This window comes from Talpa occidentalis, unplaced genomic scaffold, assembly GCF_014898055.3.
Source record: "Talpa occidentalis isolate TD23 unplaced genomic scaffold, MPIMG_talOcc4v2.1 talOcc4.2, whole genome shotgun sequence".
Lineage (NCBI taxonomy): Eukaryota > Metazoa > Chordata > Mammalia > Eulipotyphla > Talpidae > Talpa > Talpa occidentalis.
In genome coordinates, this window is record NW_023602073.1 from 4,042,762 (window position 1) to 4,103,709 (window position 60,948).

At 43.3% G+C, this 60,948-nt stretch overlaps 1 long non-coding RNA gene across 2 annotated transcripts; it reads right to left on the reverse strand.

Moving 5' to 3' along the window:
* Positions 1 to 8,858: 8,858 nt before the first annotated feature.
* On the reverse strand, positions 8,859 to 58,903 carry LOC129146366 (uncharacterized). 2 transcript variants are annotated; one of them, XR_008552981.1, is made up of 5 exons: positions 58,545 to 58,903; positions 57,524 to 57,633; positions 28,428 to 28,538; positions 9,363 to 9,441; positions 8,859 to 9,194 (listed from the first exon to the last, which is right to left on the reverse strand). It is a non-coding gene; the product is annotated as an uncharacterized LOC129146366 (long non-coding RNA). The 2 variants fall into 2 exon arrangements; XR_008552982.1 differs by lacking the exons at positions 8,859 to 9,194; positions 9,363 to 9,441 and adding an exon at positions 13,233 to 13,364.
* Positions 58,904 to 60,948: the final 2,045 nt, after the last annotated feature.

Here is a 60,948-nt window from a genome sequence, read left to right on the forward strand (position 1 = left end):
GAAATAATCAGGCAGAAACCATGAGTGTTGGAAGTGACATCGTGTTGAAGGGCATCTAGAAGACAGCTGGGAGATGCCGAGGAAGTAAAACCAAAATAATGTTGTAACTAAATGGGAAGTCAGGGATAGCCCCAAGTTTCTGGCTTAGGCAACTGGGTGGACATGGTAGATATTCACCTACCTGGATGAGACAGGAAATACTGAAGTGGAGCAAGATACTTTTTCAGGAAAGATAGTGGGCTTGATAATGGACAAGTTGAATTTGAGGGGCTTGCAGAACACCTCAAGGGAATATGTCTGGTGGTCATTTCAGGGATATGAGTTTGGGACTTGGGAGATTTAGGCAGTTGTTGATTTATCTTCTGCAAATCAATGAATGTTGAAGGCTCTGAAATGGGTAGGCATACCCCACTCCCAAGGAGGATGTATCAGGGCTACCACAACCCCAAAGCTAGCTTTTGGAGACATTTCTTATCATTATGTCTCAATAGAACAGTAACAATCAGTCTATATATAGTGCACACATCAAACTAAAAGAAAATTTATATTTTAGAAGAGAAATTAAGAACTTTCCTGGCTGGAAGGCAGCCTCTAAGATGTCTCTCAAGGTTGCATTTGTTGGTATTCGCACAAAACCTCACATTCTAACATGCCTGATCTGTGTAACGAATAGTAGGGCAGAGGGAGAATATGATACTTCAGAGAACAGCTTATAAAAGATATTGCATCTTTTGTCTTGGCCTCCTCTCTGTCTCTCTCGTATTTCTTCTGGGAGAAGCCAACAGCCATGTTGTGAGCAGCCCCATGGAAAGGTCCACATAATGGGCAACTTAGACCCCCTCTGGCCAACCCTCTGAGGGAGTCATTTTGAAAGCAGACCCCCCAGCCCCAGTCAAACCTTCAGATGATTGCAGCCCTGATCAACATCTGACTGCAATCTTGTGAGAAACCCTTAGCCCGAATCACCCAGTGCAGTCACTCCCTGATTTTTGACACTCAGAAACTACGTCAGACAGTAAATGTTTGTAGTTTGGGGATATTTTCTTATATAATAATAATCAGTAAAATGAACAAAAAATTTGTATAATCATTACATGTCTTTTTTTTTTTTTTAAAGATTTATTTATTTATTTATTTATTTATTTATTTATTTATTTATTTATACAAGCACTGGGTACAGTCAGAAGCGCAGGAGGGTGAGAGGATTCACCAAACCGGGGAGCAGAACAGGCAGACTGACAAAGTACACTGCTGAGGGGAGTAGCGGGTGGCAGGAGAGGTCTGCGCGCCATGTGGGACCCTCACCCAGTGGCCAGGGATCGAACTGGCGCTGCAGAGGCTGCAGGCAGCTTCACAGCCCAGCGCTCAACCGCTGCGCCACCGGAGAGACCCTACATGTCTTGTTTTTATGGAAATGAAATTCTTTTTTTTTTATCAGCACATGGCAAGTTTAATGAAAAGGGACAAAAGGAAAGAGAAATGCTTGCATAGACACAGGGAGGCAGGTGTCAAGGACAAGAACTGCTGAAATGAAATCCTTTATGACCATTTCAATGCTTGCTTGTTTTAACCTTTTATGTTTGTAGAAATGGTCTTAGATTTGACCACCTTTCTGTGAGATAGTAGACCTTGAGTAGCTTTAAAATAAAGTTTAATTTCGGGAGAATTAAATTTCTCTCTCAGTAGGGAGAAATAATTTAATAGCTTAGCACCTCACATTAAAATGTGTAACATTTAAAGTTATATATAGTAATAAGCTGCTAAACTCTAAATTTATTAAATTTTAAGTGATGACTGTTTCATAACTAAACCAAGCAATTGCTATAAAATAACTTACTTAGTACTTCCTAATTAATATATAATTTATTTATTGTGAATTATTAATGGTACACACTATTAGTTGTTACATTATGACTGTGAATTTTAATTATGAATTCAGCATTGGTGATACAATAAAATGACAAATGATGTGATCTACAATATAAACTACCCAACATAGCCAATATACTAATATCAAGAATGGGGTTATTAATTTTAAGATGATAACTGATAAATCCATCTTTCATGAAAGTAGCAAATCACTTAGCAACTCAGGTTATTTTAATTATTGCTAGATCAACAAGGTCTTTCCACTTTAATAAGTCTTTAATAAATTGAAGTGGCATTTTTCAGATTCACTCTGTAAGAAGACACATTTCCTCCCATTTGCTGGAAAAATTTTATGCTGAATATATAAATCCTCATATTTGGAGGAAAAAAGTTATAATAAGGATGCAAAAAAAAAAAAAGGAATAAAGAGGTCTTTCTCTGATGTCAATAGTGTGTAGACACATGAGCATGGCAGCCTGAGTGTGCGGAGACTGAGAAAAGGCAGAGGAATGTGAGGGATGGGTGGGAGACCAGGGCCATGTGCATCCCTCAAGGGCTGACATCCCCTCCTTCTGTAAGGCAACCACAGAGTCAGAAGAACCCTTTAAGCTTGCTTCAATCAAATTCTTTAAAGGGAGCTTTTTTTTTTTTTTAAAGATTTATTTATTCATACATACAAGAGCTAGGGTACAGGCCAGAGGCGTGGGGGATGAGAGGATTCACCAGAGGCAGAGTGGGGAGCAGAACAGGCAGACTGACTGAAATACACTGCTGAGGGGAGCAGCGGGCAAGACAGGAGAGGTCTGCTGCGCCATGTGGGTAGCTCCCTGCCTGCCCGGGGATCGAACTTGTGCTGCAGTGGCTGCAGACAGCTTCACAGGTCGCATCTTAACCACTTGTGCCACCAGGGAGGCCCTAAAGGGAGGTCTTGAGTGGCATCAGTAAGAATGCTTAGTGTAGACTTCTGTGTGGTATCCAAAAGGAACAACACTTCGAAGAGCCCTGGAGAGCACTGTGGGGACAAAAGCTGTCATCCCCAGGTCTTGCAGAAGACCCTCCTCAGGTTCGCCCTGCAGGGAATGGTCCTGCTGGGTAAGGAAAGGGATACACTGATGGAAACAGTGGGTGACTGCTGCATCTTCCTGCAGGGCCCTGATCGGGTGAGTTATTGATGACAGCAGCTTCTGGGGACCAGGTCAGAGATGCAGGGGAGGTATTCTGAAGAATAGAATATCTCATTTTTTTCCCCCCTCATTTGAGGTATTTCCCCAGGAAATTGTGCAGGGTGCAGATTTTTTGCAAAAAAGTATCTTTTCCCAGGAGAAGCTTAAAGACTGAATGACATTCGGGAGGTAGCTTTTCTGCGGGTGAGGGTTTGTCTCCAGGGATGCTACAGCTGCACAAACAGTGCTTGGTGCACCCACCCTCTTGGAATGAGTGAGCCAGTGAGTGGCTCCTACCTGCAGAAGCAATTCTAGGAAACTGCATGGAAGGGCTCTCTGGTGTAACCTGGACACGGAATGACAGGCTGACTGAATTCAGTGAATTTGCAACATTTAACCCCTAAGGGGAATTGGATGGAGGCTTATCATTGATTTGAGGTTGATGCTAACACTGAAGCCACTTTAGTCATTTTCTCTTTACATCCCAGCCCTGGGTATCTTAGATGTTCAACACAAGTCAAAGGATTTTTGGATTTAGAGTGAGGGTTACACGGTCCTGTGCAGGTAAGTGGTGATGTAGAAGCTGGAGTGTGCGATGCCTTCGGAGGGTACCTCCACTCAGCCTCACCGCTGCTTTCAGCAATGGCTTTGACTTATTACTTGCTGACAGCATTTCACCTCAAGCATGAGCTGTGTGTGTCTTTTATTTTTTGCCTAAGCCTTCTCCAGCGCAATGGGATAGGATGACAGTGGGTGTTTCCTCTGCGCACAGGAATGGAAGGAGCCAAACTTTCTGAATCACCACGTGGAAGGTTGCCTGCTGAGTGCCTGATTTCTTTGTGGCATGGTGGGACATAACATCCAGAAGATATCAGGTTTTGAAATTTGGAGGATATTTACGTAAGTATTAGTACCCTCAACTAAATACATCCATGCAACTCCTCAGAGTCCTGCAGTGCATCGTTGGCTTGACCTACTTGCCTCCCCAAGAGAGATGCCAGACCCCAGTTTCCTGGTGTCCATTGCAGTTAGGCATGTGACCTAACCGGTCCAACAGACACACATGTTGCAAAGCGAGTCTTTGATTGGTAAGCGAGCAATGAAAGAGTCAAACACCATTTTTTTCCCAGCGTTGATGGTGGTAGAGGCTTCTACTTCAGAGGCAGCAGTGGCCGCAGCAGTTTTGGCATCGAATGCGCAGTTCCTGGTGTGGGTCTTTGCTAGAGTAGGGTTGTCCTATGGTTTGGGTGTTGTTCTGGCTGTGCACCCTTCAAGCCTCTTTCTGATCCTCTCACAAACTCTGTGAGCTACCTAAGCATACTTAGGACATGAGTTTTCTGTTTAACAAGCTAAGTTGGTTTAGCACTTCAGATACAGTTGCAGCATCCAGAACAGGGATACCACAAGGAGCATTAAATGTTTTCTCTCTCGTATAATATGCAGAGTTGATATGGTGGTTCCAGGGTGTTGGGAAAACCACAGACTGTTGCTATTATCTGCCAAGATAGTGCAGCCAGAAGAAGGAGAGGGGAGGGTATGCAGCCTCCCTTGCAGGACATAACCCAGAAGTCGAACTGGTCACTTCTACTTACACTGCACTGGCCAGGACATAGTTATCCAGCCAACTCTAGTCAGAGGAAAATACAGTGTTTGTTTTGGAGAGCCGTATCTCAGCTAAAAACTGGAGGTTTTACTCCTGTGGGAAAGAAAGAATGGCTGCTGGAGGGAACTAATTGTTCCTGTCGCAAAATGGGTTCCATTGTTTGAGACTGAAAACCCTCACTGATTAAAGATCATTTGGGAGATTTGTTAAATCATCAGGCAAGAAGCAGACCAAACCAAAATAATTTATTTGGGATTATTAGTTTAGTTCTTTTCTTTTTCAATCTGTCCTACATACTTTTGCCATATTGACTTTTGTGGTTCAGAGCTCTGATGACTTACTTCCTTCAATGTTTACCAACCTTTCTTGGCTTTCCAAACCTTCCAGAAATGGCATATACAAAGGATATATAGCATATGCCTCCAAAGTGAGGAGGAAGGTGAAAACATTGGGTAAAGGCAAACAGGGTGGTGAGAGAGAAGCGTCGGGGAGGTAGAGAGAGGTCAGCACCTTGATTCCAAGCTAAGGAGTTTGGACTTTATGACAGTGACACGGGGAACCACGAGCATTTTAAGGAAACATAAGACACAACCAATATGCACTTTATTTTTTTATTTTATTTTATTTTTGAAGATTTATTTATTTTTATACAAGAGCTGGGGTACAGGTCAGCGGTGCGGGAGGGTGAGAGGATTCACCAGAGACAGAGCAGGGAGCAGAGCAGGCAGATGGACCGAAATACACTGCTGAGGGGAGCATTGGGCGAGACAGGAGAGGTCCGCTTCGCCATGTGGGAATTTCCCTGGCTGCCCGAGAATCGAACTCGTGCTGCAGAGTCTGCGGACAGCTTCACAGTGCGGCGTTCAACCCACTGCACCACCGGGGAGGCCCCACTTTATTTTTTAAAAAAGATTAATTTTGTTTATTTATGCATAAAAGAGCTGGGGTGTAGACCAGAGGTGTGGGTGGTGGTGGTGAGAGGACTCACTAGAGATAGTGGGGAGCAGAGCAAGCAGATCTACTGAAATACACTGCTGAGGGGAGCAGCGGGTGAGACAGGAGAGGTCTGCTGCACCATGTGGGTAGCTCCCTGGCTGGGGATCGAACTCGTGCTATAGTGGCTGCCAATAGCTTCATAGTGCTGAGACTTAACTCTGAGCCACCAGGGAGGCCCCCAATCTGCACTGTAGAAACATCATTGTTTTTGTATTAGCCTAGGTTATTGAATGAATGAATGAATAAATAAATAAATATTTAAAAAACCCTAGAAACTCACTCTGGCTGATCAGTAAATCATCTCCTCCATCATGAGGAAGGACCTAGTTCAAGAATTCCAGGGCATACCTTGTCCCCATTCCCAATTACCCTTCTACTTGACTCCTCAACTCCTCTAATACTGGGCTGGCCCAGGACTAGGACCTGTTACCTCTCTGTTTCTACTCCATTTTGTCCTTTCACAGCTGCTCTGTTCAGGTAAGAATAAGAGTGTCTGTCAGGGAGAAAGGCAACAATCTAGTGGGAGTGATGGGGCTCCAGGAACAACTCTCATCACCCCATCGACTGCAGCATACTGATCTTTTGGGGAGCTTGGCTATGCCTCAGGGGGTACAGGAAAGAGTGAGTACAACCAACCTAAACCTTTGGTCTTAAAAAGCCCTGCTTGCTAGATTGGCACTTGGGTGGTGTCTGGGAACGTAGCTATCAGGAGAGGTCCCATCAGAGGGTGACAAGAGTGACACCTTGTGTTTCAGTGTTTGAACAAACACAATAGTTTATGCTGAACACCTGCTTTCCTGCTGGGAGTCTGGAACATTGTTCCAGCAGGCAGGCAGTGGCTGTGTATATGACCAGCCCCTAATAAAATCCCTGGATACTGAGTCTCTAATGAGCCTCCCTATAGACAATATTTCACACTGAGATCACAACCAGTTGCTGGAGGAAGGAGAGCAGCCTGTGTGATTCCAGTGGGAGAGGCCCCTGGGGAGCAGGTGCCTGTTTCCTCAGACTTTGCCCAATGAGCCTTCTTCTTTGCTGTGATAAATCACAGCATCAGTATGACTGTGCGCTGAGTCCCCTGAGTCTTCTTAGTGAATTTATGAATGTCAGGGTGGCCTTGGGGGCCTCCCACATATTGGGTAGAAAATTCAATACTGTAACATCTACCATGTATAACAATATAATAACCACTTAGGGAGGAGCAGATTATTAGCTGGTGAGCTGTGGGAAAGTGGATGTTATGGATTTAAGCTCAAGTTTGAATTCATTTTACATTATGTTGATAAGCAACCTAAATTGTGGTGAGATATTTTGGGCTAAATCCCACACCATGCAATGGCTGTCCCTTGTCCGTGGACATATGTTTCTAAGACCCCCAGTGGATGTCTGAATCCACAGGCAGTACTGAAACTGATATGTGCTGTTTTTTTCCTACACTTACATTCCTATGATAAAGTTTAATTTTTAAACTAAGCATAATAACAATTAGCACTAACTAATAATAGAATAAATATATTCAGACCACTGTTGATCTCTGGTAACTGAGACTGAAAAGTGAACCCACAGATCAGGGTGAGCTACTTAGTGTACAATGTGTAGCTACCCTGGGCGCAGACCTAACCCATAGCCATATTCTATGAATTATGATCTAAATATTTTCACACATCTATATTTACCCTGGTTGAATAGTGTTTCTTCTAAATTGATTTCCTCCCAGAACCTCACGATGCGGCCTTCTTTGAAAATAAAGCCATCACTATGAAGATGGGTGAATACTGAGTGAAGATGGGTCCAAAGCCAATCTAACACCGGCATCTTTATAAAGAATGAGCCACAGAGCCAGGCATGTGAAGACACATGTGGAGGGGGTGGCCAGTGAAGAGAGAGTCACAGGTTGGGGTGCATGGACAAGCTAAGGAACACTAGGGATAGAAGGCAACCGGCAGAAGTTAGAGCAGGAACAGACCCTTCCTCGAAGCCTCCAGAAGGAACCCATCCTGCCTTCACCTTGATTTCTTATTTCTAGCCTGCAGATCTGGGAGAGAATTAATTTCTGTTGCTTGAAGCCACCCAGTTTGTGGTGCTTTATTACAACAGTGCTAGGAAACCAATCTACCCCTTAATTCTGTGCCTTTAATCTAAGGAAATACTTGAAGTTTTTCTTGTTCACTTCTCTAAAGAGGCAAGATCTTGGAATCAAGTGGTGCAACCTCTGCATTTTGAAAATTTTGTAAGTTTGTGACAGATCATGTGGTAGTTCTAAGGTTTTGAGGATCCTTGTACTGTTTCCTCTTGTATAGCACCAGTTTACATCGACAATCCCACCAGCAGTGCACATGGGTGCCCTTTCTCCACATCCACACCTGCATTTGTTACCTCCTGTTGTTCTGGTGCAGGCCTTGCTAGCAAGTGTCAGATGACAGCAATTTGTGCGATTAGTCTGCATTCCTCTGGTTATCGTCACACTGAGTGTCTTTTTGTGTACCCGTTTCATACGTTTTTAGAGAAATGTCTATCCAGACTCTTCACTCATGTTTAAATTGGGTTATTTGTTTTTACGCTATTGAGTTGTGTGAGTTCTTCATGTTTTGGATATGACATGTGACATGTGGTTTACAATTTTATTCTTCATTTCGTGATTTGTCTTTTTACTTTGCCAGTGGTTTCTTTGGCAGTGCAGAAAAATTTTTAGTTTGATGTGGTCCCATTTGCTTATTTTTGATTTTGTATATGTGCTGCCGAAGCGAGCACTGCTTATTTTTGATTTTGTTGCATATGTTTTAAGTGTCATTTATGAAAACTCACCCCTGAGACCTCATCAAGGAGCTTTATTCCCATATTCTCACCTAGGAATTTCATGATCTCAACTCTTACATGTAAGTCTTTCATGTATTTTCAGTTAATTTTTGTGAGTGGTGTGAGTGGAAATTTATTTTATTCCCACTTTATTTACTTATCCATTTATTTATAAGAACTCCCTTTAATGATTATTATTATTACCATTTCTATTATCAGTAGCATAGTTCCAGTTTATTTTTGGTGGTTTATAAAATGGTTAGAAAAGTAACAGATTATACTTTGTGCTTTTCCTTCCTTAACTGACATATGCTTATAAAAGACTCCAGACATACTTGCATATTTCTAGTTCAGATGTATAATTTAGCGGACTACATGGAATCTGAAATAAGTTTAGTACTTTGAGGATATAATGCATGTGGATGTGAAGTACCCATGTAACAATAATTCTCTGATACTGATGAACATACAAAACACATTTCCTTTCAAATTTGATTGTGTTTTGTCTTGATAAAAATGCCGTTCTTGGCAATTGCTCAGTGAAGTAGCCACGCTGAGTGTTAAATGCGGCATCTCTCCTAATGAACTGCAGGAATTTTGGAGTCTGGGGGAAGGAGAGGGAAGAAGGAGCACCAGACCTTTCTCCAGGTGGAGGGTGTGACCAGCCAGGATTGCCTTGGCCCTGCCGGTGGTGAGAGAACATGCCATCTGCTGTGGCACTCGGCTCTGGCCTTTTCTCAAGCAAGCAACATCAGTGCCACAGTTCCCTGTGGAACCAGAAAAGATCATCATACTTTAAAGTTCTTTTTTGTTCTCTCAAAGGCGATGCCTTTGATTATATATGAAAATAAATACAGCTGCAAAGCATAAGAATCATGTGATGAATTGTTACTAAAGCATAAGGGTTAAAACTGTAAGTTCTAGAGCCACATTACCTGAGTTTGAGGCTTGGTTCTATCACTTACGCTGTGACCCTGGCAGGTTATCCTGCCCTTTATGCCTCAGCTTTCCCATCTGCAAAAGGAGTGAAGATAACAGTGTTCATCTCACATTTATAAAATTAAGTGACATTGTGCAGGTAAAGCACTTAGAGCACATAGTAAGCATCTAATAATTGCTACTATTATTATCATTGCTGTCATCATCATCATAAGTCATTTAAAGAATGGGTTCCTTATGTTTGAAATATTTTATTATGTAGTTTAATGTAAGGTTCACTGACTGAACTTGGATTCAGAGTCAATGGGTTTTGACCCTAATTTTATTGTTAGCCTATGTTTATCATTTATCATATGTTGATTAATCTCCCTGGTCTTAAGTGTTCTTTTAATACAAATATCATTTGCCTGCTTTAATGACTAATGCTAAAATGTACAGGTACCTGAAAAAAAAAAAGCCCTCTCTTTCCCCTGAAACTCCACTAGTAGTATCTACACACACATTCCACAAACATACACGCACACTACTGTGAGATTCATTTTACACATCCCTAGGTCTATGCAGAACCATTGAACAAAATAGAAATTGAACTTTCAGAAAATAGCTAGTGGTGTGTAGCTTAAAACACACACAAATGTACCCAAACAACTCCAACATCTTACAAATGGGACTTTTCTATATGAGTTCATAATATCTCGACAAGTCCATTCAGCTTGGCTATTTTGAAGTGGGTTCTCTCGAGACAGCCTTCACAGGTGAAACCATATTAAAAAGAAGCTAACATGAACCCTCAGGTTTTGGGGAAAGATGACCATGATTTGGGTTCCTCTAAAAGTTGAGAAGTTGAGCTCAAATCAATAATTTGTGGGGAAGAGTGATCCCAGGAAACAAGAAAGAAGCAGAGAGAGATCTACCAGGGCAGAGGAAAGCCTACTGATGCTGAGTTATCCAGGTGATGTGGGCTCAGTGCACCGGACCTGAGTGGAGGCAGGCAGCATTGTCTCTCTGGGGCACTAGCCATCAGCTAGTCTGTCCCCGACCCTGGTTGAAGCTCACTGGGGATATTGACGGCTCTGTGTGTCCTGATTTTGTCTCATGAGGAGCAAGTGTGCTCTTGAATGTTCAGGGAAGGACACAAGGCAGGATGTGGAGACTGGGGTGAGGGCTTGGAGGGCCTCCTAGGTGTTAGTCTATTGGGAACTGTCTACTATAGCTGCCACCCATATCAAAGCTGAGTCAAGGGGCTGGGATACCTGGCTCCAAAGAGGCTACTACAGGTGCCCTTGCTACATCTGTTTGGATGCATGATTTTTCCTTGATCCTCAATCGTTGTTGGAGAAGAATATGGCACAGGATGGGCATAGGGATGAAGACAAGGGCTATCTGTGTGACTGTGCTGAAGAGCCTTTGATAATGAAGAAAAAACATGTTTTTATAATTTTGGATGCGGTTATTTTCAGGTGGGATTTGGGGGTGGGAAGGAATCAGAGATGGGGTGAGATTCAGGTGAGGGGAGGTGTCAGAGGTGTTTGAAATAGTACTAAGCAATCAGTGGTGTTTCTGTACATTGATGCACTGTTTTGAAACAATGGACAAATAGCTGGTCAAAATATCTTCCCTTTATCCTGCATGTCAAAATGGGCTGTTCTGACCAACAGTGTCGGCATGTTCCACTAACTGGATGTAAAAGAATGGAAATGTAGGTGGGTTTTGCATAAGGCGATATTTGTGCTACTGCCTGTGTGAGAAAGACAAAGACAACAGACGTATTGCCATGATTCATCATTCTTGCTGTTAATTTTAAAAGGGTGACCAGTATCTGACAGAGCCTTTGTGACAATGGGAAATTTGTTGCAGACTAAAAATGTCAATCAACTTCCAAGTTTATGAAATTACCGACTAATATGCTTAACAGACTCTGCTACATCTCCTGGTCCCATCACATCCTTGACTCTCATCTCTTTCTTCATCCCTTTTCTTTAAAAAAAATTTTCTATTTAAAAATTTTATCCTTATCTGTTGATTTTTCCCCCAAATTTTAAAATAATGGTAAATACATGTAACATAAAATTTGTTATCCTCACCAGATTCACTTCGTGTGAATGGCACCTAATCCCTTCACATGGTGCAGCCATCATGGCCATCCACATCCAGAACTTGTTTCATTTTGTAAAACTGAAATGCTATAACTTTTAAACAGCAGCTGCTGGTCTCTCCCACCCTGCCTTCTGGCATCCACCATTCTACTTTCTGTCTCTGTGAATGTGACTGGTTAGGGACTCACCTATATGAAATCATATAGGATTAGTCCTTTGGAGACTGGTTGATTTCGCTCAGCATAGTGGTCTCCATGTTGATCCATGTTGTAGCAAGTGTCAGAATTTATTTTCTTTCTTTTTTTTTTTAAATAGATTTTATTTATTTTTGTGTAGAAGAGCTGGGGTACAGGCCAGAGGTGTGGGGTGGGGGGGGGTGAGAGGATTCACCAGAGACAGAGTGGGGAGCAGAACAGGTGGATCTACCGAAATACACTGCTGAGGGGTGCAGTGGGCAAGACAGGAGAGGTCTGCTGCAGCTCTCTGGCTGGGGGTCGAACTCAGGCCATCGCTGTGGGCCTTGGTGATAGCACTAACTTAACCCAGAGGCCAACAGGGAGGCCCAGAATTCATTTCCTTTTGAAGATCAACAATATTGACTTTCACCCAGGGTTAGGTCTTGGGGCTCAGCCAGTCCTGGCACTGCTGGCTCCCTGTTTTCTTTGTTTCTGGTGAGGATGATTCCAGGGAATTTTAAATTGTCTGTACTTGTGACTCACTCTCTTTACATGAGTGGAAGTTATTTCTGTTTTAAGGGAAAGGTTTATTTCCTGGCCCCCTCTAACCCTCAAATATTGTAGAGACAAAACACATTTTGCTCATCAATTCATATGTTGGACACCTGGGTTGCGTCATGTATCTGCTTTCAATTCCTTTGGGCACACACTCAGATGTGGAATTGCTGGATCATATCACAATTCTATGCTTAATTTTTAAAAATTTTTTAAAGATTTATTTATTTATTTATACAAGCACTGGGGACAGTCAGAAGCGCGGGAGGCTGAGAGAATTCCCCAGAGCCAGAGCGGGGAGCAGAGCAGGCAGAAGGACCGAAGTACACTGCTGAGGGGAGCAGTGGGCGGCAGGAGAGGTCTGCGCGCCATGTGGGACCCTCCTCCTGTGGCCAGGGAGCAGACGGGGATCGAACCGGCGCTGCAGAGGCTGTGGGCAGCTTTGCAACCCAGCACTCAACTGCTGCGCCACCGGGGAGGCCCTCTATGCTTAATTTTTTAAGGATAATACCATAATGTGTCCATAGTGGTTGCCTCATTTTACATTCACATCAACATTGCACAGGAGTTCCTATTCCTCCACATCCTGGCCAGGAATTCTTTTCCATGTATTTTATGGTAGCCATTCTCATGAAGAGTACAAGACATTCCTTCTCTTTCCACTGGCATAAGGATGTCAAGATTCCATTTATTTGGGGTCAGTTTCCTGGGAGAGCTTCTGGGGAAAGGAGTGAGGGACTCTTGGCAGGGGTTAAAGAAGCAGCACAAGATGTATGGAGCCAGGAAACACTTCACCATGGGATCCCAGAGGAGAAGCACATCGCAGCATTCATTGTGCTTTCATAGACTCGGTCAGAATAAAGGGGAAACAGGCCCTACCCAGTGATGGAGCTGTGGTGGGTATGAAGAGAAGCTACATGCCTCTGTGGTGCCCAGAATGTCAGCAAGTAAGAGGAGCGACGACAGGCTCAGAGGGATGGTGTGGAGGTTGTTAAAGTTGCTGAGTTTATTGCTTCCTGGAACAAACCCACCTATTTCTCATAAGTGCTTCCCAAGGAGTCTTAAGGCAGCAGAAGAAAAATGTCCAGCATGATGGCATCACCCAGGGTGAGGTCTTGGGGCTCAGCCAGCTCTGGCACTGCCGGCTTCAGCTTCCCTCTTTTCTTTGTTTCTGGTGAGAATGATTCCACGGAATTTTAAATTTCATGTCTGCACTTGTGACTCACTCTTTATTATTTCTGTTTTGAGGAAAAAGTTTGCCCTTCTCCTATCCCCCCAAACCCTCAAATCTTGACTTACCAGTGCTAACCCACTGGAAACCAGGTTCTGGCAGCCTTTTGAAGTGGCTGAGATGGCCCTTCACACCAACATTTGTGAATGAGGGGGCTTAAATCAGAGCAACAGAGGGATGGACGTGTTGACTGTGGCTGCAACCTGACATTAAACTTACCTCCTGACCTCTGCCACGTCCTCTTCCCAGGCCACCAATGCTTAGGGACCATGTGCCGGTTTTCAGGTTGAACCATGTCCCTCGCAAATTAATTTGTTGATGTCCTAAAACCCCAGTACCACACAATGTGACATGGAGATACCATCTTTAAAAAGTTAATTAAGGCAAAATGAAGCCTTCAGGGTGGAATCTAACCCAATGTGCCAGGTGTCCTTATAAGGGGAGGGGAGACACCAGCAAGCCGTACCTGTGCTAGGAGTAAAGACACTGAGTACAGCGCAGATGGACCTTCTCTTGGAGAGCGGTGTTAATGAACAGGTAACCATTTCTTTCCTTTGCCCTTTCCATCCCATGCAAGAAGTTAAAGATCGCATCTCTCCAGAAGTAGCTTCGTCCTAACTCCCAGGCGGGAGAGGCTGGCATTGGCAACTGGCACCCCAGGGCCTGGGGAGGGACTTGGCTGTAGGCGAGGTGCCCACTGGCAGGCAGGCTTCCAGCTGGGCAGTGACAGAAACCAGTGAGGCTGAATCAGATTCCTTCCCTCCTACTCCTGGACCACCTAGTGGTAGAGTGGGAGGAGTTCCACAAGGCAAAGTCATCCTTTAGGGGGAAGAATAAAATCACCCCTCACTTGTTCTGAGTGAGCTGAGAATCCTCTATCCCGAGGTTCCTTAATGATCAAGATTCAAGGACCACAGCTGGACTCTAACTATTATGCAATCGGTATTTCTAGAGGCCGACTTCCAGAACTCACACAAGGAAAGCTGTTGCGGTTACATTAACACCAGAAAAAGTAGACCTTAAGGCATATAAAGAGCATTTCCTGGTGCTAAAACATCAAGTTTATGAGAAAGAAATAACAATTTTGGGTGAACTTAATAACAGTCTTGTAGTACATAAAGGGAAAGAAATTAGGAGAAATGGACAAATTCATCCACATAGTGAGACATTAAAAAAACTTTCTCAATTATTTAAGATCAAAACAGCAAGATATGGAAGATTTTAATACTACTACTAACATAATTGATAAATTATAAAATCTTTCTTCCACATATCGGAGAGTACATTTTTCACCAGTTCATGTTGAATATGTCCAAATGTTGACCATGAATGGGCCATAAAGGCCATCTTGATAAATTTAAGATATTAATTTTCTGGCCATGGGGAAGTTAAGTTAAAGAAGAAAAACTAAGAAATCCATATGTTAAAAAATTTAACATCACATTCTAAATATCTCATGAATTTCTGAATATCTCATGAAGAAAGCACAACAGAATTTGTAGAATGATAAAAATGGAATAATAATACTATGTATTAAAAGACATAGCTAAAGAAGTATTTCATGAGAAAATTTTAATCTAAAAGAAAAGCTCAAAATTCAGGAGCAGAAAAATAATGAAACAGAAAATGAAGAAATGACAAAGATTATTAAAGTTTAAATCCTGGTTCATTGAAAAGATAATTTTCTGGGCCTCCCTGGTGGCGCAAGACACAACCTATGAAGCTATTTGCAGCCGCTGCAGCATGAGTTCGATTCCCGGCTGGGGAGCTGAACCACAGGGCACAGCAGACCTTTCCTGTCTCCCTGCTGCTCCCCACAGCAGTGTTCTGCTGTTCTGTTCCCCACTCTGTCTCTGGTGAATCCTCTCACCCCCCACACTTCTGGCCTGTACCCGGTTCTTGTATGCATAAATAAATAAATCTTAAAAAAAAAAAGATAATTTTCTGGGACTGATAAAGGAAATCTGTGATTTGGCAAATGATAATAGAACTGCACAACCTCAGAGGCAATGCAAATTCTTAACACAGCCAGAGCACAGGACCCTACAAAGAGCACAGGACTCTGGGGCAGTGTTGAGAATAAACAGGAAGACAGAAAAGAAGAAAATGAGTAAAGTATTCAAGGAAAATAATCAATGTAGAACTATATATCCAGCAAAACTTTTTCAGCAAGAAGACTGAAATGTTGACATTTCTGAGAAATAAAACTGGGTTTATAACCAACATATCTTCACTAAAGGTATTTACAAGTTATACTTCAAGAGGATAGAAAATCACCTCAGGAGGAAAAGCTAAAGCACAAGGTGAAGTGATGAATAAAAAAAGGTCATAAATATGGAGAAATCTTAATATTAATTGCATAAATTAGTAATAATAGCAAGTCACTTCTAAGATTTATGGCAAACAAGATAAAGCAAAATGGCTAAGCAACCATGTGATACCAGAGTGAGGAAATGCTAAAATGCATGCTGAAGTTCATGTATATGAGAGAAGAATGAAGATACTAGCTTTGACTTGTTAAGAGTTTCTACTTAAGGGTAACCACCAAAGGATAAAACAGAATGTTTCTAGTTTTTGTTTGTTGTAGGGGAAAACCAGGGCCTCCCTGGTGGCACAAGGGTTAAGTCTCAGTTTCATCCCCTGCCCAGGAGCTAACCCAATGGTGCAGCGGACCTCTCCTGTCTCGCCCACTGCTCCCCTCAGCAGTGTGTTTCGTCAGTCTGTCTGTTCTGCTCCCAGCTGTCTCTGGTGAAACCTCTCATGCCCTGCACCTCTGGGCCTACACCCCAGCTCTTATATGCATGAATAAATAAAATAAATCTTTAAAAAAAGGGGGAAGGGGGAGCCAAGTTGGTAAAAGAAACCTCAGTTGGTCTCCAGAAAAGCTAAAAAGGAACACACACACACACACACACACACACACACACACCCCACTAAATAATGCCAGGCAGTGGAAATAATTGAAATATATAAGAAATCATAATAAGTGTAAGTGAACTAATCCTTTCAATTAAATGCTGTTAAAACTGCATTAAAAAAAGACAATTATATGCCATTTTTTTGCGACCTATCAAGAATATAAGGGCAGAGGAAGGTTGTAAGTAAATCACAGAGCAAAAGGAGGCAGGATATATCCTGAGTAACTTACTTTCCCATGAGAACCAGGCTGAAAGCTCTCTGCCTCTAGTCCAGATAGGCTCTTCTAAATGCCAAGTGCCTGTCATTACTCCTCACAAACTAGAAGCCAGTGTGTTGCCCACAAACTCTTAGGAAACCCTAGGAAAAGTTGGAGTGTAGGGCCTCCTCCCGTGGGGTACCCCATCTCAGATGCCATGGATCTCCCTGGCAGTTTCTCAAGAGGCATGGAGGGAATCTTCCTTCAAGGGTTAGGGATGACAATGTAGTTGAAGGGCTGAAGGAAAACAATCATCAACAATTTTTTCAAGAAGGGTGACCATCATCCCTTTACCATATTTTAAATTGTACCCCTCTCCAGCCTCCCTATTCTACCCAGCCTCCCTAGAGACTTCTAATTTACTGTTTTGTGTTATAGAACATACAACTATCTGACATTTGTATGTTTTTCTTATCTGTCTGGTTTTTGTTTCCCTTCTTCCCACCCCTTCCCACACCCTCCCTGTAGAATATAAATTCCAGAAGGATGGAAATTCCCAGGGAATGAATGCATAGTTTCTCAATAAATATTTCTGGAAGTGACAGTGTATTTTCATCATATAAAGGATTGTAACTGAAGGATTGTCCAGAAGGATTTATAACAATGAAATAAAAATACTTTGCTCCTAAAATGTGTTTGAGTACCCAAAGCTATTGATACAGGCCAGCAAGGGGCACTAACACTGGCCAAGAACACAGCCCAGATAGTTTATCACTGTCTGAGTTCATCACCTGCATGCACCATTGCAAGACGACTCAGGTTCAGAAAACAACAATAATGGCATTTATTTAACAAACCAGGGAAAAGCAAAGGGTTACGGAGGCCAACAATGACCATTTACCTCACCCAGAGCAGTGTCTAGTGTTTTCAAGGCCTAAACAAAAGCAGCTAAGATTGTCCTCCTGCCTCTGAGGACGCAGAGCTCCTCCTGAACAATAAGCCATGTGCCCACGATGGCGTCTTCCTGCTACTGAGGGCCTGGAGCATGCGGCAGCCAGACTACAGGCCACGTTCCAACTCACAAAGGCAACAGAAGATACAACAGGAGATGCTCTCTGAGCTGCTGAGATGCCCCAGCACAGCATCAGATAAGCGACTCTCAAAACAGCAGCTGCAGCGGCTGAACAACACCACAAATGGCCACACTCACACAGCTTAGCAAGGCACCTGGCTCCAGGTCTTCACCTTCCCTACCAGGTTGTACCAGCAGCAAAACGGGGAAGAGTATTAGTCTCAGCTATTTGCAAAGCCTCCGAACTTTTCCTCTCTGAGGTGGGTGTTGGAAGCTTCTCCACATTCAGAGGCCCACAACAGTCTTCTGGAAGATTGGCATGGTTGGTGCTGAAATCGCTGACCCCAAAAACACTGAATCCCAAATGCTGAATCCCAAACACTGAATCCCAAATGCTGAATCCCAAACACTGAATAAAGCACGGCTGCTTCTGCAGTCCCTTATAGTTCTTGTCAGTCACTCCACCCCCAAAATGTGACACTTTTTAGCATTTCCCCCGGGGCTGTCTATCCTCGCCAGCAACCCCCCTGCAGGGGGCACCACCTGTAACAGACTTTGGCTTCAGCCACTGTTTACACTATTACAAGACTAGTCCCCTCACCACTAGACCTTTTCACTGCACAATTCCAGCCCTGGCTATCCAGCTCCTTCAATGGCAGCCCCAAAGGACCCTGGCCACAAACAGCGCTGCCATTTCTCCCTATTGGGAGAGGCTGTGCATAGGCTTGCTGTGGATGAAGATTTCAGGATCCTTGCTAGGTACAGATTAGTTAAATTTGAGATGATGCATTTCTGATTTTTCCCCTCAAAGTGTAGTTTATCAAGTTATTTGGTGTCTCACTTGAAAGTTTTTGTAACAGGATACAGCGACACAGTGATTTTGAGGCCCTCGGCAGTCCAGCTACTCCTAGAAATTTCTCATTTTGTAAGGAAGCCTAGAGGCCAGGGATATAAATGATGACACTCAGAGACAAACAGCTGTGAGAGGACAAGCAGCGTGACTACAGAAGAAGCAAGAGCACGAGAGAACACCAGAGAACCCAGAAAGAGTAAATATTCATGGGGGGCTGGGAGGCTCGGTTGCCTGCCTGCCTCCTAGCCCCTGCTCTGTCTGGCCTGTGCCTGCCTCCCTGCATGCCAGCCTCCCTGCCTGGTGTGCCTGTGTGCCTGGTTCCCTGAGAGAGCATTAAAGCCTGTAAAATCTACTGAGGACTCCAGGACTGTCCTTTTCCATCTGCCCAAATCCATAGTGAACCTGCCCTGTATCTGCTGACTCTAGAATTATAATTATATTTTTTGAAAAACAAAATACCTTTTCTACAAAGTAATGTATGAGTAGTCTCAATAAAGTAGTTATGTTTTTGTTTTATAAATAATATCTTCAAGACTGATGCAAGTATTTCTCTCACTTGGAACTTTTTTATTTATTTTTTAAAGATTTATTTATTTATTTATACAAGCACTGGGTACAGTCAGAAGCGCGGGAGGGCGAGAGAATTCACCAGAGTCAGAGTGGGGAACAGAACAGGCAGACTGACAAAGTACACTGCTGAGGGGAGCAGCAGGCAGCAGGAGAGGTCTGCGTGCCGTGTGGGACCCTCGCTGGCGGCCGGGGATCGAACCGGCACTGCAGAGGCTGCGGGCAGCTTCGCAGCCCAGCGCTCAACTGCTGCGCCACCAGGAGAGGCCCTGGAACTTTAATTTTTAGTTGCTTAAAATGAGACACTTATACTTGGTAAATGAAATGTCTTTTCTCCTCTAGAGCATTTCTTCTTGGCATTATAAATTCCCCTTTGGACATTTCATATTCCTCCCTATCATTATGGAGCAGAGTATGTTCAGCTTTTGGAAACAAAACTCAGTCGTTTTATAATTTTCTAGTACTTTTCTCTTCGTAATTGTTCTTTGGACTTCTTCCAGAATGTTAACATTTATCTTCAATTAAAAGGAGCCAAAAACATGGGCACATTTCTTTCTCTAGCTTGGAGCTAAACTAACTTGCTTCCTAATTGAGCAAGTTCTCATCTAACTCTGAATAAGGCAGGGAAACAAAGAATCAAACTGCAGACTCCAAGATGGACGTTTTATAAGGAAGACAGTGTATGTTTAAATTGGAGCACACAGTCCTGTCTGTAATACAGTGATTTTCAAATTTTAGGATCAGCTGGAGAGTTTATTAATTAAGCTCAAGTCTAATCCACTTGACATAGAATGTAAACATTAGCAGATAAAGGGTCAATTGCCATAGAGATCAAAATGTAGTAAATTTAATTATTTTCTTTATTTCAATTAGGGAAGGAATTATATAGTGAAGGACAGAATTGGACTTTTGTGGTGAACTTAATGTAATATACACAGATTTTGATTTTTAATGACAGATACCTGAAACTTATGTAATGTTATAACGCAATGTTAGTTTAATAAAAAATGTAGAGAAAGTAAGAGGACTCACATTTAGTGAATGCAGACCTCAGGGCATTTGCACTTGCTAAATCAGAGAGGCTTTCTATGATGATCTTATCTGAAGCAACAGCCTCTTTTCTCATGGCAACTTTTTATTATCTCCCCCTGTTTTCTTGCCTTTTTAGTATTAGTCACTGTCTGAAGTTATCTTGCTTCAAAGTTCAGTTTGTCTTCCTGTACTGGAATGTAGCTCCTGAATCCTCAAGCAGGGAACTGTACCTGTGCATAACAGGTGCTTAAGGCGAGTGAATACATACATATGCCAGGTTTATTATATACATGATCTCCCTTAATCTCTACAGCAATATAGTAAGTTAAGTTTTTGTCTTTGCATTTCACATATGAGGAAACTAAAGCTCAGAGAAGTAAAACCACTTGTGGGTCACATAGCGGGTTATGGTATTAGAATTTGAGTTAAGGTTTGCTTGCATCTCAGAGCCTGTGTTTCTTCAAGCAGCACATTTTGTGCAACTGGAAGTGCTGTGCCTACTGAATAGAAATATGAATTATTTCCTTGTCTTCAAGATGATTACCTTTCAATGGGGTGAAAGGTAATTTGCAAACACTTGGTATATTATAGGCAAGGTTTGAACGTGATGATGGCAGCTAATTGGGGTGCTTTCTCTCTTTCTCTGGGAAGGATACCACCATCTGTGACAGCAGCCCCAGCTGCAGGGCATCTGGCTGGGCTATACGATGGTAGCAGGGTTTGATGGCTGACCCTGGTGCAGCTATCTTTGGGTTTTAGGAAAAAGAAGGAAAAAAAGATGCCAGTTTTGGAGACAATTCATTCAGATTCAGCAGAGGTTACCTGCCCAGCTCTTGCATGAGAGGGTACAGGGCAGATTGGATGCACTATCAGGGGTTTGGTTTTGAATCCTGAGCTGGTTTTGAGAATGGATCAAACAGGTCCAGGCTCGCACTGACACCAGTTAGGGTCATGCACACACCAACACCCATTACACGCCATCTTGGAAACAGCTGGTTTGGAAAGTGGGCCAATTAGGTTAGAAAGGCGGGTACTCTGAAGGGGGATATAAGCAGAGACTTGGGAGGGAAACTAGATCCTCAGCTTGCCAGAGGAAGAGGTAGTTGGAGAGGGGCTGTGGGGGAAAGGCTTGGAGCCAGCTTGAGGCTTGAGGAGAGAGGCTTGACTCGTTTTGGGAAGGCGTCAGTCAGTTCAAGAGAAGCTGCTTATAAAGACTTCAGTTGGCTTGTGAGGACAACTAGACTCGAGAAGTTTGACAGCTTAGAGGAAGCTTCAGGAGGAGACAGACTTTGGCTGTAGGAGAGATGCTGCTGTGGTGTGACCTCAGCGCCTGTGACCATCTGAGCTGCCACGGGTTAGCTGGATCCTGGTCCAGCACTCAGTGGTGAGCCACCAGTTCCAGGCCCTCATCAGAGGGACAGCACTATCCCACATGCGTAGCTTTTGATTTGGGCTCCTGGGCACAGTGGACACTCTCTGGGGTAGGGCAGTTGCCTATTTGTGGCCTGAGGGAATCTCCCTTTGAAAAAAAAACTTGTTGTTGCATCCTGTGTTGAGTTGTGGGATGCAATTGTCAGCACATGGGTGAAGAGCCCACAAACTAAAATCCCCCACCCTTGTCCACTTACACATCTGCCCAGTTTTCCAAATGACTCTTCCCTTTGCTTCATCACTGATGGTTGATCACAAAGTCCCTTTTGATCTCTACCTCCTATATTCACACAAATTCTATCTTCTATCTAATCCATTCTACAGCCAGATGATTTTCTGCAAAACAAATTTTTCTGGGTCTGTTTGCTTCTGACCCTGTAGTGCCTCTTTGTATCTTTATGAAAGGTCTAAACTCCCTGGATGCCCAGTTCTGTATTCCTCTCGCGTCCTCTCCACCTGTCCTCTCACCCTGCATTCTATCCTTCCATTGCTAAAGACACAATCAGCGATTGCTTCCTGATAGGTGCTGCTCTATATTGCTGGATTATTCCTTCTCCCAGTCTAATATCTGGTGCTTTTCATGTCATTGTAATTACTTCTCTGTCTTATTGGACAAGGCAGGAACAATGTCCAGCAGGCTCACCATGTCTTGTTAGTCCGTAGCATTATGCCTGACAGAAACAAGGTGGTGGTGATGATTTTTTTATTTTGATGAATGAAGTACGTTACTAGTGATTTAAGGGAATTTGTGACAATGGAATTTCAGGAGGAATGGAGGAACTTTTTGACAAATAGAAGTCTGCTCTGTGTTAGTTTGCTAGAGTTGCCATAAATTTATTTCTGGAAGCCCAGGATCAAGGTGTTGGCAGGCATGGTTTCTCCTGGTGCCTCTCTCCTTGGCTTGCAGGTGGCTGTGTCTTCTTGCTGTGCCTCCAGATGGCCTTTATCATGTGTGTGCACACCCTTGGTGCCTCTTTCTGTAAGGACACCAGTCCTGTTGGATTACGGCCCACTCATATAACCTCATTTAACCTTGATTGACTTTTTAAAAGTTCTATCTTCAAACACAGTCCATTCTAAGGCAGTTACAGGAAAAACTTCAACATGAATTTGGGGAGACATAATTCAGCTCCCAACATGCTCCCACTTCAATTTGGGGCAACATGAAGGGCCACCCCAACTCTAGATCTCCTTGAAGGATAGACTGAGGTCTCTGTTGCAACTGCACTGCACAACTGCTTCTCCCTCTGTCTATTTGCTGCCTTATACATTTTTTCCTGATATGTCTTCTTAAGACATTTGCAAGTAAACACATTTATCTCTCTATTGTAGAGTCTGTTTCCAAAGAGCTTTTTGATGACCCTTAAGTTATGTGACACTTGGCTACTTATTTCATCTGCATATACATCATCTTTGCTGTGATATCACGCCAACTTAGTGTGGTTGAAGAACTTATGCAGCATTTATAAAGATGTAAAATCTTTGCCAGTGTGAGGAGTGACATGTATACAATCTTTAATAACTGAAAGGCCACAAAACAAAGAATAGAAGATTGAGTTTCAATCTCTGCAACTCATTTTCTATTTCTTTAGGTTCATTTTGGGGCTGTTACATATAAAAAATATGTGGAACCTATTGTGACTTTCAAGTTTCCTTTCCAACAGGTTGACTGCTCTGTTGACTCAAGCACAGGCTTATTTACCAAATGAAAATACAAGTACTCACCACTGCCCAGGCACATTTCTCATAGTATCATTTTAGTTCTTGGTCTTTGAAATCTCAAATTTTTGAAGGATTATGTCTGACTAGAACTTATCTACTAGATGCCAGAACTACTTAGGAAGTGGTTTAATTAATTCAACTTCAATTTATCCTCTTTCTTGACAGTTTTCTTGAAAAGTATGAGGGCAATGTAGCAATCAATAATTCAGAAAAAATTAAATTTCTTACCATGTTCCTAGATATATCTAATGTTCATTTGTGTAGTCTTAGAAGCCTCTGGCACCTGTAGCTCCAGGTCTGCCCACCTTTCCCTTCAGGTGATTATTTGTCTTAGATGACCTTGAGTTATAAACATTAACTTATAACAATTGGTCCGATAAGCAATCTGCCAGGGATTTGTATAGCCCGGTAGTTATTTAAGTTATTAATCCAATTTTGGGTTGCCAACTTATGCTAAAATGACATATGCTCATTGAAGTTTAAAATTACAAAAATTAGATATTATTAGAATTAAAGTACTCTGATCCTGTAGTCAACTAACTCCCAAATAATAGAGCTGCCCTCTTCCCAGTAAAGAAAAGCCCAGGAGCAGATGACTTCACTGGTGAATTCTATTGAACATGTAAGGAATAATTAATATCAACCCTTCTCAAAGTTTTCCAAAAGACTGAAGAATTGAAAAGAGGAAAAAAAGATTGAAGAAGTGGGAATATTCCCAAACTCATTTTACAAGGCCAGCATTATCTTGATACCAAAGACAGATAAGGACAATATAAGAAAATAAAACTAGTGGGGCCTCCCTGGTGGTCCAGGGGGTTGGGCACAGCACTATGGGGCTGTCCGCAGCCTCTGCAGCACTAGTTCAATCCCTGGGTGGCCAGGGGGCTGCCCCCATGGCGCAGCAGGCCTCTCCTGACTTGCCCGCTGTGTATTTCAGCAATGTATTTCAGTCAGTCTGCCTGTTCTGCTCCCCACTCTGTCTCTGGTGAATCCTCTCATCCCCCCACCCCTCTGGCCTGTACCCCAGTTCTTGTATGCATGCATGAAAAGATCTTTTTTTTTTTAAAAAATTAAACTAATGACCAATTTCCTTGATGAAGATAGATGCAAAAATTTATAACAAAATATTAGTAAATCAAATCCAATAGTACATTAAAAGGATAATATACCACGACCAAGTGGGATTACATGTTGGATGTAAGGATTGTTCAACATATGCACTGCTGAAAAGGTTAATATCTAAAAGATATAAGGAACTTAAACAACTCAAACTGTAATACATCATCTCAGTAGAATGAAAGATTAAAAAAACACATCATCCTCTCAATAGATGCATTTGACAAAATTTAACATCATTTTATGATAAAACTCTCAACAAATACATTATAGAAGGAATGTACCTCAGCATAATAAAGACCATTTATGATAAGCCAAGAGGTGAAATGAACAAAACAATGATGTCCATGCTCACTACTTCTATTTCACATTGTACTTGCAGTGTGAGCCAAATCAGTCCGGTAAGAAATAGAAAAGCACCCAAATTGGAAAAGAAAAAGTAAAATTTTCTCTGTTTGGAGGGGACATATAGAAAATGTTGAAGACTCTACCAAAAAAAAATTCAGAACTCATAAATTCAGTAAAATTGCATGATACAATATCAACAAACAAGAATCAACAGTGACTCTATAAGCCAAGAATGAATTATATGAATAGGAAATAAAGAAAACCAGTATACAGTAGCATCACATTAAAAAAAATACTTAGGATTACATTTAACTAAGGAGATGTAAGATCTGTACCAAAACTACAAGACATTGATGAAAGAAACCAAAGAAGACACAAATAAATGGAAAGCTATTCCCTATTCACAGATTAGAAGAATTAAGATGGTAAAATTGTCCATACTACCTCTACTTTTAAAGAAAAGTAGAAAAAACAATCTTAACATTTTATAGCCCCACAAAAGATCCTGAAGAGCCAAAGTTGTCTTGAGGAAGAACAAAGCATTACATTTCCTGATTTCATACTACACTGCAAAGCTATAGTAATCAAAACAGTGTGTTACTGATATAAAAACAGATACATAGGCCAATGGAACAGAATTAAGAGCTAAAAAATAAACCTATTCATATATATTGAACTAATATGTGACAAGACAAACTAATATTCAATGAAGAAATTAAAAATCTTTACAATGATGTAGGAAAACTGGATTACAAATACAAAAGAATAAGACTGGATTCCTATCCTCAGCCATTCACAAAATTAACTCAAAGTGGAATAAGGATTTAAATGTCAGGCCTGAACCATATAACATTCCTAGTAAAAACAATAAGAGCAAAGCTCTTTGGCATTGGTTTTGGCAATATATTTTTGAATATGACACCAAAATTAAAAGCAACTAAAACCAAAAATCAAGAAGTGAAACTATGTAAAATTTAAAAACTTCTGCACAGTAAAAGAAAGTATCAAAAAAGTGAAAGTCATCCTATGGAATGTGAGCAAATACTTGAGAATCAAGTATCTGATAAGAAGTTAATCTTTAAAAGAGATAAAGAACTTAACAACACAATAACAAATCAAACACATAATCTGATTAAAAATGGGCAAATGCAACCAAATAGACTTGTCCATAAAGAATATGGATATAAAAATGACTAAAAGTTACATGAACATGTAATCAGCATTACTAGTAATCAAGGAAATGTAAATGAAAACCTTAAGGTGATAGAATGGCTATTATCAAAAAGGAAAGAAGTAACAAGTGCTGGGCCTCCCTGGTGGCGCAGTGGGTTGAGCGCAGCGCTGTGAAGCTGTCCCCAGCCTCTGCAGTGCCGGTTCGATTCCCGGCAGGCTAGGGAGAGTTCCCATATGGTGAGGCAGATCTCTCCTGTCTTGCCTGCTGCTCCCTTCAGCAGTGTACTTAAGTCCTTCTGCCTGTTCTGCTTCCTGCTCTGTCTCTGGTGAATCCTCTCACCCTCCCACGCCTCTGGCTTGTGCTTGTATAAATAAATAAATCTTAAAAAAAAAATCCTTAAAAAAAAAAAGAAATAACAATTTGGGGGAATTTCTAGGGATCTATTTTATAGCATGGTGTCTATAGCAATACTGGATTATATACTTAGAAGGGTGTAGAGAAAAAGAGAAAACTTTAACACTTTTGGTGGGAATGTAAGTTAGCCACCATGGGAAAGAGTATGGCAGTTCAAGAATTGAAAAGAGAGCTACCATGAGATCCAGAAATCCCTCTTCTAGTTATATATCTGAAGGAAGTGGAATTATTTTTGTGACATCTGCACTCTATGTTCATTGGTTCTAGCAGACACAAAAGGTTCTAAGTGACAGCGGATCTAAGTCCCCCGACAGATGAATGGATAAAGAAAATGTGGCATATACACACAATGGAATCTTATTCAGCCATAAAGAAGGAAACTGCCATTTGTCACAATATGGATGAAAGTTGAGGGCTTAATAGGCAAGTCAGACAAAGACAGACAAGTACTCTATGATATAATTTGTATATGGAATCTAAAAATATTGAATTCATAGAAACAGAGTAGACTGATAGTTACCGGGGGTTGGGGAAGTTGGGGGAAATTGGCCTTTGATCAATAAGTAGCAGAGGTATGCAGAGAACTAATCTATATGACGGCTAGGTGAAAACACTTCTTGCCTATTTTTTAAGATACTTTATCAAATACAAGTGAACAGACTTCTTTAGATTATGGTGAAACTTATCATATTAATTTAAGTATGTAGATAGCCTTTTACAGCTATGGTAATACAGATAGAGGGATATCAACTACAGAAATAATACGTAAAGAGAAACTCCTAGGTGTTTTCCTTGCAGGATGTTTGAGAAGGGCTTGAGGAGGTGAATTTGAGGGACTGCACAAGTCCCCGGAAGTCTGTCAGAGCCGGGGGTGGGGGGGGGTTTGAGCAGAGGGGCAGAGGGGAGAGTGGGAAGGGAGGGATACAGGTGAAATCGTATCATCCTAGAGTTTTCTTAGTTGAGCATTTTGGGGGATTTTTGTGTGTGTGTGTTTGTTTTTTTTAAATTGTTGATTCAATCTCCTTACTAAAAACCTATCTGTTCAGATTTTTTATTTCTTTGAATCAGCCTTGGAAGAGTACATATTTCTAGGAATTAATCTATTTCTTTCAGATAGCCAAATTTGTTAGTGTACATTTGCTCATAATAGAATATTATGATCCTTTATATTTCCGTGGTATCAGGTATAATGTCTACTTTTCATGACCAATTTCATTTGAGTATTTCTATTTTTCTTGGTTAATTTAGCTAAAGTTTTCACTATTTTGTTTTTTGTTTTTTTTTTAACTTAGTTTGCTGTATTTTTATGGTCTTTTTAGTCTCTATTTCATTTGCTTTCATTCTGATTGCCATATATTATTTCCTTCTACTAAGTTTTAGCTTAATTTGTTCTCATCATCTGTGTATAATTTCTTCAAAGTCATGTGAAATTTAAAGGCAATTTCTTTCTCATAAGGAAGATATTTAGATATTAAATGCTGAGTTATTTAGATATTAAATGTATTAAGTTTGTACAGTAGAGTAAATGTCCATGGTATTTTGAAGGAAAGAATGGAAGGAGAGGAAATGAGGAAGGCGAGGAAGGCAAAGAAGGTGACAGGAAAAAGAAAAGGAAAGAAAGGGATTTTTTTGGTTGATGGGGGTGGGGGTGGTGGGCGGTCGGTGTTATCCTCTACATACCCCTCGTCGGAGGAAGAGTCCTCCATCAGCTTTGTGGAATGGGAATGGGACATGGAAAGGGCCGGGGCCTGGGTGGCTGCGCACGCCGCAGGTGGAATTTCACTTTCGGATTGGGCCGCGGAGCGTAGGGCCTCAGCCGCCAGTTCGCAAGCGGCCGGTCCCCCTTCACGGAGGGTATCGTGAATTAACTGCCACACAGAAAGGATGCGGGGGGTGGGGGGTGGGGGGTGGTCTGTTTGGGCTCCGTAGAGATCCCTGTGAAGAAGAAGGTCTGCCTTGACCTTTTCCCAGCTTCGTACTGAGACGGTGTCCTGCTGAAGGAACCATTTGCTGGTATTTGCGAGGACTGAGACTAGATTATGAAGGGTCTGCACCTTAACGGGAGTTCCATCATGTTTAAGCAGAAGTTGCAGGGCTCTAACGAGTTGGCCCTTGGACATGGTATGGCCCATGATGCCGATCACTTACCTAATCCTTACCTTACTGATGGATCGGTCCCTCAGAGGATCCCTCGTACTCGTGTCCCACGCTGGGCGCCACTTGTCGGTCCGTCCTGCAGGCCGACGGGGTTCAGGAACTCGGTGGAGGGGCTGGGGATGAAAAATGCGTACACTCGTCTTCGCAGGAAGCAGGAACTCTCTTTATTACCGAGGGGCAGGGATATATATAGGAAAGTCTGCGCATGCGCTTTTCTTGGCTTTACGTAGCTTTTGCCTTGCGCATGCGCTTTCCATGGACCTTGCAACTTCCTGTTAAGATTGCATCAGATTTGTAGTTCTTTCGGTTGGTGGAAGCGAACACTACCTCAGGTCCCTCTGTCCGCCAGAAGGTAGCATTGCCAAGGCGGTATTGCCAAAGGTTATTAACAGATCCAGGAATGAGAAGCTCTTTGATACCATTCTAGGAGACACCCTTAATCTCAGTGAGAGGGGGCCTCCCCTAGTGGTGCAGCAGTTGAGCGCTGGGCTGCGAAGCTGCCCGCAGCCTCTGTAGTGCCGGTTCGATCCATTCTCTCACCCTCCCGTGCTGCTGACTACACCCAGTGCTTGTATGAATAAATAAGTAAATCTTAAAAAAAAATTCTCAGTGAGAGATAACCTGGGGATCCTCTCACTCCTCTTTTGTAGTCTCAGCCTGATGGTGCAGAGGAAAGTGCCCTCCCATGAAGCAAGTCACAGGCTTCTCCAAAGACTGCCTCTCCCTGACCTCTTGGGAGGGAGTATGGGGTGGCGGTGGTGTTAGTTCTATATTCCTCATAGACCAGAGAGTCATCCCAATTGTAGGCAAACCTCTTTAGAAAGTGGAGGTCTTAACTCTTTTTGTTCCTGCTATGGGTCCTGATTGTCAATTCAGGGGTGATAGGAAAAGACCTAAGTATCCTGTTACATTCTTAGTCACTATACCACACAGGCTCCTGGCTGTCTTCCTCCACTCACATTATATTGTACTAGAGACAGAATTAGATATGTTGCCTCCCAAAGCAGCTTTTGTAGCTCTCTGAATCAGAGGCCCTTCAGTGTCATGATATGAGTAATAAAGGAAATTGTAGGTTTGGGCATGTATATGACGGGTCTAGCACAGTGCCTGGCTTCTATTTGACAGTGTAAAATTATTCTGTATTCTTTTTTATTTTCAAGTCAAAAGGTCTAAGTACAGATCATGTCTGAACTCATTTTTATCAATTTATAAATAATTGTACAGGTTCAGAATTATAGGGACACATGACGAGGTGTACTTTTGGTTGCAAATAAAACAATGCCCACAAACAGTACCTCAAACTATATGGTGTTTAATTATCTTATATAACAAGAAGTCTGGGGCCAGGCACTTCCATGGGTCCAGCTGCTCCCTACTGTCTCCGAGGACACTTCAAGGACACTCCCTACTGTGGTTCTGCTCTGCTTTCCTGAGCATGTTACTCTTTCAAACAACTGTGCTGATTATTGGTTGCCAGATAATGCAACAGCTGCAGATACTGTGACTATACCTGAAGGTGAGAAATAGGTGGGAGGCAGGAGGGGCACGCGGCCCTGGTCTTACCCTTTTTGAGAATCCTTTATCAGGGAGATAGAGTATATGTCTCATAATCCCTCCTTTGCCCATCCCTCCCAGGGGGGGTTTCTCTTATAAACCTTTGGTCAGAACTGGATTGTTTAGCTATCCTGGCTGCAAGATAGATCGACAAAGCTGCAGTCACAGTGCAGATTCTTCCTCACCTACTATTCTTTCTACCAGCTTTTTCATGTTTCTGTCTGTCTTTTCATTTGTAAAACAACTGTGTTAAATTTTAATTCTGAATCTGAATTCTAGACTCAGAATTCTCCTAAAATGAAGGGGAAGGGATGTACCTATGTTGCAGAAACACATGAGACATTATTGCCTTGATTTGACATGTAAAGAAATGAACTTGTGAGAAGGGTAAGAAAATTGGTCATATGGGAGCGATGGAGCTGGGAGTTGGGAGTCGGTCTCAGGCTGTCTGACTCCTCCTTAAGATTTTGTAGGTTAAAGTAGTGTGGCTTTGTCCACAGCAAATTAGCAAAGTCAAATCAAGGTCACAACCCAGAACTCCCACTGGCAGTCAGACACTTCCTTATTTTTTCTTTTTTCTATTTTTGAAAACACTGATACAGACTCAGGTTACTTAGAGTCCTCAAATCATACTTCATTATCATCAATTATCAAAATTGCCCTTTTCTTGTTTTGTTTTATTTTTTCACCTTCATTTCTTATTCTCACTGTAATTTGCCTCTTATAATGTTTCTGAATCTGATATTGTTCTTTGACTATATACTTTCTCCCACATAGCCTATCCCTCCAATATGACATATTAAACTGGATTTTCCTCAAAAAGAGCAGGAGGGTTGTGCATCCCTGGTGGTGCAAGGGTTAAAGTCTGAGCACAATCAAGTTATCTCCAGCCACTGCTGCATGAGTTGCTATAGCAGACCTCTCCAGTCTCCTCCGCTGCTCCCCTCAACAGTGTATTTCAGTCACTCCCCACTCTGTCTCTGGTGAAACCTCTCACCCCCGCCCCTCACCAGCACCTTTGGCCTAAACCCCAATTCTTATATACATAAATAAATAAAAATTAAACTTAAAAAAAACAAAAACAGGTGAGTTGAGTCAAAGAAAAAAGTGTGAATAAATTTATAGTAACAAAAAGTTTTGAATTCTTTAATATCTTATCAATAGCATTGATTATGTTTTAATTATAAATGTAGCAAGTTGTTAAATTGAAATTATGAAAATGCATAAGAAAGAAAAATAACCTCTATCCAAACAACATTCCTCTTAACTATGGCAACTCTATTTTATTTTCCATTGAGAGATATTACTGAACACATTTGAATATATAATTTTGTATCATGTCTTTTACCCTTAACATTATAACACGAGCATTTCATGTAATTTCAGTCATCTTAACACTTCACTTTATTAAATGGCTGCATAATATTTTATTGAGAATGACAGTTAATTTAACTGCTCCTCTGTTAACCATGTGGCTTGCTTCCAACTTTCTGCAATTATAAAAGAATTGTAAAAAATGTTTTTATGATTGAAAGTTTTCTGTACTACAGATTACTGGACTAATGAATATAAACATATAATGTTTGTGGCATAAAGTAAACTCTGGAAAAATCATATTCAGTTTACATAGGAACTACTATTTTAAACTTAAATATCAATAAAATTAAAGTTTACTCATTTAAAATGTACTTATTTACCTATTTATATTTAAAATGACATAAAAGAAGTTTAAAAATTACAGGATATGTGAAGTGCATCAACATTTCACATGATGCAGTGATGTACGAGGTTGAAAAATGAAATTATAATGTTATTTCCCAGAGTAATTACTCTCTATAGTTTGTTGTATGTTTGTCCAGATGTTTTGCTGACACTGACATTTACTACTATTATTGTTAGTATTAGAAGCAAGCATAGTGTTTTGAATCTTGCTTTTTTAATTCATTGGTCTCTGTTAAATAGCTTGTCACACTGGCACATGTAGACCCACTGCATCCTTTTTAATAGCTGCATGGTATGAACATAACACAATTTCTTTATCCCATCTCCTTTGATGGACATTTGGGTTAATGTCAAGTTTCCTGCTCTTACTAACAATGCTGCAATGAGAGCTCCTGTATACATGGTTTATTTTTAATGAGCATTTTAATGAGCATTTACTGCTGTGCAAATGTGACTTGAAAATAATGCTTGGCAAGATTATTCTTTCTCAGTGTGCTGAAACATGCAATATTTAAACATATTTAAAATTTAAAATTTGAATTGAGTTATTTCCGTTAAAACCAGGTTAAAATCACAATGGTTTTTTTCCTCTTACATGAGAATGACTCCTCTTCTCCAGATGGGACATAAAGCTCCTTAAATTGAAATTCATTGCACGGGGTCTCTGATGGCCCTTAACAGATGCAAGAACAAGCTCATTTGGATGGTTACGTAGTTCAGTGATTATCACAGACCCCTTCAGACAACATCAGACAGAAGGTGGGCAGAGAAAGGCTCTGTGGCAAAGGCAGGTGAAGAGGCCGTGGATTTACTATACTTTTTTGTGTGTATTTATTTGCTAGTGTCAATGAGACTAGAATCTGAGGCCTGAGCAATAGAACATGGTCTGGTATAATGAAAAAGCTTGGGATCTTAGATACCCCTTGGGATCTTAGAAATATTTTCAGAAACAAACATTGGATGACAGTTGGAATTCAAATAGTTTTTTATTAAATGATCTTGGGAAGAACATTACATCTCCCTACAGGTCTCATTTTCACAAGTATGCCAGATAATGCCTGTGGTAGGACGGTAAGATATTAATATTAATTCATAGATACTTATTGAACATTATGAGCCAAGCACTGCTCTATGTGCTAGAGATACAGCTGTAAACAAAATAGATGAAAATCCATTCCCCCTCCAAAGGTGATGCTACATTCCTTAGAGGAAAATAATAAACTGAAATACTCAAATTTAATCACATACACTATCAAAGCTTAGCCTTGATGCATTACTTCCTAGTAATAAAGGTTTACACTATGGCAAATTTTTTTTTAAGATTTATTTATTTATGCATACCAGAACTGGGGTACAGGCCAGAGGTGTGAGGGGGTGAGAGATTCACCAGAGACAGAGTGGGGAGCAGAACAGGCAGACTGACTGAAATACACTGCTGAGGGGAGCAGCGGGAGAGGCAGGAGAGGTCTGCTGCGCCATGTGGGTAGCTCCCTGGCTGGGGATCGAACTCAGTGCTGCAGTGGCTGTGGAGAGCCTCATAGGTTGCATCTTAACCCCTTGGGCCACCAGGGAGGCCCCACTATGGCAAAATTATTAGTTAAATCAAAGTAATTTGTCTGAACGTATTCATTCAAGAAAACACTACTTCTCCATCATGTTATGCCTGTATTGCTAAAGTCGTCATCCATCTTTTAAGCACATTTGAAAGTCCTCGCTTCTTTTCTCTCCTTCCTTCCTTCCTTTTATCAGTGCCTAGAATAAGGCAGCTTGATTAGTACATGGTAGATGCAAAATAAACTTTTATTGACTAGGTATTTTCAAACATTTATTATCTAAACTTCAAGCACTGGGATTAGATTCGGAGCATGCAATACTATTTCAGCCTTCAAAGGCCTCATATTTGGTTAAGAGATAGGCATAAATGTAATGAATGCTTTAAGAATTGTGTGTACTTCCTTTTTATTTTTCTGTTCTATTCACCTCCCCTGGACTTTAAAAAAGTTGCCTAAAATTGGCAAATTAGACAAGTGAATCTGAGACTATATTTTTCTATCCCATTCAAGAACGTTTTTTGAGGCAGCACTGTTAAACGTTTTATATTTGTTTGCAAAGCTGGTATAAATATTTCAGGACACAATCGAGTGTTTTCTCATTAAAGCCCATTCTTCTGTCTCTGAATGCAGAGGTTTCTAACTGTTCAAAGAAAGTACTATTTTAAAATAATTGTGAAGATTCTAATTCTACGGCAGTGAAGACAAAAGGACCTTTGCTGTAATAGATTTTGATGAGCTATTTTAGGGAGAACTATGACAATTTTTCTTACTTAAAAATTCTTTAACCCAATTTGATCTTTGCCTCATTATTAATGTTTTTCCTCCCCACCTGCCTCTTTGTTTTGTAATTAGTTCCCAGTTAAGAGTTGTGGTGGACAGGGCCTCCCTGGTGGTGCAAGGGGTTAAGCACCGCACTATGAAGCTATCTGCAGCCTCTGCAGCACGAGTTTGATCCCTGGCTGGCCAGGGGGCTACCCACATGGCACAGCAGACCTCTCCTGTCTGGCCCACTGCTCCCCTCAGCAGTATTTCAGTCAGTCTGCCTGTTCTGCTCCCCACTCTCTCTGGTGAATCCTCTCACCCCCCACATCTCTGGCCTGTACCCCAGTTCTTGTATGCATAAATAAATAAATCTTTTCCTGTTTTAAAAAAAAGAGTGGTGGAGGACAAAAATCAGTCCTCAGGCTGATTTGATGGCATTTGTGGTAGGGTTGATAAATGTCCTCAATTTTGCTTCTTATGTTGATGTATATGAGGAAAATCAACGACTAAGCAACAAATGTCTTCGCTGCTCTCCAAGTCACATTGAAGTGTCCAGGAGAGGATGTGCGGACGTGTCATTCCTGCTGGTCATTTCCAGAGTCCCGCCCGTAGATGGCAGCAGGTGACCGCGCTGCTAGCTGGGGACCCAAGCAGCCTTTGCTGTAAAGCCACAGTCATGGGCAGAATGAGGGAGGCAACCGGCTACAGATCACCTGTGCACGTCAAAGTCATTGTCGGACACGCGGCTCTCAGAGCTGGGAACTTCGTTCTGTCCCGATTCCTCATCTGAGGTTTTCGAGAAGAATCCTCGCAGCCTGCAAAGGCTGTGGAGGCTGCGGGGCGGGAGGGACCTCCACTCTCTGACCACGTGCCTTGTGAGATGAAAATTCCTCTGATAGTTCAACCTTGGCCATGTTGCCTCTGGAGTCTGGAGTTCCTCTTTCTTATTTTCTAAGCTCCCAGGTTAATGTGTTATTGCGGAGTCCCTCTCTTGAGCCCTGCTGTGTACCAACGCCCCCGAGGTTGTACAGTCAGCCTGCAGATGACTTTATTTTATTTTTTAAAAAAGATTTATTTATTTATGCATACAAGAGCTGGGGTACAGGCCAGAGGTGCCGGGGTAGGGGTGTGTATGTGAGAGGATTCAGAGACAGAGTAGGGAACAGAACAGGCAGATTGACTGAAGCACACTGCTGAGGGGAGCAGCCGGCAAGTCAGGAGAGGTCTACTGTGCCATGTGGGTAGCTCCCTGGCCGGCTGGGATGGAATTTGGGCTGCAGTGGCTGCAGACCCGACAGCTTCACAGGTTGCATCTTAACCCCTTGTGCCACCAGGAGGACGGCCCCTGCAGATGACTTTAGACAGAATAGTTTTAAGTGGGGATAAATTGGTAATAGGTGTGTGTGCTTATAGATAATGTATACATACATATTTATAGATAATATATATGTAGCCTCTTGTTTTATTTTATGGTTATTATTTGTCTAGCATTGTGCCATGTAATTTGTCTACATTATCTCATTTGCTCCTCACAAGAGCGCGCTATAGGTTAGATGCAGGCATATCTCACTTTATTGTACTGCTTTATTGCACTTTGCAGAGATTGCATTTTTCACATATTGAAGGTTTGTGGTTTGAAGGTTTGATTACTATGCAATTTGGGCTTCCCTCGTGGCACAAGGGGTTAAGCACAGCATTATGAAGCTATCCACAGCCTCTGCATCACGAGTTCCATCCCCGGCCAGGTAGCTACCCACATGGCACGGCAGACCTCTCCTGTTTCGCCCACTGCTCCCCTCAGCAGTGTATTTCAGTCAGTCTGCCTGTTCTGCTCCCCACTCTGTCTCTGGTGAATCCTCTCACCCCCCGTACCTCTGGCCTGTACCCCAGCTCTTGTATGCATAAATAAATAAATCTTTAAAAAATATTACTATGAAATTATTTTGGGGTACCATGAACCACACCCATTTAAGATGATGAACTTAATTAATAAATATTGTGTGTTGTCTGATTGTTCTACTTGTGGTTCCCCTGTCTCTCTCCCTCTCCTCTGGCTTTCCTATTCCCTGGGACACAAAAATAGTGAAATTAGCTCAAATAATATTTCTACAGTGACCTCTGTTTGCTTTAAATCAAAAGTTAGAAATGATTAAACTTTGTGAAGAAGGCAAGTCGAAAGGCATCTTGCACCAAATAGTTAGCCAAGGTATGAATGTAAAGGAAAGGTTCTTGAAGGAAATTACAAGAGCTCTGTGGTGAACACACAAATGATAAGAAAGCAAAACAGCCCTGCTGCTGATATGGAAAGTTTCAGTGGCCTGGGTAAAAGGTCAAATCACCCACAACATTTCCCTAAGCCTAATTCCAATCCAGAAGAAGGCCTTAACTCTTCAGTTCTATGAAATCTGAGAGAAAGATGCTTGAAGCGAGCAGAGGTTGGCCCATGAGGTTTAAGGAAAGATATCACCTCCACGACATGAAAGTGCAAGGTGAAGCAGCAATCGCTAGTGGAGAAGCTTCAGCAAAGATCTAGAAAAGATCACTGATGAAGGCATTTACAGTAAACAAGTTTTCAATGTAGACAAAACAGGCTTTTATTGGCAGAAGCTGCCATCTAGGACTTGTATAGCTGCAGAAGAGAAGTTGATGCCTGGCTACCAAGCTTCAAGGACAGACTGACTGCCTTGCTGTGGAATAATGCAGCTGATGACTGAAGTTGAAGTCAATGTTTATTTACCATTTTGAAAATCCTAGGGGCCTGAAGAATTATTATGCTAAATCTACTCTGCTTGTGATCTATAAATTGAACAACAAAGCCACATCTGTTTATAGTGTGGTTTACTGAATATTTTAAGCCCAGTGTTGAGAAATATTGCTCAGAAAAAAACAGATTCCTTTCAACATATGACTGCTTGTTGACAATACACCTGGTTACCCAGCAGTTCTGATGGGTATTTATAAGGAGACTAAGGTTTTTATGCTTTCTAACACACCATCTGTTCTGCAGCCCAAGGATCAAGAAGTCCTTCAACTTTCAAGCCTTGCAATTTAATAGTTATTTTGTAAGGCTATAGCTTCCATAGTTAGTGATTCTTCTGATTGATCTAAGCAAAGTCATTTGAAAACCTTCTGGAAAGAATTCACCATTCTAGGTGCCATTAACAATAGTTGTGATTAATGGGAGGAGGTCAAAATATTAATATTCACAGATGTTTGGAAGAAGTTAATTCCAACTTTCATGGATGACTTTGAGGGGTTCAAGACTTCAGGGGAAGAAGATGCTGCAGATGTGAGGGAAATAGCAAGAGGACTGGAGATACAAATAGAGCCTGAAGATGTGACTGGTGAAGATGTTGTGAATATTGTTGAAATGACAAAAAATGATTTTGAATATTATATAAAGTTAGCTGAAAAAGCAGCAGCAGGGTTTGAGAGGATTGACTCCAATTTTGAAAGAAGTTCTGTGGGTAAAATTGCATGAATTAGTGAAAGAAGAGGCAACCAAGGGCCTCCCTGGTGGTGCAAGGGGTTAAGATGCAACCTTTGAAGCTATCCACAGCCACTGCAGCACGAGTTCAATTCCCGGCCAGGGAGCAACCCACATGGCACGGCAGACCTCTCCTGACTCGCCTGCTGCTCCCCTCAGCAGTGTACTTCGGTAGATCTGCCTGTTCGGTTCCCTGCTTTGTCTCTGGTGAATCCTCTCACCCCCGACACCTGTGGCCTGTACCTCAGCTTTTGTATGCATAAATAAATAAATCTTTTTTTAAAAAAAAGAAGAGGCAATCAATATGGTAATCTTTACTGCTTTTTTAAGAAATTGCCACAGTCATACCTACCTATCTTCCACTAACCTTGTCAGTCTGCTACTATGAACAATTAAGCAAGAGCCTCAGGAACCGAAAGGTTATGACTTTGTTGAAGGTTCAGATGATGGTTAACATTTCTTAGCAGTATTTTTGATTAAGGTATTTACATAGTGTTAAAGACATAATGCTAGATAGACTTAATAGAGCCTAACAGTGTAAACATAACTTTTATATGCGAGAAGCTAATTGTTCAAGCTGAAAAATCTGGTTTAAACTGCTTTGGCTCATTTGAAGAGATTCTTTCTCGGGATGTGGTAAGATGTCTCAGCAGCACATACAGATTACTTCCATGCGCTTTATGACAAAGCTAAGTGTTCCAGCCTTACAGTGGGAAGGTCAACACACATTAAAAAGACATCAAGATAGTAGAATTTGAGAACACCCTAACTGTGGTAATTGAGACCTTTGGAGGCACTGGAATAAGAGCTTTCTTAGAAATGAGGGGCCTCCCTGGTGGCTTTGGGGTTAAGTGTCAGTGCTATCATAGCTACAGCTTGAGTTCCATCCCTGGTCATGATGCTGACCCACATATCAGAGCAGACCTCTTCTGTCTCACCTGCTCCCCTCAGCAGCGTATTTCAGTCAATCTGCCTGTTCTGTTCCCCACTCTGTCTCTGGTGAATCCTCTTACCCCCCACACCTCTGGCCTGCACCCCAGTTCTTCTACATGCACACACACACACACACACAAATAAAATCTTTTTTAAAAAGAGTTTTCATAGAAATGAAAGGGATTTGGGTAGAAAGGAAGCTAAAGCAAAGTCCTGTTGAAGGTGAGACTGGCTCTCCTGTTTCTCAGTTTCCCTTCCTGGCTACAACATTAAGAACATGGTAGATGTGCCCTCCTTGCAAGGGCCAACACATGAGCTGAATCCTCTCAAACTCTTGGGAACCCAGGATTCGGCTCTGATTTGAGTATCTCTTGTGGGATGAGTGTACTAAAGCATCAGCAGTAGGCATGTCATAAGAACCCGTAGTTTACAACTGGCCAACAGACACATACAGAGATGCTTGATGTCACTAGTTATTAGGGAAATGCAAATTAAAGCACAATGAGCTGTCCCTGCCTCGTCACAAGGATGGCTAGAAATCAAAAGTCAGAAGACAACATATGTGGGTGGGGATGTGAGAAATTAGTACTCTCAGATACTCTTGGTGGGAATGAGGTATCATCCAGCCACTCTGGGAAAGTCTGCTTGTTCTTTAATAATCAAACAGATTTTGTCTGCCCTGGAAATGCCATGCTTAGATTTATACCCAAGGGCAATGAAAACATATGACCGCACACAAACATGTACATGAATGCTCATTGTATTATTGTTCTTAATAGTCTAAATGTGACAACAACCAATCAACCAATGAATGGGTAGATCCATACAAGGGAATAGTCTCAGCAATAATGAGGAATGAAGTGCTGACATGGGCTGCAACCCAGATGAACCCTGCAAACACCACCCTCAGTGAGAGAAGTCAGCCACAAAACCACATATAGGAACCACCACGTTTCAGTCACGTGGTGCTCAGAATGGGCAAATCTGGAGAGAGACTAAAGGTAGATTAGTGGTTGCCTAGGGCCGGCAATGGGACTTGAGGGAAATAGGGGGTTGATAGCTAAAGGGTATGGACTTGATTTGGGGGAAAAAAATTCCATTTTATGGAATGTCCTGAAATTGATTCCTGTGGTGGTTGCACAATTCTATAACTACACCTAATGATGCACGTGAAATGGTGACTTGTGATATATGAACTATATCTCAAAAAAGCTGTTTTAAAAACCCACGGCAGCTACTTTTGTGCAACTTAACTACGCTAAGTTCTATGCTAAGCACTTTGTATATTCGAACTCTTTAGCCTCACAACCATCTCCTGAGGTTGGTATTTCAATCTTCCTTGTTAGGGAGACCTAACTGTGGACACAGGGGGTGAAGAATGTAGCTCTGGATCACTGGGCATTAGAATCTGTTAGATAGAACCAGGAGGGCTCGGCACGCCTGCTCTTCAAATAGGCGCACAGCATGTGAGCAAGGAAGTGTGCGCGGATCACCCCATCAAATCCTGCCTGATGGGGTGCAGCTGGCACTAGAGCCAGGCCGACTGCTTCCTGAGGGGCACTCTCCATTGCATCACATCACCAGGCGCTAAGGGTTGGCAGGGGCGAAGACCCCGGCATTGCCATACGTAGGAAGACAATCTTTTCTTAAATTCTATTATTATTACTTTTGAATCTAGAAGGAGAGGTAGGTCAAAATGCATCGAGGGTGGTGGTGGAGTGTCCAAAAGAAGAAAATGAAAGAAGAGGCAATAAAATTGGTTGGGGATTTGGGAGTTTTAGAAGGGTAAAGTAAAATAACATGCAAGCGTGTCTAGGAAATATCACCTGTTCCTTCTTCATGATGTGTTATCAGCAGATTTTCAGAGAACTAAATTTGCAGAAAGAACTAAATTAACTTCTTGCCTGAAGTGAGAGTGATTCTTTTTTATATGAGAAGCTATTAGATATTCCATATTGCATTCCTGCTTCACCGTTAAGTCTAGTGAGGCAGTAGGTGGAGAGCAGCAGGCAGTGGAGAAAGATGAGAAAGAAGAAATAAACCTTTTTATCCTATTAAAGTCACTTAAATTTACAGAGTATCAAAGAAAACCTTCTGAATTAGCATGATCCAATTCCCCATCCTAGTTCCTTCTCCTAGCTGTCTTTCACGCATGGTTCTCTTATTTACCTAAAACAGCCTTCTATGGAGACTTCTATAAAGCTTTTGTGCTCCTCCTGTCTCTTTACGGTATTGATAGTCAGTTTGGTCCAAGGTGTTCTGAGTTTTCTTTGAGGCTGTGCTATCTTTGTGTTCCCTGGCATTTTTGTCATCTTTCTTGAATTGCTCAATTGCTCAGTTCATTCCACTGCTATCTCTTGAATGGCGCAAAATGGAGCAAAGCTTCAAAGAGCCTCTGATATTTGTAGTCTCACATTTGATTTATAACCTTGAAGGCTTCTCTGGGGGAATTTATGTATCTGTGGGCAGTGTCAGATTGCAACATGTTCAAAAGACCATCGAGGTGGGAGAATGGATGCAATACAGGAGGGAAGAGCAATCCATGCAAAAGTAGATAAAGTTAATTGGAGGTGAGACAGAACAACAGAAAAAGCAATGAAAGAGAGCATACTGGGAAGCAGAGAAAAACAATAAGTGATAGTGATAGACAGGCTAGCAGCAAGTGACAAAAGTTGGGGGACTCAGTTTGGATGAAAGCTCACAGTGATGGATGGATTGAGTTTTCCCACAAGGAGGGAAAGCCTGTAGGCCCAGTAATTATACTGAAGCCACTTTTCAATTTAGCAATCAATGTGAAAATAGTGATAACCTTTCAGCTTAATTTAAGTAAACTTCAGGTACATGTTTTCAGTAATTAAGTATAACAATACCCAGGAAAATAAAACAAGCAGTTTAAATAAGGCAGACAATCCTGTTCTTTTAAATTCAGCCCTTCATCATCAGCCCTTTTGTTTTTTGTTTTTTTAAAGATTTATTTATTTATTTTAAAAGATTTATTTATTTATGCATACAAGAACGGGGGTACAGGCCAGAGGTGCAGGGGGTGAGAGGATTCACCAGTGACAGAGTGGGGAGCAGAACAGGCAGACTGACTGAAATACACTGCTGAGGGGAGCAGAGGGTTAAATAGGAGAGGTATGCTGCGCCATGTGGGTAGCTCCCTGGCTGGGGATCGAACTTGTGCTGCAGAGGCTGCAGATAGCTTCAAAGGTTGCATCTTAACCCCATGCACCACCAGGAAGGCCCTCATCAGCCCTTTTGAAACAATAGCAGAAGATTGTTATTATAACTCAATTGGTTTTGGGCTGTTCTACATGGAAGTCCTTCATTAACTCTTAGGTGGGGCCTTGGGGGTGCTGAGATCATGAGGGGGGAGCCTTCACGAATGGGATTAGTGCCCTTATAAGAGGCTTCAGAGAACTCCCTTGCCACTTCTGTTTTGTGAGAATCTGTCGCAGTGCAGGATGAGGGGCACCTCTGAACCCCAGAATCTGCCGATTCTAAATAGGTTCTGCATCCACCCCATCAAGACAAAACATTCCCTAGTGCATAAGACCTTTAATGGAAAGGAACTTTAATACAATGAGTGTGCAACAAAGAAAAGACAAAGAATAAAGTTTCCAAATCTGTTGCGTCGGGCAACACCACACTGACAAAAACACCGGAATCATGGAGCAGGCTGCACAAGGCAAGATGCTGCTGAGAGCGAGATCCTGGCCGTTTTTATTGATAGAATAGAATAATCACAGAGCATCAGCTACGGGCTTTAGGAGGACAAGGAGAAAAGGATGGATGAAACTCAGGAATGTCATCTAGGGCTTGGGGGACACGAGTCTGCTGACCATGTTATCAGCTTGATGATCAAGTGTTGTCATCGAAACTAGACCCCAGACCCCTGGCCATGGTGCTAATCTTAACAACAAGGCCTTCCACTGATCAGCTTCTGGGGTCCCTTGTACATCGGTCCTCAGCCCCCTGGGCGTTCCCGGTCACACCTCTTGATGGACACCCTTCCCAGAGTGATCAAGCTTTCTGCTCTTGATTGATATGAAAGGCGCCTTGTAAGGTTTGGCTCCTATGACTATGACTGGACAGTTCTGACCTCTGTATAGGAATGCAGAACTGCAGTAACCGTAATGGTGGCTGAACAGGCCACTCAAGTCTAGCAGACCCACACAAATCAAGCGCCGAAGTTACCCATCCCCTCGTGGTAAACGCCCAGCCAAACAGGGTTGGCCCAAAGTAGGGCCACTGAGGCCTGAACGCCTGCCACGAGTCTAAGGCACCTCCTGCAGGGGACCCATAGGGAAGGGGCAGACAGGGCCAGGCAAGTCTGGGAGGAAAAGAGCAAAATCAAAATCAAGATAAAAGTTGCCACTGTCACCTTCACACGGGTCTCACCCACGTCTGTGTCACCCAGTCAGCACCAAGAAGCAAGCACAGTTTCTTCACGTGCCTCTCGGCTCCATGTGCCTCCTCCAGGGCTCCTTCTGGCTCTATCCTACTTCCTTCCTTCTCCAATCTCCTTCCCAGCTTCTTTGCCCCCTGCTCAGGTCCACGCTCCCTTGGGTGGGGCAGGGAACCTGGAACCTCCCCTTTCCTTGGGGATTCCCCCCCATTACAGTTATAGCAAAAAGACCACTGTTCAGGAACTAGGAGGTGGATCATTACCAAGATGAATCTGCTGGCACTTTCAACTTGGACTTCTCAGTCTCCAGAACTGGGAGAAAGTGGTGTTTTTCTTTAAGGGCCCCTGCACAAAGCACCCCCCCCCCAACCCTGAGTCCCAGCATACATAGTGCTTTTGTCGTAGCAGCCCAAGTGGAGTAAGACATCTTGCAAGCAAAACGTGAAAACATCTAAGACATACAGTTGGCGGATACACCGGGAGTTTGTCTCAGCATCCTTGAGGCTGAGCTAGTTTTCTGCTTCCTGGCATTTCAATCACTTGAACCATCTGATTTTGTGTACATGCACACCAGTTTTACAAATAAAGTCCCTGAAGAGAAAACAAAACCAAATTAAAAGTTTGCTAAACAAATTGATCCTATAAAATCCTTTTGGAGTAAAAGCTGATGAAACAAATGTGTCTCTAACGCCAGCGTGTTCTGGGTTGATAAGCAGGGCAAAAGTCCAAGAAAGGAAAAAAAACCTCCAACAAAAGCAGCTCACATGCGTAATTAGGGACACAGGAAAGGCAGCTCAGATTGCAGCTCCAGAACTGTGTGCTCTGGTGCCAATAAGAGGCCTTCAGAGCAATGGGGCAAGTTAATTTCCACAGGGCAGTTTACAATTGGCACCCCTGTAGTTTGCCTTTCCCCAAACCCCAAACAAGCAAACACCACCTCCCACACAAAGCAGAAACCTTTGATGACCACTTTCAATGGACACTTAAACAAAACGCCACAGCAACCACCCTGTGGATGTTACACAGGGCTGGGAGTTTCATGTGGGAGGAAATGCTGAACTAATTAATTCAACAAGCAAACTGCCCATGGCAGGCAAGACATCAGGCTAGAAGACAGGATGCTATGCTAGGGCTGCGTGGAATTCAAAGAGAAGGCACCAAACCTTACCCTGTAGGAGGTTTTATTCTGAATTCATGTAAATAGTGCTGTAGCACAAAATGTAAGGTAGTAAGTTGGACAAGAGAGATACAAGGTCATGTGCCATGGGTGATGCACATCCCACCAAAGGATGAGAGTTACTTCCTGGTAATGGGGTATTTTTTTTTTTTAAGATTTATTTATTTATTTATACAAGCTCTGGGTACAGTCAGAAGCGCAGGAGGGTGAGAAAATTCACCAGCTCCAGAGCAGGGAACAGAACAGGCAGACTGACGAAGTACACTGCTGAGGGGAGCAGCGGGCGGCAGGAGAGGTCTGCGCACCATATGGGACCCTCGCCCGGTGGCCGGGGATCGAGCTGGTGCTGCAGAGGCTGCGGGCAGCTTCACGGGCCAGCGCTCAACCACTGCGCCACCAGGGGAGGCCCAGTAATGGGGTATTTGAAGGGGACAGCCCTGAGCCTGGACAGCTCTGAGCTCTCCCACAGGAGGATACTATATGTTTGTTTAGCTCAGGCATGAAGACAATGGAGAAAGCATTACAATGGGATAAGTAAACCAGAGCACAGACAGCAAGAGAGTTGGGAAAGGTTGCCATTCTCCAGGTAATGGGGAGCTGTAGAGTGTTCAGGAGGGGGCATGACATGTTGCCAGCTGCGCTTCGGGACAATGGAGCCAGCATCAAAGTGTGAGATGACTCAAGGACACTGGGATCACATGACTAGTCACAAGCTATTGTGATACTTCCCATAAAATATAATAGAATCCTTGCTAGGGTGATGGAAAAACAGTGAGGAGGAGGGTGGGCTTGAAACGTGAGAGAGAATGTGGCCAGATGACGAGCATGCAGGGAAAACAGTTTACCCAGGATTTCCCCTATAATGTGAGTTTTTGAAAGAACAGAGAACCCTCCTCGCCTATGGATTTATTTTCATTAAAATCAGACTATTCTAATGAATGTCTTTCCTGTTAAGTGAGTTAACTGAAGCCCCTTGTGATCCTGCGATCCCCAGCAGCCTACACAACAGGCAGCTTTGGAGGACGCCTGGCTCGCTGCCTTTCTCCTGCGAGCTGTCATTGACTAGGCGAACAATGGCGCTGGGCCTGCCGACACTGGATAGCCAGCGCCGGAGCCTGGCCTGCGACCAGAGGGCCTCTTACCTTCCAATACATTCCATTATTAATCATGCTCAGCTTTAAGATTTGCTTAGCTCTTTTGAAGGCAGTTTCAAAAAGAATGTCAAAGTGCATTCAAGAAGAGGTGTGTGTGTTGTGTGCGTGCACCCATGCATGTGTCGAGGACCACCTTCCTTAGTGCAAAGAACAGAATACCCCGAGGCTGTTTGCTTTGAGAGTTACTAGGGGCTGTAAAATCCAGGAACAGAGTTAGGCTCTGTGAAGTCCTGTTCACCAGGACTTCATTATGATGGGTTTTAATTTTACTGAAGGAAAAATGACTTTTCATTACATGGCCCCATATGAGCTGGTCCTTAGTACCGTCCCAATGTTGTTTCCTGCCACTAATCCATAAACACCTCGAATTCTGGCCACGCCCTATCGAGACCCTGGGACTTGATACCTGGCTCAGCATTTCAGTGCCTGGCATCTGTTATTCCTCTACCTGGAATGACCTCCTTCTGTGTTGCCTCAAGAGCCGGTGGGAAAATCCCTCTTGGTGGCTCTCTATGTCCGAAGTGTGATCTGCGGCTGCTGCTGGGCACCCTCGCCTGCCCTCTGCAGATGGCTCCAAGTGGCTAGGGCCACCCTCCTGCTCTAGGTCACGGACCGAGGGAGGCCATACAAATGATCAAATCTCTGAATTGGCTAATTTCATCAAGAAGCAGTAAGTTAGTGTCTTAGTTGTCCTTTTCTATGTATTCAGTCTAAGTTTTAAAAATCTGTAGCTCTTCTCCAATCGGAGACTGACATATTTGGTACATTGCCAGCCTTTGTCCAGCCCCTCTGCAGATTCAGATCTCTTTGCGTGTACCAGCACAGCCCCTTTCTTGGTAAGGCAAAGAAGCCATTCAATGAAATCGTGGAAAAGACCAGGTTATTACAAAGACAAGGCTATTTTACAACATAAAGGACAAAACGCAAGCGATGGTGGCTCCTCATGAACGGAACCAGGAACTGGGCACCTGTCTGTTCAGAACTGCTTCCCCAGGTGTTTGCTGGGTGTTCCCCCTCCAGGTGCCAGCCCAGGGACCAGGGAGTCAGCATCAAAGGGCAGAGCAAGTTCCCGCATTCTAGACGTTTGCATTCTAGAGGCTAGGTCATAGACAACACACACACAAATAATCATCCATTTCAGAAGATGGTGTTTTGAAAACAATAAAAGAGGTGAGATAATAGTGAGAAACTGGATACTATTTCAGATTGCCCTCGGAGTGGGGGGCATTTGAATGGGTAGCTAAATGCCACAAGGGAGATGGATCTGGGGAAGAGCGTTCCAGGTTAGGGAGCAGAAGGGCAGGGGATGCAGGCAGGAGCTCAGAGAATGGAGAGCAAAACCTAAAGGTGCTTTATAGGTCTCTTAGGGGCCCTAGAACTCTTTTCTGTTTCTCTCTTCTGGTGACTTATCCTCCTCCTGCCTTAGGATCAGGGCAGTCAGCTTTGGGTGCATCTTAACAATCTCAGTGCTATCTCTTTCACCAGCTGGCCACAGTCTCTGCTTTCAGGAGAGGTCATCTGGCTAGCCTGGCCCCTCTCCCTCAGCACAGCACCCTTCATGGCAGGCTGGAAACCTAGGAGGTATTCTTAGCACTTTCGTCTCCCCTGTGTCCTAGAGGAAACCCTTTACTGAGACTTCCTCCCAAACCCATTTTTATTTTTTTATTCTTTTTTAAAAAAGATTTATTTATTTATGCATGCAAGAACTGGGGTGTAGGCTAGAGGTGTGGGAGGTGAGACAGAGCAGGGAGCAGAACAAGCAGATCTACTGAGATACACTGCTGAGGGGAGCAGCGGGTGAGATAGGAGAGGTCTTCTGCGCCCTGTGGGTAGCCCCCCGGCCAGGGATTGAACTTGTGTTGCAGTGGCTGGTTATCACCACATTGCTGTGTCTTTAACCTCTGGGCCACCAGGGAAGCCCCAAATGCCTCTTTAATCTTTTCACTTCTCTCTGTCTCCACTGGCACCACCCACCAGTCCAAATGAAAATCATTTCCCACTTGAACTGCTCAACTTCAATGGTGTTCTCACAGGTCTCCCTGTTTTTATTTTGCTCAACATAATTCCTTTTCCCATAAGATGGAGTGATAGTCCAGACATTGCTAGCTGAGAGTACAGCCTCATTCATAGAGGTGGGGGCATGTTGGAAGTTTTGGGGTGGATTTTCCAGCCCCTCCCTCTTTGTTGGGAAATTTGATAAGCCTCTGGGGAAATGCAAAGTGGGGCACTAGTGACTGCGGGGTTTGGCTTGTGAGTGATAGGAAGATGGAAATATTGAGAACCACCATCTCGACCAACGTTGTGGACTTTGCTCTTGTCAGTGTGACCGCGACCTTGTACTGACTGTCCAACGAATGTGTCCTTCCTCCACCCCAGCCTGCCCACATGGGCCCCCTCTTCTGTTGGTGGCCGCTACCCCTCTCCACCATTATAGCCAACGGCTGTGGTCATGTGGACTTAGAGGTCTTGTTCTGTCCCGTAGAAAGGCTTTCCCTGGAGCTGCACCGGCAGCAGTAGCTCCACGTACAATCCTCCCTGTGCACCTCGCCTACATGCACGATTTAGCAAAGAAAAACAGAGGCTATCCAGTTAAATCAGATTTGCAGATAAACACAAAGAATAAATATTTTTTAGTGTTTGTATGCCCCAAATACCGTACGCCCTGTATTTTATCTGACAACTTGACCCTACCCTTTGCCTATGTAAAAGAACTTCAATCTAAAATGGAACCAGAGGATAGAAAATGAAAAATCTCATGTATGTGCCTTCTGGCCTGAGAGACTGATTTCCTATAAATGCCTGATTTACAGAAAACTCTTCCCAGAGGTATAAAATAAGAGATGATTTGGGCCCGGCTGGTTTTGTGAGGTGAGCTGTGTTGTGCTTTGTTTATATGACTGGGCTGGCTTTGTTGCTGGGGGCATTTTCATGACCGTTTTCCATTTATTTTTTAACAATCTCTAAATGATGTGTCCTGTTTTCCCTGACCTTAAATGCAGCTTACCCCAGAGCTCCAACGGCCTCATCTGTAGCGTGCTACAATTTGCATGTCTCAGATTGCCATTCTTCTGTTGTTCCCGAGCAAACTTATTTTTGGGGTATTTCTGAGCTTGCCTCAGTTTACCTCTTCATTTTGGTGGGCACCACGTAAGTGCTCCCGGTCAGGCAGAGCTCCCACCTCATCTGCCACCTCTGACCACAGTTAACAAGCTGCCATTCCTGTGATCTGTGCCTAGGGAGCAGAGCAAGTTATGCTCTCAACCTGAGGGCGAGGCGTCAGTGGAAATGCAGCCACGCGTCTTTCCTTTGACATGTTGCGAGCCTCATTGACGAAAGGTCTGTCTGCTCCCCATGCCCTGGGCTGCCTTTGATGGTGGAGACTTCTTCATTTGTAGGGGCACAAAGAGCGCTTTGAAAGGGCTTTTCCGGTAACAATGATGTGTTCTGCAGTTTCCGTTGATACCTCTCCTGGTCTCATTTGCCAATAGTATTATAACATCAGAGTCGCAAAGAACATTTGATCAATGAGCTTTACTGAACGATCTAATTCAAACTTATGAAATCCTTTATTGGGGTTGAGGACAGGCTTTAAAACCCTCATTTTATAGACAAGGAAACAGGAAACAAATCGTTTCCATTCTGCCAAGAGCTAATTTGCCACTGTGTCAGGGATCAATAAGTAAATGAACTCTGATTTTAATACAGACACTATCAGAACCAGTTTATATTCCACACATTTGTTGCCCCTGAAATGAGATAAGCTGGGGGTGCAGAGAAGGTTGGGTGCCAGGTAGCCTTGAAAAAAGAGGTGAGCCTCTGCTAATGACCCAAGAAAAGGAAGCAGCATCTACACGCTCTCTTACCCTCGCTCTAAGAATTTTGAAAATGGCAAAAAGTAATTTACTTAAAGCAATATTTATTCGAAATGGATTAAAGCACATCAAAAGTTTAATGTAATCTGATCAATATCAAATTATGCTTTTGACTGAGATATTAGGTTGAATCTCGTCATAGGAAGTTCTTGAGCAAGCAAGAACTGTGATGCATAGTAAACACAGGGCGATGAAAATGATGAGAAAGACAAGGTTTCTTAATCCTTCTACTTCTGGCTATTTTGTCCAAGATTCTTGGAGGATACATTTCTCTCATGAGCAGCAACTTTTCTCACGCTGATACGGATGGGCCAGAGACCTTGCCGATTAAATATGTTGCCGCTACCAGCTACCGACAATATTTTTTTGCAATACCTGGTTAAGTAGCAAGGTATCTTCAAAATTCCTTTTACCTTTGTAGAATGGATTGCAGAGAGAAGTTACTCTCCATCAGTTCTAAAGGCAACTAAGGAGGTGTTTGGCGTCGATAAGAAAGTTCAACGTCTTCATTTCTTTACTGAGGAAGTCATTAGGGCAGACCAGCGACTAGGGTAAACCATCACCTCATCCACAGAACTCACTTCAAATGAGGTGAAATTCATACAATTCCCACCCCCCCTCGTTTTGATCCTACTCCCTCCTCCCTCCCTGTGGTGTGTCTCTGGTTTATAGTTGCTTGTTGATTTTGATTTTTACTTTATTATAATTACTCTTTTTCCTGGGCCCTTACTTAGGTTTTCTAAATTCCTGCTATGTGTGAGACCATTGAAAGCAAACATTTCTGTCTGCAGTAATAGTATCAATCCCCCCCTCCCAGTTTTAGGGAACTCTGCACTTTAACAAACACTTTCACACCCATTATCATCTCATTTAATTGGGGTGAGCGAACCAGTTGCACAAAAACGAAATAATTCTTTTCTCAAAAATAACTGTGAATGAGGCCGTGTTCATTAGGGTTTCACACTGTTCATTACACCCATGTAATTAGCGTCACCTCTGCTACCAGCCCCTGTGGTCCTCACACTTCCCCAAGGACAAAGTGAACCTTAAAGAAAATCAACCCAGAGAACTGAGCCCGGTTTATTGCCACTGGGACGGACGTGACTCCAATTCCTGCTGGATAAATGTATTTATCTGGGTCACCTAGATTGGGTTGAGTGCTCCTGGGGGTCTGTCCTCAAACAAGTGCGTTTTGTAGGGCAGGACATGGAATTCGCCTCAGTCCCTGAAAGAAAAGTCTTGTTTTTTTATTTATTTATTTATTTATTTATTTATTTATGCATTCAAGAACTGGGGTACAGGCCAGAGATGTGGGGTGTGTGTGAAAGGATTCACCAGAGACAGAGTGGGGAACAGAACAGCAGATTGACTGAAATACACTGCTGAGGGGAGCAGCTGGCGAGACAGGAGAGGTCTGCTGCGCCATGTGGGTCACCTCCCTGGCAGGGGATTGAACTCATGCTGCAGTGGCTGCAGATCACTTCATAGGTCGTGTCTTAATCCCTTGCGCCACCAGGGAGGGTCCAGAAAAGTCTTGTTTTATAGTATCCAGAGGGACAGAAGTTTTGGTCAAGAGAGGGTTCTGTTGCCTGCCTGCCCCACAGCAGAACTAGAAGGTCACACACCCCTGGACCCCAGGCAACCTGTCATCACCCACTACCCTTCTAGCAGGGTCTTTGGGCCTCTTGGATCCTTCTATCCGGCTCTCTTTACACCCTTTCCTTTTCTTGCCAGGGCCTTGCACTTGTGTCCTGCCTTCTCCAATCTTGTTTACCACAGCCATTCATTACTCCCTCACATTTGCCCAGCTGCTGCATGGACCAGGCAGCCTTCTGGGAGCTGGAGTTACAGCAGGCACGAGACAAAGTCCACACCCTTGTGAGCTTGACATGCTAGCTGGAGAGACAGACAGCAAACAGATACGCATCGAATAACCGTGCTGCTGGTACTGAGCAGAGCTGTGAGGAGAAATAAATTGGAAGTGGGACACGACAAGATGGGAACGGGGAGACTGAGATAGTGGAGGGCTTGCTGGCCTCCCATGGGACTTCCCACAGTGTCTGCAGACATTTTTATTGTTACCACTGTGAGGATGCTGCTGGCATCTGGTGGGGAGAGGCCAGCAGTGCTGCCAAACACCCGCAACCCCCAACCAGCGCCACACACCAAGGCCGAGCTGGCCCAGAATGCCTCTGGTGCTGGAGCTGAGAAACCCTGAGTGCAGCGCTGTCTCTTGTGGAGGGAAGAGTCAGCCGGTGCCTTGAACAGGGAAAGGTGACTATAAACTCTAACAGGGAGAGGAACGGGCTAGCAGAGGTAAAACGAGTCCTGAAAGAACATCAGAGGGGGGCTGTCAGGAGCAGCCACGGCCCCCCAGGGCCACGGTGGACTAGGGTACATCCAGACTTCTTTGGACAAGATGCCAGGACTGTGGTTCACTGACCGCTGGGGAGGTCACTGCTGGACCTACTGGAAACCTGCCCCCTGGGGTGCTGGGGAGCTGGCAGTGGCTGAGCTTGCTGAGAAGGGAGCCAGAGAAAGCTGCACCATCGCAGGAGTCAGATCATATGGAAAGTGCACCCAGCAGGAGCCTGGCAGTGAGGACACCAGGCCACCGTGCAAGGCGAGGACTGAGAGAGCGTGCTCAGCAGGAGCCAGTCCTGCAGAAAGTCCCCGAGATGTGAGGCTGACAGATGGGCATGCAAGGGGGATTCAGGAGACAGGATTGCAGTGCTGACTGGAAGGGCCGTGCACAGCTTAGAGCGGGCAGTGTTAGTGTGGGGTGCTGGGCACATAAAGGATGCCAGGCCAGTGCCAGGGCCAAGGCTTTGAACTCCCTGCTTGCTCTGCACATGCATTACTGAACCCCCCCTGTAGCAGGAGGAACAGGCAAAAGCCAAAAGCATCCAGCCCTGGAACCTGGCTAAGAAGCCATCCAGCGCTCTCTACTGACAAAACCTCACATCAAACCACTGTAAAGACAAATGCTAGGGGGCCTCCCAGGTGGCTCAGGGGTTAAGACACAACCTAAGAAGCTGTCTGCAGCCTCTGCAGCACGAGTTCGATCCCCAGCACCACCCTCAGCAGTGAGGGCCTATCTTCAGAAGGCAGCTCCTGGGGCTTGTAAGTTACATATGCATTTTCAAGGCTTCCACAGTTTTAGTTCTGATTGGGATTTGATTAATGTACACATTGGCAAAAGATTTGCACAAACTCAAATACAACATACTATATCAGAAGACTGCCTCAGATGTCTACACTTGGATATGAATCTAGTTCTCACTTACTGGTAGATTACTTCTTTGGTCTCCATTTTCTTCTCTTGAAATGAGAAAGAACTCATTTGGTCTCCTTTGCAGAGTTACACTAAGTACTAAGTGAGACACTGTGCGAGCAGCACACAGTAGGACAGGATTTTGGTAACTGTGGTGATGGTGGGCCTCCCTGATGGCGCAAGGGGTTGGGCGTCAGCACTATGAAGCAATGCACAGCCACTGTAGCACGAGTTCAATCCCTGGCCAGGGAGCTACCCACATGGCGCAGCAGACCTCTCCTGTCTCACCCGCTGCTCCCCTCAGCAGTGTATTTCAGTCAGTCTGCCTGTTCTGTTCCCTGCTCTGTCTCTGGTGAATCCTCTCACCCCCTGCACTTCTGGCCTGCACCCCAGCTCTTGTATGCATAAATAAATAAATCTTTAAAAAAAATAACTATGGTGATGGTGATGTTGAGGGGAGAGACGTCCCTCTTTTTAGGTGTATTCTGGTTCTCAGTTCCACATTAAGCGCTGTTTAAAAAGGGGTGTATGTTGTCTTAAACTTCAAAAAACTTAAAAAATCTACCAAAAGAATACTGGCAACACATCTCTAGAAAGATGTGCTACACCTTTAGATGTAACTCTAAATGGAGACCAAAGAGAAAAATCCACCTCTGTCCCCACCCCAGCCACCTCAGTTTCTCATAGAATCATACTTGTAGAACTCTGGAAGGGCTTGAAGTTCGAGTCTAACACTCATTGTACAGGTGAGAAAATGAAGCCCAGAAAGCCGAAGTGGATGGTAGAAGTTGTAGGACTCCATGGACTGGGGCCTGACTGTCTGTTGGCCCCATAGTGGAGAGAAGAGCTCAAGAGTAGAGCATTGCACTGGGTAGAGAACTTCTAGAAGAGTTTGAGGTGAAGGGATCCAATCAGTTCACCTTCAAAGGTTTAGGAAGGTTTCGCTGTGGTAGACTACCCAACAATTTCCTGTGTATGTACTTGCTGATTTCTATATTCTTCTCCCACTGAAATATACATTCTGTGAGCATGAGTTCCTTGTGTATCTAGCCCGTCTCTATTGCTGTCACACCTAAAACCTTTCCAGGCACTGACAGGAGTTCAGCAAATGCTGCAGGAGAGCTCGCCACTGCCAAGGGTGTGCGGGTGCAAATGTTTTCTTGGGGGCTCCGAGGTCGTAATGCCAATCCAATCTCTGCTTCTTGGCTTCAGTGCCTCTTATTCGGGTAGAAATATCCATTATAGTCCAAACACAAATACAGCTCAACACAGCAACTACTTTTACTATTGCCCTTATTATCAGTCATAAGAGTGTATTTTTAAGTGTATGGAAATCAACAGTAAACAAGTAGTTTAGTATCCATCATTAGATTATTTCTAGTGTTTCATCAAACTCTTTTTGTTCTTTGAAGGATTTATTTCTTTATGCATACAAGAACTGGGGTGTGGACCAGAGGTGCAGGGGGTGAGAGGATTCACCAGAGACAGAGCACGGAGCAGAACAGGGAGACTGACCGAAATACACTGCTGAGGGGAGCAGCGGGCGAGACAGGAGAGGTCTGCTGTGCCATGTGGGTAGCTCCCTGGCTCTGGGGATTTAATTCGTGCTGCAAAGGCTGTAGATAGCTTGACAGTGCTGTATCTTTAACCCCTGCACCACCAGGGAGGCCCACATCATCAAACTCTTTTTGAATCATGAGAAGTCTATTGTGAGTCACCTTATTAGTAGGGTCTTTTGTCTCATCCCACAGGGTTGGGCTGAACCTGGCACTACCCATGCCGAGGGACCAGCACTGGGCTGTGAAGGTGCTGGCATCAAATACAACCAGAACCGTGATGTGCACCCAGAATGGAGCCAAGTCCACTGCTACAGACCACACAGCACTGCACAGCAAATCCAAAAAACTAAAGACGATAGAGAGGAAATCAGAGACTAAACAACAAGGACTGTGAAAGGTCCAAATAAGGTGCCTTGACTGAGAACTAAAGAACTTAGCACAAATATGTAAATGCAGCACAATGATCTCTTTATTGAGTGACTGCACCAAATGTAGGCAGAAAGGGATTGTAAAGGAGCTTACACAGCAGACACCCCACAGGTCACCCCTCACTTCACAGGCCCTGCCTGCGGAATGTGAAAGAGATTCACCCTAATAGGGGATTAGTCTGATGGAGGCATGCAGCCTGCTCTGAACGTTTGTCATCACTTGCTTTTAATCCTACCAAGAACTTCAACGTGAATTGAAAAGTCATGTAAACATTCGACAATGCGCCTTTCCACTTTTAAATAATAATAATAAAGCCAAAACCTTTTTACTAAAGGAATGGAAACTTTACGTGAAATGGGCAGTTGACAGAATTTCCTAAGGCATTCCGAAAGAAACGAGTGTACAACCAGCCGTGGAGGAAGAAGCTCTAATTAAGGCTAAAGCGCGCTGGCCCGAGCCCACCCATTCCTTCATTCAGGAATCGTTTGTATCGCTCTAAACACCTGTCTTCACTCAATAATTCCGTTCCCCTTCTCTATGCCAGCTGTGCAGATACAATCCCTTCTCTCTCCATAGTCAAGAGAACCCCCCCTTGCAAGAGCCAACGACAGAGGCCAGTCAGGAAATCCCATCTCACCAGCTATTGGCAGTTGACCAGGGCCAGTGTCTCCAGTTCCTTATCAATACAGCTCAGGAGGCAGGACGGAGGTGATGTCACTGGGCCTGGAGGAGAATCACTAATCAGGATGGTTCCAGAGCTTTTAGCTGCTCAATAATAGACACTTCTGTTGGCGATGCCCTCCTCCTGGTTTTGACTGAGGGAAAGATGACAAAACCAAGGCTCCCGCTCTGGTGACAGAATTACTGCCCGTGACCCCAGCTACACTCAAGCAATTGGTTTTTACACAACCTGTTTAAAAGAGGACAAATGACAAATCTCTCAAAGGTCAGTGGAAACAGGCACAATCTGTTTTAAAATCTCAGCAAAGGGAAAAAAAACACAGAGCAAGAACATGCAAGATTAATGATCTCCCTCCACTGCAGGGAGAAGTCAACACCAGCTGGGGGATAGATCTGTCAGAGGCCATGAATGCCACGGGCAAAGGCTGCTGAGAAGATCATCGTGCAGAATCCGAAATATGATTTACAGAAACACACAGCACATACAAGAATATCATTCTTTGGAGAGTGTCAATACCCCCGGAATACTCAAAGTCCAGCGACAGATCACTTTTGGGGTCTTTTTTCCTGACCGTGTACCCTTCATAGGGTATGAAGTAAGAAAATTATGCTTACTTTAAAGTGGTAATGTGGAAGTGGGTTTGCAATATACAGTCTCATAATAAAATCATCTTAAAAAGTCAACTTCTTGGGCCTCTCTGGTGGCACAAGTGATAAAGACACAACCTATGAAGCTATCCGCAGCCACTGCAGCACAAGTTCAATCCCCAGCCAGGGAGATACCCACACAGCGCAGCAGACCTCTCCTGTCTCCCAGCTGCTCCCCTCAGCAGTATATTTAGTCAGTCTGCCTGTTCTGCTCCCCACTCTGTCTCTGGTGAATCCCCTCCCCAACCCACACCTCTGGCCTGTACGCTGGTTCTTGTATGCATAAATAAATCTTTAAAGAAAAGTCAACTTCTTATTGACAAGGATTCTTGTTCACTGCAACATTTTAGGGGTAGAACTATACCAAGTATGTATTATTTCCATGTAATGCGTAATATATTCACTATATTATAACTCAGACAGTGAGGAATTCCCACATTAAGTCTTGCTGACATGTTGGGCAGCATGTGTTCCCAGATCTCCTGCTGGGTAAGGAAGAAATTTCTGTAACAACATCATTATTAACTACAACGGGAAAAGATTCAAACTATATGTGGTTTAATTCTGATGGTGTCAGACCAATTTTTAAATATTTTTACCAGACACTTGATTGAATTAACTTTAGAATTTAAATCCACAAATCATCCAATGAAACTAGAGATTGAATCCATAGGTTATCTAAACGTAGGCAGCATTTAAATGCCTTCCCCAAACCTTCACCAAAGCACAGTGGAGGAGCTTGGCACAACGCATGGCCTTGGCCTTCCCACTTCCTGACCTGCTTCAATGGCAGCTGATGGTCACAGCAGTCAGGCAACAAAAGGGGTGACAGCTTGCAAGAGAAGCAAAAGAAAGCGAGAGGGCAAAGATCATATACAGACTGGGCAGCTTGCCAGCCAAGAGCAAGGGAGGGTCCTAGAAGCTTTGGAATTAGATAATTACTTGGAGATTCTGTCCAGAGCAGCAAGATCAGGGGTCCAGTTGACCCAACTGAGAGAAAGAGAAACTTTAAAGAATATCTGTAGTTTTCAGATTCGGGGGAGGGAGTAAAACATTTAAGGGAAGTTTCAAATAATAGTTTCTTATTGTAAAAACAAGAGAGGGGTGTGCGTGTGTGTGTGTGAAGAGAGGCTTCTCTTGCCGGCATTTCTCATTTTTCTTCATATTTCTCTCTCCCTCCCTTATACTACCAGGCCCACTTCTCCTCCTCTCAGATGACTATAAACTAGAAAAATGAGCTTTTATCATTCATCTTCATGTCTGAATACTCTTTTAAAGAATCTTATACTCCCTGATGTTTTTCCTCCCTGTGGTTTCAAGAGTCCTTCTTGGAAATTTCATTCTCCACTCTCTGTTCTGCTGAGTGTACATCATAAAACTCTTAGCGTGAGGATGAAATTAACATCCCTCCCTTAGAGAAAAGAAAAATAATCAAATACAGAAACTTCAGTGTGTTGTTTATATGCTCAATGGCTTCAATTCTCCAGAGACCACTTCTATCTCAAGCCCTCCTAACTTTTGAGTGCCCACTGCCTACACGTTGGTCCCTCAGCTGAAAAGGAAAGCTATGCTCAGCTGTTCCCTTGGTGCTGTGATGAATACTTGAGGTATAACAGAAACCTTCCCCCAAAAGAGACGGGGAGGGGCTGGCAGATACAGCCTTGTGGGAGTTATCATAGTAGCTTCCATTTAGCCCCCTCCAGGTTGGGTGATTTCCTGTTTGTGTGAAGAATCTTTGCCACTTCACTCTTCTTGCCTGTGATCTAGTACCTAGGACTTCCCCAAAGCATGTACCTGAAAGTCAAGTCATGCCTCAAGAATTAAATTTAGAAACAAAGCAAATTACATATCAAAATGCACTAAAAACAGACTGTGTGTATTTTACCTTTGATGTATTATAAGGAGAGACTGATGTGCTGTCTTCTCATGACAAGAGGTGACCCCAGCAGGAAAACATGATCATAGAAAACCAGCAGAAGAAAGTTGGTGCCAATCCTAGAAGGAAACCTTGATTTGATGCTGAATTTGTGCATTAGTCAGAATGAATAACCTCCTTCCTGGTCTCCCTGCCTCTGGCTAGTCTCACCCCAACCCATCTCTGCCTCCTGCTGTTATCAGAAGACTCTTTCTAAAATGATCTGTCATAAAATTTTATCATGTCAACCCTCTGCTTAACATTATCTTATTTGACTGGATCAAGAAGATGTGGTCCATATACACCATGGAATATTACTCGGCAATCAAAAAGATAAACTCATGCCATTTGCAGCAACATGGATGGAGCTGGAAGGGTTCATGCTCAGTGAAATAAGCCAGAAAGAAAAAGAAAAATGCTGGATGGTTTCACATATAGGAGGAATGTAGAGGATCCAAATAAGGGATCAGGAAAAAAAAGTTTATTATAATAAAGTGAAAATCAAAATTAACAAGCAACTATAAACTAGAGACATTCTGCAGGTGCAGAGAAGGGAGTAAAATCAAAATCAGGGTGGTAAGAGTACAAGGGACTGTGGTGATGGTATACAGGGTAATTGGTGGTGGGAATTTTACCAGGACTATAACCAAGATGAGAAAGCATACATTTAAAAAAAAAATAAAGAACGATGTACAAAATATATTAAATAAATAATATATATTAAAATTTAAAAAAATTATCTTATCATTGCCATTACCTTCAGAGTGAAATTCAGAATCCTTGATGTGATCAACAAGTCCCCACTAATTTGGTTCTTTCCCCACTGTTCCTTCTCCTAACACCCGACTCACGCACTACGCCCCAGCCAATTACCACCCAAGACCCTCGAAAAACACAAGTTCCTGTTCTCCTGACGTGGACTCAGGTCCTCCATCTGCCTCCAACTCCTGCCCATTAGGAATTCCCACCTCCCACCCCACGTTCTCCCCACCTGTCTCTGAAAGGCTGCAGGTAACGCTCCTCTGTGGCACCACTTTTGCCTTGAAGTGAGATCATCCAGACATGGCGCCACTGCCCTTGGTCATGGCTGGGCCAGCACTGGGTGACAGTATTGCCATCCTGGAGGCTGTGCCTTCTGATGGGAGGCACTACGCTCTGATGGTTGACTCAACTAGGCATTTTTTTAAATTTGATTTAATACATATGACACATCTACGAAACTTTTTAAACCTGAAAGTGACCCTCCTCACGAAGACTCACAACGGACGATGAAAGATGCAGGATCTGACAGATATGTTGGAAAGCTGGAGAGAGAAAAGAGGTGAATGGTGAGGAAGCCTCAAGCTTTTCCCACCCACACTGTCTGGCACATGCAAAGACTTTGTGACATCAGCGACACAGGAGCAGCATTCCCAAGCCTGGGCCCTGGGCCGCACCCGGGTGACAGGTTTTTTTAACGTCTTGGATTGCCACTTACTAGGGCATCAATTTAAATGTTGACCAGAAAATATTCACCAAAGCTGCTCCATAGCCCTAACTAATCTTTCTTAAAGTTTTGGCGTCCTGAGCTTTGCCTGTCAGGAAGGCCCTAGGGCTGCTTCCGCTGACTTTACGATTCTGCTCAGAGAACATTCATCTGTTAACATGGCGCCTGAGACTCGCCACGCTGTCTTCAGGGAAGGGAAGGAGAAGCCTCAGCCGAAAGAATTCTGTGCTGACATCTTGGGGATTTGTTCAGCCTGCCTGGTGAGGGTTGTTGATTTCAGGCGCAGACCCAAGAACTGGAAAATGTCAGGCTTTGCTCAGCAAGTCCCTTCTGGGATTGAGAGGAACAGTTGAGTTTGGAGGGCATACAAATGGGACAACTGCTTAGAACAGCTGAAGGAATCCACCAGCTTTCCCTGATGGGGGCAGGGTTGAGAGAGAGAGAGAGAGAGAGAGAGAGAGAGAGAGAGAGAGAGAGAGGAGAAATTTCTTCCTGTGGCCTCTCCCTCCAGCAGTGGAGTCATCAATTTTCTGCATACATGAATTTTTTCACAATCTAAATTTCAAGAACTGGTAATAAGCTACACTTCAGTATCTCTCCCTACTTAGAGTTTTCTTTCTCCATTTTTCTGGCAGAATTCTGTGTGTGTATATATGTGGGATGGTGTATTACTTTCTTAGAGTTGCTGTAGAAATCACACAAACTTGGTGGTGTAAAACAACAGAATTTCTTCTCTCACAGTTCTGGGGACTAGAAATCCCAGATGAGAGCCATTCTGTCTCCAAAGGCCCCAGGGAAGAGAAGAATCACACCTTAACTCTGTCGGCTCTGTCCCTCCAGTCGAGCCTCAGCTTCTAGCTGCATCACTCCAATCTCTGTCTCCACCTTTGCATGACTTCTGTCCTGCATGGGCCCATACTTTGACTTCTTGTCTCTTTAAAGACACTTGTTGTTGGATTTAGGGCCACCTTGGACAATCCATGACAACTTCTTCTTGAGATACTTTACTTACTTCTGCAAAGGCACTTTTTCCCAAACGAGGTCATAGTCATAGATTCCTGGTGGATGTGTCTTTGGGGGCGAAAAAGACACCATTCAACCACGCAGAAGGCAAAAGGAAAGAAAGAAAATGATCAACTGACTACTTGGGTTCCAGGAATAAGGGTGGGGCTCACCAGGAAGTTCTTCCATTTTGGAGCTGTGAGTCTAGCCCCTCCTTAGCTCCATACTGAACATCTCACAGGGGCCCCCATATCACTGCTTCTGTAGCTCTGGATCCTGGAGGCCTAGGCTCAAGAGAACACAAGACTTCGCACCAAGGCCACACCCCTGTTGGGAGGTGCACAATGGGAAGACAGGTATTTGTAGGGATATGGAAAGTCCTCCTGTTCTTGACACATAAAAATTAATCTCCTAGAAGGAAACCAAGGCCTGTTTCTCCAGGGCCAGCTCCTCAAACAGATTCCACTCTCTTGAGGTTAATGAATGAAAAGTACTTTGTAAATTTTAAGGGGCTTCTTAAAGGCAAGTCTCTGTTATATCATCATCATCGTGATTCAGAGAAAAGAATCTCTAGCCCTGCCCGGAGACCTCTGGCAAGTATCTACTCCGCGTGGATGTATTCTGTGCTGGCATTTCACATCCATGGCTCTTCCTGCCTCATTCTCATTATTTTTACATGGAGTTAATAACACCTCACTCTGCAGATCTGAAAATAAAATGAGGAAAATGGCTTCTCCAAGTTCAAACGGCCAATGAGTGATCACTGGGGACTCAACCCCAGATCTTTCTGACTCCAAAGCTGGTGAACTTCACTACAGTTTTTTTCCCCCATCAGTGTTACTTTATATAGCAAGGACAGCTTCTGCCCATGGAGAATCCTTTGCACCCTTGGGTAAGCTTTTCTTTC